This window comes from Lampris incognitus, chromosome 4 (assembly GCF_029633865.1).
Source record: "Lampris incognitus isolate fLamInc1 chromosome 4, fLamInc1.hap2, whole genome shotgun sequence".
NCBI classification, from domain to species: Eukaryota; Metazoa; Chordata; class Actinopteri; order Lampriformes; family Lampridae; genus Lampris; species Lampris incognitus.
In genome coordinates, this window is record NC_079214.1 from 48,050,954 (window position 1) to 48,111,901 (window position 60,948).

The 60,948-nt window shown below is 44.7% G+C and overlaps 1 long non-coding RNA gene across 2 annotated transcripts; it reads right to left on the reverse strand.

Moving 5' to 3' along the window:
• Positions 1-32,602: 32,602 nt before the first annotated feature.
• On the reverse strand, positions 32,603-47,577 carry LOC130111927 (uncharacterized). Of its 2 annotated transcripts, none has more exons than XR_008810189.1 (3): positions 47,520-47,577; positions 35,527-35,677; positions 32,603-33,004 (listed from the first exon to the last, which is right to left on the reverse strand). It is a non-coding gene; the product is annotated as an uncharacterized LOC130111927 (long non-coding RNA). The 2 variants fall into 2 exon arrangements; XR_008810188.1 differs by lacking the exon at positions 32,603-33,004 and adding an exon at positions 33,910-34,610.
• Positions 47,578-60,948: the final 13,371 nt, after the last annotated feature.

Below are 60,948 nucleotides of genomic sequence, written 5' to 3' on the forward strand. Positions count from 1 at the left end.
TAGTGTTTGTTTTTATCATATCAAAGGAGTGGTATTTAGAGAAAAAAAGCTTTAAACACGAATTTCCATGAAGCGCAGAATTAACAGTCCAAAGAAATTTCAAGCAGTACCATGCTAAATGACTGGAATGGTATGACTTAAGGAGAGCCATCAAAGTTGCTGAAAGACTACATAGGGAAAAATTGGAAAATGACTACAGTGGCTGTGACTCACGGCACATATGGAGGAAGCTGCAGGCGATTGCAGACTATAAATCCAAACCCAGTGTGGCTATCAACACCTCTGCCTCTCTCCTGGATGAGCTTAATAACTTTTATGCCTGCTTTGAAGCTCACAACTTGGACCCAGTGACAGCAGCACAGTGCCTACCTGATGAAGTCGATCTACAGGTGACAGAGGCTGATGTGAGTAAAATTTTTAAGTGGGTTAAGGCTTGTAATGCTGCTAGCCAAGACGGCCTCTCTACCTGTGTCCTCAAGGCATGTTACACTCAGCTATCTCGGGTTTTTACCAACATTTAACCTGTCCCTGCCATTGCGTGTGGTTCCACTGTGTTTTAAGAAAACCACCATTATGCCTGTACCTAAGAAAACACCTGTCTCTTTCCAATGATTACCGACCTGTTGCTTTGGCCTCTGTTATTATGAAGTGTCAGGAAAGATTGGTTATATCCAGTGGTGGACTAGCCATCTGGAACACCGGGAATTTTCCCGGTTGCCACTTGACAATTGGGGTCGATGCAACGCAAAATATAAATAACCCCATCCCCCACTTAAATTTCTGACTGATCCAGGAGAGTGGGTTGTCCGCCCACTGCGGTTGAGTATTACATTTTTCAGCCTCTCTCTCCCAGCCAATTACTTTTGGTCCGGTCCATTCTAACGTTTCCTGGGCCCCACTCCTTTCCCATCTCTGTTAAGTGGTGACATTTTCATTCATTTTTCATTCCCAGTCTGCCCCTGGTTATAGCATATATAAAATGTAACATTCCTCTTACCCTTGACCCATTACAGTTTACCTACTGTTACAAGAGATCTGTAGATAATGCTTTTTCACTTGCTGTGCATACTTCTTTTGTACACCTTGAAAAGCAAAATAACTATTTCAGAATCAAAGAAGGTTGAATCAGTTTATTGACAGATACGCTTCATCACTCAGCTAAGTGACATCTTCATTCTAAACTAACTGCAGGCCCCCCCCCCCTTATAATCAGTACAGTAAAATACAGTTGCATAATGACCAACCCAGCCACTGAGGATGCACTAGCCAGTGCATTCTTACTGCCGGTCCCAAGCCCAGATAAATGGAGAGGGTTGCATCAGAAAGGGCATCTGGCAAAAAATCTTTACCAAATCAAATATGCGGATCATAAATCAGATTTCCATACTGGATCAGTCAAGGCCCAGATTACTAACGACCACCATTGGTACTGTTGGCCAGCAGGTTGCTGGTGAAAACTATGCCACCATTGAGCAAAGGAGAAGGAGAGGAGGAAGGCATGTCCAGAGGCAGCAGGAGAGGAGGAAGGTTAGGAGTGTGGAGGTGAGAGTCATAACTTTGAATGTTGGCACTATGACTGGTAAAGGGAGAGAGCTGGCTGATATGATGAAAAGAAGAAAGGTAGGTATACTGTGTGTGCAAGAGACCAGGTGGAAGGGGAGTAAGGCCAGGAGTATCGGAGGTGGGTTCAAACTCTTCTACCATAGTGCGAATGGGAGGAGAAATGGGGTAGGGGTAATTTTGAAGGAAGAGTATGTCAAGAGTGTGCTGGAAGTGAAGAGAGGGTCGGGCAGAGTGATGAGTATGAAGCTGGAAATCGAAAGTGGATTGATGAATGTTATCAGTACATGTGCCCTGCAAGTTGGGTGTGAGATGGAAGAAGAATTCCAGGGTGAGCTGGATGAAGTGGTGGAGAGTGTACCCAAGGGGGAGAGAGTGGTGATTGGAGTGGACTTCAGTGGGCATGTTGGTGAGATAATGAGGTGATGGGTAGGTATGGTGTCAATGAGAGAAATGTGGAAGGACAGATGGTGGTGGATTTTGCGAAAAAGATGGAAATGGCTGTGGTGAATACATACATCAAGAAGAGGGAGGAACACAGGGTGATGTACAAGAGTGGAGGAAAGTGCACACAGGTGGACTATATCTTATGTAGAAGGTACGATCTGAAAGGGATTGGAGTCTGCAAGGTGGTGACAGGGGAGCATGTAGCTAGGCAGTATCGGATGGTGGTCTGTAGGATGACTTTGGAGACCAAGAAGAGGAAGAGAAGAAGGAAGACTGTTGTGTGGAGTTCAGGGAGGAGTTAAAGCAGGCACTGGGTGGTAGTGAAGAGTTGGCAGATGGTTGGACAACCATCTTAGAAATAGTGAGGGAGACAGCTAGGAAGGTTCTTGGTGTGTCATCAGGACAGAGGAAGGAAGACAGTGACACTTGGTGGTGGAATGAGGAAGTACAGCAAAGTATACAGAGGAAGAGGTTGCAAAGAAGAAGCGGGGTAGTCTGAGAGATGAAGAAAGTAGACAGGAGTACAATGAGATGCAGTGTAAAGCGAAGAGAGAGGTGGCAAAGGAAAAGGTGCATGGTGAGTTGTATGAGAGGTTAGACAGGTTAGACACAAAGGAAGGAGAAAAGGACTTGTACAGATTGGCTAGACGGAAGGACCGAGCTAGGAAGGGTGCGCAGCAGGAAAGGGCAATCAAGGATAGAGATGGAAATGTGCTGACAAGCGAGGAGAGTATGTTGAGAAGGTGGAAGAAGTACTTTGAGGGGCTGATGAATGAAAAAAATGAGAGAGAGAGAGAGAGAGAGAGAGAGAGAGAGAGAGAGAGAGAGAGAGAGAGAGAGAGAGAGAGAGAGAGAGAGAGAGAGAGAGAGAGAGAGAGAGAGAGAGAGAGAGAGAGAGAGAAGGTTGGATGACGTGGTGATAGTGAATAAGGAAGTGTGGTGGGTTAGCAAGGAGCAAGTGAGGGCAGCTATGAATGAAGATATGAATGAAGGTTGAAGAGTGGAAAGGCAGTTGGCCCAGATGACATACCTAGGGAGGTATAACATACCTCCTAGGGGGCTATGTCATCGCTAACCAGTCAACTAAAGGGTCTGACCCATTAGCCAACTGGCCTGCAAGTCTACTCATTCATGCTCATTACACTACAACCTCTCCTTCAGTATACCAGCTCCCTCACAACTCTGGGCACATGTGCTTCCGATGGCCTCACGGTCTCACCATCCCACTTCTGAAACCAATGTAGCGAATTCGGTGGACAGGCAGGAACCGCCGCTGCAGCCGGGACGCGAACCCAGGTTGTCCGCACCATGGGTGACTGAGCTAACCAGTCAACTAAAAGGTCTGGAACCACCGCTGCAGCCAGGACGCAAACGTGGGTTACCCGCTCCATGGGTGACATGTGCTAACCAGTCAACTAAAGAGTCTGACCCGTTAGCCAACCGGCCTGCGAGTCTACTCATTCATGCTCATTACACTACTCCCTCTCCTTCAGTATACCAGCTCCCTCACGCCTCTGGGCACACGTGCTTCCGATGGCCTCACGGTCTCACCATCCCACTTCTGAAACCAGTGTAGCGAATTCAGTGGACAGCCAGGAGCCGCCGCTGCAGCCGAGACGCAAACCGAGGTCGCCCGCACCATGGGTGACTGCGCCAACCAGTCAACTAAAGGGTCTGGAACCGCCGCTGCAGCCGGGATGTGAACCCAGGTCGCCCGCTCTATGGGTGACATGTACTAACCAGTCAACTAAAGGGTCTGACCCGTTAGCCAACCGGCTAACGAGTCTGCTCATTCATGCTCATTACACTACTCCCCCTCCTTTGGGAAGTGCGTCCCCACGCTTCAGCATACCAGCTCCCTCACGCCTCTGGGCACACGCACTTCTGATGGCCTCATAATCTCACCATCCCACTTCTGACACCAATGTAGCGAAATCAGGGGGCAGCCAGGAACTGCCACAGCCGGGACGCGAACTCAGGTTGCCTGCGCCACACAATACTGCGCTAACCAGTCAACTAAAGGGTCAGACCCGTTAGTCGATGGTGTGGGCGACCCAAGTTCGCTTCCCAGCTGCAGTGGTTCCCGGCTGCCCCCTGAATTCGCTACAATATTAACATCTCTTTCCATTATACTCTTAGAAACATTCCACACCTCAACTCTCCTCTTTTCATAACGGCACACCATTTGGGAACCACCGGTCTACTGCCTTAGGATGATTTAATCCATTTTTTCCTTGTCTTGTAATTTGTGAGTGAAATGGCAATACTTGGTCTATTGAACTGTATAGGCATACCTGCTCAGCTGGACTGGTTATTCCGCCTTTGACCAATAGGTGTGTGATTATCGTCTGGTGGATTTGACATGCCAGCTTGACTGGAAGCTCAAAATAATTAAGATGGGGCTTGGGCGTGGTGTGTGTGTGTGTGTGTGTGTGTGTGTGTGTGTGTGTGTGTGTGTGTGTGTGTGTGTGTGTGTGTGTGTGTGTGTGTGTGTGTGTGTGTGTGTGTGTGTGTGTGTGTTTTGAGGGGGGGCGGGTATGAGCTTCAGTCAGTGCCCAGGGGCCCCTGGGGGTATTAATCCAGCCTTGCATATAATGGGCCTGTGGACATGTCACCCACAAAATGGTGTTAAAAGAAAGTTACTTACATCGGCTTTAAATTGTTCGTGATTTATTAATCTATTCTTCACATGAGGAGACGTCATTGTGATTTGAATTTATCGGCCACTGTACTTTTAAAAAAGGGCAGAGGAATACAATAAAAGATTATTGCGTGTGCGTGTCACACCAAAGAGAGCGGGGGGGGGGGGCGAGAGAGAGGAGAGAGAGTCGTACACGTCACGTTCAGGGCAGACTATTTAAACATGAAGTCTATATAACCGTCTTTTCTCTTGGCTGTGAGACAGTTTAGGCAACAGTTTGCCCTCGGTTTTACATGTGGAGGGATTTGATTGCAAAATGCAGAAGAAATTCTCCAAGTCGAAGACCTGTTGATGGGCTCCTCGTTTAGGTAAGGCACCTTATGGTTTTGAAAAAATATTTTTGAGATTTAAAATCTCTCGTCAGTCGAATTTCGCAATTCATCGTGTTTACCGATGCCAGGAACAAAGTGGGTTAATTAATCTAAATGACCGGGCTCCGGCGGGAGGGCGACGAGCGCCGCTTCAAACTCTCGTGCATTTGTGTCATTTTCGTAACGCTCGCCGCGGCTTGGGGTCATGGAGTGCCTGTTTCTGAAGGTGGAAACAAGGTGGCATGGGATTTAGGACGACTACTAAATCTCCCGTAACAGAAATTATCACCCCCCCACACACACACACACACACACACAATGATTCATCTGCATGTGGCGTTTTTACAATGCTGTGCGTGTTTGGACGTCTGTTATTGATTCCGTCCCCGTATCCTGCAGCTCGCACACTACATGCGGAAGCGTAAACTCGTCGTTCCATTCAATCGACCTACTTTTTTTTTCCAATGGACGACATATTTGGGTTAGGGTCGTTCTAAATGAAGTGTTTTTTTTTTAAATAGGATGAGCGGTTCCCCCCGATCGCTCAGGCAGGGTTAAGCATATCTAGTAACCATGAGTAACGATACTATGATCGATGAAGGGGGACATGCTGACGTCTCAATTTTTATGCTCAAATCTGTTTACACTGTTGATTCTCTCATATAATTGGATTTGGCGAAGACATCTGCAGACAAGTACACAGCATCCAGGATCAGAGACTTGGTGCAAACCTTGAGTCTGCCTCCGACAGTGAGCATCTGCCTCTAAGCGCGTGAACACTTAACGTGCACGCATGGACTCGCAAACACAGAGCCCCTTTATTTGCTCTCTTTGAAAACTATGTCCATTAGTGCTGAAACAGAGCTATATTGAACAAATCAATTTAAGCCACTCAGTCCCACCCTGATTTCAAATGGACAACCCGTGGGACAGCCCCCCCCCAAAAAAACACTGCTCCATCCTGCCATTCTCACCATCAAACCAGAGAAGGTGGAGGTGGTGGAGTCTTTCAGATACCTTGGCATTACAGTGGAGAATAACCTCAGCTTCAGTCAGCCATACCATGGACATTTACTACAAGCATTCTCAACAGAGACTTACAGCCACGTAAACTAGATCACCTGACTGTCCATCCCCATCTTCTTCTCCTGTACTGTAGCAGTACTGAGCCAGTTCTTTTGTATGGTGTCACCTGTTATTTTCCATATGCTTACAGTCACCAATAAGAATAAACTCTTAAAGATAACTAATTTAGCCAGCACTGGTATTCCCATCCCCAATTTATCCGATTGTATCATCTCATCGTGATCTACAAACCACTCACACCACACATGACCCAGACCCCCCACTCTACCAGCATAATACCCCCCTTCCTTCTGGATGCAGGTATAGACTACCCATGTGCAGAAAGGCCCGTTTTAGCAAGAGCTATGTTCCCACGGCCATACGAGCTTTAAATATGTAACCTCCTCTTAAGTTACAAGAAATCCAGTCTGTGGTGAGTACAGTGTCTATCTATGTCTTTGTCTCTGTTCTGTGACCCCTGTAATTAAGGGTCCCTGTAAATCCTGTATTTTGTATAATTCTGTATGTCTTACTTGTTTGTGCTATATATGCACCTACTGTGGCAAAGAAATACTTTCCTCCTTGAGGACAGATAAAACTATCTATTTTTACAAAAGCAACATCAAAATTATCTCGTTCTCCAATCCCTCTCTTGATCTTGCAAGTTGCAATAGGGCTTAACCTATCTTGGGTCATACGCTCATGTTATTTCAGCTAACCCTTTAATTATATAGTCACAACAGTACAGATGACTAAATTTCTGATGTGTTACTGATGAGTGACTATTGATAATCTCCTTATAAACTCACAGGCCAAGGCGATGCAGTCAAGGTGCTCAGTTCTGCTCCAGCTTTCATATTACCTATTTACATTTTCTCAATCAGCAGATTTAGTGGTGAGTTAAGCAGTTTGTCTTACAGCGGTGCCAAATTTCAGAGTAAAAGTGGGCATGCAAATAACACTCTAAAATACTTTGTCATTCTTATGACATTAACAAACAATTCTGGATCCATTCACTTTGAAACTCAACAGAAAAATCTGTAAGCAGTGTGTAAAGTTGTTTTTTTTTTTACTTGCATCCATTCATCCCATTCCATTAGCCAAACCGCTTTTCCTGCTCTCAGGGTCACGGGAATGCTGGAGCCTATCCCAGCAGTCATTGGGCGGCAGGCGGGGAGACACCCTGGACAAGCCACCAGGCCATCTCAGGGCCATTACTTGCATCCAACTCTGTTATTTGACTATTGGTTTTGATTATGCTGGAACTGCACATTTCATTATCTATCAACATGGATGCTTATGGATGTTGAAGTTGCCATAAAAGAAAATTGGTAGCATTACCTCGCTCAGTATGCTTTAATGTCATAGGTTTGTCAAAGAAAGATGTAACATCCACACCATAGCTGTGGTGTAATATTTATAAAATATAATAGCGTAAGGTGTTAAAATGGCTGCACTATATCTACTTATGACATTCGCTGCATTTCAAGAATAAATATTTGCAAATGGGTTCCAAAGGCCCCACTCAGTTTACCATAGAATGAAAACTGAATGGATGTGGACGTACTCCAAAGGACTCAAACTGAGTCCCCCTCCAATTGAGCAAAAATTACAATAAAGAATGATTTCAACATAATATGTTCATCACTTTGTAGACACACCTAAGCCAAGGCTGTCATCTCATTCCATCAGTAGCTTTCAACTGGGCATGCAAAGCCACTTGCCGTCTGCTTGAGCAGCCACTGCCCTTACCTCACTAAGTGTATCAGTGTGACCCTCACGGGTCTCTTTCCCACCATATAATACATACATGAACAGAGCAGAGACGGTGGGGGTTACAGCTCACATCTCCATCCGCTGGTGACTGAAGGCTGAGTGGTGAGTCACCATGGTCTAGCTGTACCGCTGTTTGTGACACTGACAACGCATCTGCTCTCAGGGAATCGATGGCTTCATCTGTTGTACCTGTGTCGGACACTTTGGAGCAAAATACACCCAACAAAAATTATCTCTTGAAGCAACGAAAACTAAGCATTAGTAGCTGCAGTTTAACACTATTTCGCAGCCTCTTAGGTCAACCGAGTGGTCATACATCCATTACTCTGGTTACGCTCCTCTTGAAATCTAATCAAACTGCACATAGTGGGGACTCAAGAACAATTATAATCTAATGTGTATTGATCCAGAAGGGTTGCATTTGATTTTGCTTTGCAACTGACAAGGACATCAATTGGTATAGTTTGGGTATAGAGTGTCTTGGATTCAGTCTAGAATATGATTAAACAAGCCAAGTTACAGGGTTCTTCATGTAGGTGGTCAGGTTGGACAGGTTGTTCCAAATTGTAGTGGTCCAAATACTGAACTATAGGCTCATTAATTATAAGGATAATATAATATATCCCTCTACCTTATAGCACACAATGCCTCTAGATCACATCCAAAACATATCCCGACACCTACGTTTTATTATGTGTGGTATGCTAGATTCGGTAGTTACAGGGACTACTTGATGCACTGTGGTGCTAAACGTTTCATAGAGCCTCACAGGTCCAGTTCCCGGCTTCACCAAAGGATAAAAGAAATACAAAAGGATGGTGATGAATCATGCCTAGTATTGAAAAGAATGAGGTGACTATCAGTCTGGTCAGCTGGAATTAAAGCTGCCATGAGGAGTTTGGGATTTTTGTTGACTTTTTGCACCCCCATGGATAAAATTTACCATGTGTCATAGAGAAACCGCTTCAACGTCATAAAGAGCTGTACTCATTCTCTAGTAGCTTGTGCATTCGTTTTGAAGAGAAGAATGAGCGATATAGAGGTGTTTTGGGAAAACAGTTGTTTAAATTACATACAGCGAGGTACTGTATCTCTAATTGTGGCTAATTGTATGTATCCTGCCTATGTTCTGTAAATTGTTTTGTCATTTTGTAGTGAATCCAACTCGAAGACAAGCATTTGGAATCGTTAAATAGCAATAGCTAATCTCACTGATAGCCTCATTTGATTATGTTGGTCATATAGAGGCATCAAACGTAAATTAAGACGAGTAAATAAATCAGTAAAAACTGCTTGCAGCAGCTTAAGGTAATGACTATATAAATAATGTTGCATGTGTGGTCTTTTCAAATGAGACGATAAACATGTCTGCGCCTTCCAAACTTAGTATAGTATGTTCATGGTATGACACAAAGTGTCAGGAATTTATGCATTTCAAAACCAACCGTGCATTTGTGTTTTGATGGTGTATGATTTTCTCCAAGTAGATTTTTCTTATACTTTGATGGATTCGAAATAAAAAGAAGGCAAGGACTTAAGTGCATCCTTGTGATCTCTGTAATGTAGCGAACTGCATCAATTTCTCAGCAGAGAACCCAGGGAACGCCCCATTTGGTTAGAAATGACAAGCTGTGCGTAAATTGCGCAAGAATCACCTCATATCTCTTACTTTACTGAAGTACGTTTCTATGTTTGTTACAAGTGAAGACAATGGCAGAAGAAACCTCCATTTGTCTCCATTAGTCTCTGCACTAATGCTCATGGGAAGACAGACCTAATGAAATGAAGGCTCGATAAAAAAAAATAAAAAAACCTTTAAGGAAATTTCTACCAAGTTTCCTGATGACAGACTGGCTAACTGGGGGAGACTGTAATAAGGTGATGGCCAAGTGCTACCTTTAGGGGGTGATTATTCTTCCCGAGAGGTATTGAATTAAAGCCCACCTCATCCTTGTTTCGTTACTACTCTAGAAAACTAGAACAGATTTTTTCCCCCTTTCACTCCACAACTGATTGTTTTTCCTCAGGGTTTCCATTATGTCGCTCTTTCTCGCCTCACTTTTTTTCTCACCCACCCGTCACATATACCAAGAAAATGTATATATCAGTTTGTGGTGGACACGTATTGGGGACAGAATTCAACCTAGGAACTAAGGGTTAAGTCATGGTTGCCCTGGCAGGTTAACGCAGGGTTAAGTTATGGTTGTCCAGCCAGTTTTCTGGTTATTCTTGCCACCTCCGCTCAGTCGAGCTGTGGTTTGGTTGTCTCTCTGATTTACCGTGGATTAAAGAAAGTTGCCTACACGGCTAAAGTGTGAACCTACGGTCTTCTCCGTTCCTTCGGCTTTACACTGGTGACCCCGACGTCGGTTTTCGGATAAGTTTTCTGAAATCACACACATTATGGCTACGAACGCCGTTGCAATTAAACTGCCGGAGTTTTGGGAGTCTTCCGCGGCTACATGGTTCGCGCAGGCTGAGGCACAGTTCGCGCTCAAAGACATAACAGCAGACGAGACCAGGTACTACTACGTAGTGGCAGCGCTGGGGGGCGCTACGGCTTCCAGGATAAGCGGTTTCATAACCAACCCACCGGCCGATGGTAAATACGCCGCACTTAAACATCTCCTTGAAACTTTTGAACTGTCAACAACGGAGAGAGCACGTCGCCTCTTCGCAATTCAGGGCTTGGGAGATGGCAAACCATCGGAGCTAATGAGCAGGATGTTAAACCTACTGGGTCAAGAAAAGCCATGTTTCCTGTTTATGGAGCTGTTTCTGCGCAACATGCCGCCCCACGTCCAGACTGCGCTCGCTAACTCCACCATCACTGATCCCCGTGAGCTGGCAAAGGAGGCTGACCGATTCTTCGTCGCTACACAACGTTCCTCCCATGCCGGGGTGCTGGCTCCTACCTTCACTGGCCCCCCGCCGACATCGCGGGCGTGGCCCGACGGTGGCGCCACAGCATCAGACCGCTACAAGCCCTCTGGACTCTGTATGTACCACGCTCGATTTGGTGCGAAAGCTAAACGGTGCCGTTCCCCCTGCAACTACAGGCCGACGGGAAACGAGAGGGCCAACACTCAGTGTATGAATGAAAGGTCACGTGTTTAACTTGACCTACTCACGGGTGTACGTGCAGTGCGTGTGACGTATACAGGAAGTGAGACGCGCATGTTATGAAGGTTGTATGTCGGATGAACGCTAGTAAAAGCTACACAGTTAAGAACCTACGAAGTCGGCTCGTTCTTGAATTATTCTTATGTCAGTAAGACAAGGCGTCTACGGACATTACATGGTGTCAGAATAGTCTGTGTATCTGAACACGAGCGGTCATGCCGAAGTTTAATCCGCCGAGTGAATTCAAGTTTGACTGCCCCGTTGAATGGCCGGAGTGGAAACAACGGTTTTCGCGCTTCAGGCTCGCGACAAAGCTGGATAAAGACGACGGGGAGATTCAAGTGAGTTCGCTGATTTATGCAATGGGCAGCGAGGCTGAAAAGATATTCAGCTCGTTTGACTTCGCGGCGGAGGGTGATAAAGTGGACTATGATATCGTACTGAAAAGGTTCGACGACTACTTTATTCCCCGCCGTAATATCATACATGAGAGGGCGTGCTTCTATCAACGTAGCCAGCAGCCAGGAGAGACAGCGGAGATGTACATCCGGACATTGTATGAGCTGTCTGAACACTGTGAGTTTGGGGACAAGAGGGATGACCATATCAGAGATCGTCTGGTAGTGGGCATAAAAGATAAGGTGCTCTCCCGTCAGTTCCAGCTCACAGCGGACCTTACTCTGGTGAAAGTCATTGAACAAGCGCGCCAGGCGGAGGCAATAACAAAGCAGCTCAGCCTCCAAGCTAACCAACCAGAGGCCCAGCTGGCTAACGTCAATGTTGTCCGACGGCGGGACGGACGCCAAAACAAAAAGGGCGGACAGCGTCATGGTGGCAGCAGACCTGCAACCAACAAAGTAGATGAATGCGGGAGGTGCGGCAAGACGCAGCACACCGATGAGCGGAAGTGTCCTGCAACGAACAGTAAGTGCAACAAGTGTCATAAAAAGGGACATTGGGAGCGTGTATGTCACTCTAAAGCGGTGAGAGAAGTCACTGAAGAGGTTAAACAGCTGTACTTTCTGGGAGAAGTTGGCAAAGAGAGCAGTCAGGAAGATTGGACTGTTAGTTTAACAATAAGTGATGTACCAATAACCTTTAAAATTGACACGGGGGCTGACGCTACTGTTATCAACCAAGGGACATTTAAAAAGCTGAAGCCAAACATAAAACTGGGACCTCCTGACACATGCTTCATAAGCCAAGGTGGAAACATCAGCTGCATAGGACAGTTTCAAGCCACAACCAACTACAAGGAGAAACAATACTCCTTTCCAGTGTATGTGATCAAGGGGAGAGGCAGCTGTCTGCTGAGTCGTCCAGAGGCAGTGGAGATGGGTCTAGTGAAGCGGATGAATGAGGTCAGTGGAGTTTTCGGTTCAAGTGGACTGCTGAAAACAGACCCAGTGAAAATAGCTCTGGTGGAGGGTGCCCAGCCATACGCGGTGCATACAGCCAGACGGATACCGCTGCCACTTGTACCACTGGTTAAGAAAGAACTGCAGCGCATGGAAAATGAGGGCACTATTGAAAAAGTGACTCAGCCCACAGAATGGTGCGCCGCTATGGTGCCGGTGCTGAAACCGAACAAGAAAGAGGTTCGCTGCTGCGCTGACCTCAGGAGGCTGAATCGAGCGGTGAAACGTGAGAAATACGTGCTGCCCACTATGGAGGAAATAATGCCAAGGCTCGCAGGGTCAAAGTTCTTCACAACGTTGGATGCAGCAAGTGGGTTTTACCAGATCCCCTTGCATGAAGACAGCAGGGGGCTCACCACTTTCATCACCCCATTTGGGAGGTATGCTTTCTGCCGCCTTCCATTTGGTATAACGAGTGCTCCAGAGATTTTCCAGAGAAAGATGGCGGAAACTCTGACCGGGCTAGAGGGCACAGAGGTGTACATGGATGACATCCTTATACATGGAGAGACTGAGGAAATCCATGACCGGCGCCTAGCAGAGGCCCTGGGGGTCATTGAAACAGCAGGTCTCAAACTGAACCAAGCGAAATGCAAGTTAAAACAGAAACAAGTCCGCTTCCTTGGTCATGTCATCGACGAGGCAGGCATCAGACCTGACCCGGACAAAGTGGCCGGAATAGAGAACTTTCCTCAGCCCCAGAACGTGACGGAACTCAAGAGGTTCCTCGGGATGGTGAACTATTTGGCAAAATACGTCCCAGAGCTGTCCACTGTAGGTCAGCCGCTTTATGGACTGCTTAAAGCAACGACAGAGTGGCTGTGGGGACCTGCACAGAACACAGCATTCCAAGACCTTAAAGCAGCACTCGCCACCGCCCCGGTACTCACCTTTTATGACGTCACTAAGGCTACGGTGGTGTCAGCAGATGCCAGCAGCTACGGGCTGGGAGGCGTTCTGCTCCAGCAGCACGGGGAACACTGGAAGCCCGTGGCCTACTGCTCCCGACGGCTGAGTGACGCAGAGACAAGGTACGCACAGATCGAGAAAGAGTGCTTAGCCAGCGTCTGGGCATGTGAAAGGTTCGAGAAGTACTTGTTTGGGCTTGACAATTTCAGACTTGTCACCGATCATAAACCACTAGTGCCTCTCATGAACAGCAAAGACTTGGATAATGTGCCCATTAGGTGCCAGAGACTGTTAATGAGGCTGATGCGTTTCAATGCAGTGGCTGAATACGCACCAGGCAAAACTTTAGCTGTGGCTGATGCACTCTCCAGAGGCCCAGAGCAGTGCTACGGAGATGGTGCTTCTCATGATGATGTTGCAGCGCACATTGATGCCATCGTGTGCCAGGTGCCTGCCACACCTCAAAGGATGCAGGAGATAAAACAGAGCACGGATGGGGATCTGCAGCTCCAGACAGTGTTGGGCTTCATCAGACACGGCTGGCCTGAGTATGTCGATAAAGTGCCGGAGACAGTCAGAGACTTTTATCAGGTGAGAGGGGAGTTATCTGAGGTAGATGGTTTAGTCATCAGAGGCAGTCGTATCGTCATTCCCACAGAGATGAGGGAGGTGATCTTAGACAGAATACACGACGGGCACCAGGGGATAGTTAAGTGCAGAGAGAGAGCTAGCCAGTCAGTGTGGTGGCCCAAAATGACAGAGCACATTACAACAAAGATACAGCAATGTCAATTCTGCAGAGAACACAAGAACACACAGAGAAAAGAGCCTTTAATGTCAAGTGAGCTCCCATCCAGACCATGGCAGAAAGTTGGCATAGACCTGTGTGAGTACAAAAAGCAAAACTACGTGATAGTGTCTGACTATTATTCCAGGTTTTTGGAGATCCTAAATCTACCAACAACTACTAGCAGTCAGGTTGTAGCTAGGCTGAAGGCTACATTTGCACGTTTTGGTATCCCTGAAATTGTAGTTAGCGATAATGGGCCACAGCTAGTTTCAGAAGAGATGAAGAGGTTCAGTGAGGATTATGATTTCATCCATGTGACTTCAAGCCCACACTACCCCCAGAGTAATGGACGGGCAGAGAGGGCTGTTCAGATAGCCAAAAGCATATTAAGGCAGGAAGACCCTCTCCTCGCCCTGTTGACATACAGAGCTACACCCTCTTCTTCCACTGGAGCCAGTCCAGCGGAATTGCTCATGGGTAGGAGACTCAGAACCACCTTACCCACATTGCAGCATAACCTGAAACCGGCCTGGCCTAAAGAGGAACTGATCAAAACCGCTGACGCCGCAGCCAAATCGAGGCAGGCTTTCTACTACGACCGCAGGAACGGCGTGCGGACACTGCGCCCACTGAACTCGGGTGACGCAGTACTCACCAAACTTGATGGACAGAAAACATGGACAATGCCAGCAGTTGTTCACAGTCAGAGCTCCACTCCCAGATCCTACATAGTGGAGACAGCTCAAGGTGAACATTACAGAAGGAACAGGCGCCACCTGTTGGCCACACCTAAAACACTCACCTTTGTCAGCAGGGATCCTGACCATGTCACTCCAGGGGAGAGTGGAAACACGGATGAGTCCCGAGCAGCAGAAATGCCAACTTCCACACCATATGTTACTCGCTCTGGCAGGGTGAGCAAGCCTGCAATCCGGCTGGATTTGTGAGGCGTATGGACTTGTGTACTGTGGGGGATTTTTTATTTTTTTTGTGAAAAGGGGGGTGATATACAGGTTAGAAAATCATCTTAGAGGGGGAGATGTAATGAATGAAAGGTCACGTGTTTAACTTGACCTACTCACGGGTGTACGTGCAGTGCGTGTGACGTATACAGGAAGTGAGACGCGCATGTTATGAAGGTTGTATGTCGGATGAACGCTAGTAAAAGCTACACAGTTAAGAACCTACGAAGTCGGCTCGTTCTTGAATTATTCTTATGTCAGTAAGACAAGGCGTCTACGGACATTACACTCAGTAGTGGCCATGAGTGTTGGCGATACGAGCAGGCTACTCTTCATCCTCGACACCATCTACGGTCGGCGATTTCTTTGTGACACGGGCGCACAGAGAAGCGTGCTCCCTGCTACTGACGTCGACATCATGGGCGGGGAGCGGGGCCCCCAGTTGGCGACGGCTGACGGCAGCCCTATCCACACCTACGGCGTGCGGTCTGTAGAACTGTGTTTTGGTGGACAACGTTTCACGTGGGAGTTCGTCATGGCCAATGTAACGCTTCCCCTCCTCGGAGCTGATTTTTTGTGCGCTTACGGTTTGCTAGTGGACATTCAGAACAGCCGTCTGGTCGATGCCTTAACCTTCTCCTCCTTCGCATGTACGCGGAGGGAAGCGGCCTATGCAGGTCTAGCCAACTCTCTCTCAGAGGCAGACAAGTTCAACCGCCTCCTCGCTGAGTTCCCTGACCTCACCCAGCCTACCTTCTCTGCACCCACCGCTAAGCATGGGGTGGAGCATCACATTGCTACGAAGGGGCCCCCGGTCTACGCCAGAGCCAGGCGTCTCGACCCCGCCAAACTCGCCATTGCCAAGTCTGAGTTCGAGCACCTGGAACGCATGGGGATCATCCGCCGCTCTGACAGCCCGTGGGCGTCCCCACTCCACATCGTCGCTAAGCCTGATGGAGGTTGGCGCCCATGCGGGGACTACCGCCGACTAAATGACGCCACCACGCCCGACCGCTATCCTGTCCCGCATATCCAGGACTTTTCTGCAAACCTGTCTGGCAAATGCGTCTTCTCAAAAGTCGACCTGGTCCGTGGTTATCATCAAGTTCCCGTGCACCCCTCAGACATCCCCAAGACAGCGGTGACTACCCCATTCGGCCTATTTGAATTCCTACGAATGCCATTTGGAAAAAAAGCAAAAAAAGCAAAAAACAAAACACAGCGGTTGTCCAGCAAGAAGTAGAACCAGAATCAACTTTTCGGGCACGCAAACCCACGTCACGCTGGGGTGGCCAATCACGTAAGCCGGCGATCAGCCCGTAGACGCCCACGGGAAGAACCTTGTTTCTCCAATCCAGAAGGTGGCGGTATTGCATTTCAAAGCAGTTTGTCAACCACCATTAAACAATAAACGAAGAAGAACATGTTTTTACCGAGTAACTGTGAAGATGTAAAAGCGATTGATCGCCGTCATTGTGACCTTTCCAGAGCTGTACCACCCAGCCGTGAGGGAGTACAAAGACGTTAATTTTTCTCATTTGTAGTTTAATGGCGGTTGGCAATCAGCTTTTGGGTGCATTACCGCTGCCTTCTGGATTGAGCGGATCATAGTCGACAACCTCACGTCACACAAATGGGCCATGGAGTGACACACCCACACCTCCGCACAACCCTGCGGGAAGGTGCTGGATTGCCGGATTCAGTGTGAAAACAGTTTTATGTAATCTAGTGTGCTATGTATTGTGTGTAAACTAAACTAATCCCATTATATAAACCTAGATTGTGCCAACATGTAGATACATTTAAATCAGAAAAGGTAAAATTATACACTGTGGTGACCCACATCTATATAACTAGAGACATTCACCTAAGAGGACAGTGTACCTTTAAGGGAAGAAGAGAGGGGTCAGATAATGCACTTCCGCTTCCGGTTCTCAGTTCAGTGTCGTTGTCGAATGTATGACATGCAAAGTTGGAGCTAGTAAACTACCTCGACTACGTCTACTCTCACGTCTCCTGTCTCGTTTTCTAACTCCACATTGGTGACCCCGACGTGATCGAAGTACTAATACGAGTATGTCTGACAACGACGACGCCGGTGCTAACAACATGGCTATTGCTAACGCTAGCATTTACACCGCTACTGCGAAGCTACCCGACTTTTGGCAGCATAATCCACGGCCGTGGTTTCAACATGTGGAAGCCCAGTTCCAGCTGAGAGGGATAACGCAGGATGCAACGCAGTACTTCCACGTAGTGGCGGCGTTAGACGCATCGACAACGGCGCGAGCAATGACACTGTTGGGAGCTCCGCCAGCTGCTGGCAAGTACGATGCTATAAAGACATTCCTCCTGAAACTATTTGAACTGTCGGAGCTGGAGAAGGCAGACCGTTTACTGTCCCCGAATGGCCTCGGCGACGGCAAACCGTCTGAGTTAATGGAAAAAATGCTGTCTGTGCTGGGATCGGCTGATCCGGCCTTTCTTTTCACACACATTTTTCTGAGGCAGCTCCCCGCACCTGTACGCACAGCACTGGCCAGTTCTCCTCTCGCCGCCTCCAAGGACTACCGTTCTCTGGCTGCTGAAGCAGACAGGGTTTTCCTGGCCAACCGGCAACAGTTTGTGCATGCCCTGCTACCCCACCAGACCGCCCCACCACCACCTGTGTACGACTATATGGACCGCCCGCCGCCAACCTGACGACGGGCTCTGTTATTACCATGCCAGGTTTGGGGCAAAAGCAAAACGGTGTCGCAAACCCTGCAGTTACAGGGTTCAGGGAAACGCCAAGGCCGGCGCTCGCCGGCCGTGACTGCAAGCTGTTGTTCATCAGAGACTCCTTGTCGGGCCGGCGGCTGCTGGTTGACTCTGGCGCTCAACGCAGCATACTACCAGCACAAGCTGTGGACGCGATGACCGACAGTCACGGCCCCCAGATGGACGCCGCCAACGGCACGTCCATTCGGACGTACGGTATCAGACATGTGGACGTGTGTTTTGGCGGCTGACGTTTCGGCTGGGACTTTGTGATGGCTGCTGTATCCACCCCGCTCGTAGGTGCGGATTTCCTCTGTGCTTTCAACCTGCTGGTGGATGTTAAAAACTGTCGCGTGATTGATGCCGTCTCTTTTGCGTCATACCCCTGCACGCTTGGGGGCGCTGGAGCGCTGTGCCTCGCTAACACTCTCCACCGGGGATCCATACCAACGCCTGCTCGCAAATTTCCCCGAGCTCACCACACCCACCTTCTCCTCGGCGGTGGCGAAGCACGGCGTGGAACATCATATCACCACAGTGGGCCCCCCAGTTTACGCCCGGGCCCGACGCCTCGACTCGGCCAAGCTCGCAATAGCCAGGGAGGAGTTTTCGACTATGGAGCGCCTCGGCATTGTCCGCCGTTCTGACAGCCCGTGGGCTTCCCCTCTTCACATGGTTACTAAGGCCAACGGGGGTTGGCGCCCGTGCGGGGACTACCGTCGCCTAAACAATGCCACGACCCCCGACCGGTACCCCATACCGCACATACAAGATTTCTCTACCCACCTGGCGGGCGCTGCCATCTATTCCAAAATCGACTTAGTGCGGGGGTATCACCAAGTGCCGGTCCACCCACTGGATGTCCCAAAAACGGCTGTCATCACACCCTTTGGGCTCTTTGAGTTTTTACGTATGCCTTTCAGCCTTAAAGGGGCGGCATAGACGTTTCAGCGCCTTATGGATTCTATGCTCCGCGACATGCCATTTTTGTTTGTGTACTTAGACAACATCCTCGTGGCCAGCGTATCGGCGGAGGAACACATGACGCACCTCAGACAGCTGTTCGACAGGCTCAGCGAACACGGCCTCATCATCAACCCAGCTAAGTGTCAGTTCGGGGAGTCGTCCATCACCTTCCTCGGGCACCACATCACTCCACAGGGGGCCGTTCCCCTCCCTGCCAGGGTTGAGGCTGTTACCATGTTCCCCCGCCCCCGCACTGTACAGTCGCTGCAGGAATTCCTGGGCATGGTGAACTTTTATAACCGTTTCCTGCCCCGTGCCGCCCACATCATGCGTCCCCTGTATGAGGCCCTGCGGGGTAAGAAGTCTAAGGACGAGCTGGACTGGTCTTCGGGGATGGACGAGGCTTTTGTGGCCGCCAAGACCGCGCTGGCCAACGCTGCGCTGCTAGCTCACCCGTCGCCTGCCGCCCCCATAGCCCTTACAACGGATGCCTCCGACTACGCCGTGGGGGCCGTGTGTGAGCAGTGGGTGGGGGGGGGGGCTGGCAGCCGTTGGCGTTCTTCAGTAAACAACTCCGTGAGAGCGAGCGCAAATACAGCACCTTTGATAGGGAACTACTGGGTCTCTTCCTCGCAACCAGACACTTTAGGTTCCTATTGGAGGGCCGACAGTTCACCGCTTTCGTGGACCACAAACCGCTGACGTTCTGTATGGCCAAAACCTCAGAACCGTGGTCTGGGCGTCAGCAGCGCCATCTCGCGGCGGTTTCCGAGTTTACCACGGACATACAACACGTGTCGGGCAAGGATAACTTCGTCACCGACTGCCTTTCACGGGCGGTTGTTAACGCCGTTCACTTGGGACTCGACTACGCCGCTATGGCAGCGGACCAAGCCAAGGACGCGACCGTTCAAGACTACCGGTCGACCCCTACGGCGCTACGGCTGGAGGACGTGACGTTCGACGCAGCCAACACCACCCTCCTCTGTGACATCTCCACCGGTCAACCGCGCCCCCTGGTGCCTACTTCCTGGCGGCGCCGAGTTTTCGACACCGTCCACGGCCTTTCCCACCCGGGAGTGAAGGCCTCGACCAAGCTGGTGAGCGTCAAGTTTGTTTGGCCTGGGCTCCGTAAGGATGTTAGAGCCTGGGCTGGCTCGTGTGTGGCGTGCCAAAGCGCCAAGGTGCACCGCCATACCAAGGCCCCATTGGCGCCGTTTGTGGTTCCAGAGAGGCGGTTTGACCACGTCAATGTTGACCTGGTGGGTCCCCTGCCCCCCTCCCGTGGTTATACGTTCCTCCTCACTATTGTGGACAGGGCCACCAGGTGGCCAGAGGCTATTCCCTTGTCCTCCACGACGGCAGCAGAGGTAGCACGGGCGTTCATCGGCTGCTGGGTGGCCCGTTTCGGCACGCCGGGTGACATCACGAGCGACCGGGGCTCCCAGTTTACCTCGGAGCTCTGGACGGCGGTCGCTGAGCACCTGGGGATGAAGATCCACCGCACTACGGCGTACAACCCGCAGAGCAACGGACTTTGTGAGCGTTTCCATCGGGACATGAAAGCCGCTCTGCGGGCAAGCCTCACTGGCTGCGACTGGATGGACCGGCTCCCATGGGTCATGCTCGGCCTGCGTTCGGCCCCGAAGGAAGACCTCCAGACCTCCTCCGCTGAGCTGGTGTATGGCCAGCCCCTGCGAGTTCCGGGGGAGTTTCTTCCGGATGCTACGGCTCCCTGGTCGGCCGCCTCTCACCTCAGTGCTGCCGGTGCCTTCGCTCCCGTTCCGATGTCTCAACACTGCCTCCCCCGGTCCTACGTCCCCAAGGATCTGCCATCGGCGAGGTACGTCTTCGTTAGGCACGACAGCCATCGGTCCCCGCTGCAGCCCCCATACGACGGGCCCTTCCGTGTCCTGGAGGCGGGGGATAAGAACTTTGTGGTGGACATGGGGGGCAGGCCGGAGCGGGTCGCTATAGACAGTCTCAAGACCGCTCACTTGGACATTGGGGAGCCAATGCAATTGGCCCTACCCCCACGGCGGGGACGCCCTCCTAGGTCGGCCCCGGCACCTGCCTCTGTTCCTGCTTCGGCCCCGCCTATGGCCCGGGTTTCGGCCCCATCTGTTTCCCCTCCTGTGAAGCGCAGCCGTTATGGCCGCAGGGTCCGCCCCCCGACTCGTCACTTGTTTTCCCCGTGACTTTGCACTATGTCATTGACTGTTCTGTTGTAGAGTCTATTTTTATGTTCATGACTTGCGCTTTTGCTGTTTTGCATTGTTTTGTGTAGGTGAATTCTGGGGGAGCCTGTGTGGTGACCCACATCTATATAACTAGAGACATTCACCTAAGAGGACAGTGTACCTTTAAGGGAAGAAGAGAGGGGTCAGATAATGCACTTCCGGTTCTCAGTTCAGTGTCGTTGTCGAATGTATGACATGCAAAGTTGGAGCTAGTAAACTACCTCGACTACGTCTACTCTCACGTCTCCTGTCTCGTTGTTTTCTAACTCCACAACATGCGTGTTTTCAGCTATGTAAAATGAAGGACAAACTGCTTTTGCTCTGAGAACAGTTACAGACTGCAGAACATGTGTTTTCTTTCACAACCGATTAACGCTGACATTACCCCATCCCCTTTCTCCTTGATATACCATGCCTGTAATTTTAAAAAGAACAGGCATTCATTTCAGCTGGAGAGCACAATCCATTGTACTTCAGTAATGCAACACTGTTCTCTGCTGCACCAATTATGTCTACCGCAACAGTGAGGCCAAGCCTACACATGCTGTTGTCCGTGAGTAACAGTGAGTGCCTGAGTGAGTGATGGAGTTTCCACCATTGGTCGGATGATTGAGTTGGAGTTTCCCCATTGGCCATTGCTCTTACAAAATGATCCGGCGCGAAGTTTTCTATTACGTCATCAGCTATTGATGGAACCAATGTAAAAAAAAAAGCCACTTTTTAAATGTAGTCATGCAAAAACAGCTGTGTAATAAATGTAGTCGTGGCCCAGTCATATACCACGTTTCAACCTGGTCTTGTTAAAAGTGAGTTTCCAAGTAAATACACAGTTTATTGTTGGAGTTATTACAAGTAAGTAGTATTTGATAGTGAAAACCTATTTGATGAAGTCAATTTCCTTCACCCCTAGAAGTTGCAAAAAGAATGTATGATGTGGGAAGTAGCCAGGAGCATCAAATAACCATCTCATCTTCAGTAGAGTCTTGTGATTCCCTTGTAGTTTTCTGATTTTGTCCTCTACTTTTGTTTTTTACATCCAGGGAACCATAATAAAAACTGGTAGTCAGGGCATGCTGGTGGCTCAGCCCGTTATCTGTGTACCATGCAGGCTCGGGCCTGATCTCAGAATCCCTGCTACTGAGATCAGAAGCAGGGACAAAAGGATCAGTAGGGACAAAGATGCACCATTGTCAATCCCCTACTCTCTTCACCCTGTTTCTAGGCTCTCTACCGTCCTTGCAAATAAAAGCTAAAAATGCCCATCCACGCATCACCCATTCAAGTCTGTTGAGCTTCCATGCAGCTGTGTTGAAGTACCATTTGAAGGACCTGGGGGTAAAAATTTTGATTTGCCACAATTGGGTGTCTTTTAATCCAAAGATTGGTTATGGGTGAAAAGAAATTATGAGAGCCGGGACCGTTGTGAGAAGAATGCCTGTTGCATCCATAAGTAAATTCTCAGTCTGACTTGTCTTTAAATGTCAAAAACTTTAGCCCCTTAGCAACTGGATGGCAATGTTGGTCTGCCATTTGGTCAATCAGCACTTTTGTCACATGGGGTTTAAGAAGCTGTACCTACAACAGCTGCTAAAGGGCCTGGCTGGGGCTTTACATTCCCATGCGGACTGCCTGCATGTTGTGCCTTCTCTATTCAACTAGGAAATGACAAAGTGAAACTCATAAAGAGTATGAAGCTGCACTGTTGCTGGCAAATCTCTAGCAAATTGTAGTTGGCGAATCTCATTTACAGCAATGTTGTACTTGTGAAGCAGTTTTGTACAGTGTCGTGGCTGATGGCCTAATTGAAGCATGTAGAAAAAAATGTTTCTATCTCATTGTGTAATGCCAGAGCAATGCAAAATATTTGCTGCACTCTTCATACAAAGTGAGAAGAGGTTGTGTCCACATTGCCCATGGGAACTCGGAAGACGGCAGTATGGCACAGGTGTATATTACCATCTACTGCTGCCACACTTTCATGATTACTGCCCCAGCTTTTTAAATGACATGCCCAGAAACTCAGGGCTTCAAAGTTCTGACCTTCCAACTGGTAATTGTGGCAATGTTAGAGCGGTCACATGTGCTCATCTTGTAATTACCATATTAACAGCATGACCTGAAAGCAGCAATGCTCACAGCATCATTCATGTCATCACTCTGCTATTGATTTATTGTCCAATCATGGTCTATAAGTTCATTTTCATGGAATTATTTATTTATCCAGTTTCTAGGTTATATAAATATAACCAGCCCTTGGACCAAATCTAGCCTTTACAAATGAATTTTAGGACCCTAACTGGCATCGAAAACAAGCTAATCTACATTTTATAACATGTTGAATTTGATTGATGGTTGATGAGAGGATTTTTGGGCCCTGTCACTATCACTTTCTAGTACATGTTTTCATTTTGATAACTTCACCTATCAGAGTCATTGATCCCCTGGTTATGCACAACCCATGCAGTTCCTGATAAGTAAATGTGGCATGGTAACTTGAATGTGTAGTCTAATCATGTTAGCACACTGCCCATCCATTTAGTGTACTCTAACCCTGGAGAGCTCATTTTCATGTTGGCTGCCTTTGTGCTGATAAAGTGGAATCAATTTTGTCCTGGTATTACTCCATCTTGAGTGGTATTGTTTTTAATATGGTTTATCTTCCTGTTTGTCAACAACTTTATGTACAAACAGCTGCAGCAGATATGAAATTATCTGGTGGACAATGGTCTCGAGATGACCTGATTAAGTTTCTGAGATAACTGGGTCAGGGCCACAGTCAGAGTCACATAACAGGTCAGAAATCTTTTTTTTTTCAGTCATAACTTTGTCCAAAATTGCTTGATTCAGTTCATACACTCATCAATCATGGTGTCCTGATTTTTTAGAAATATAATCCCTTCCTTGTCTCGCCATATAAATTACAGGCAGAAATGCTGGAATAGACACTTGTGAAGAAGAGAAGCTCTACACACACACACACACACACACACACACACACACACACACACACACACACACACACACACACACACACACACACACACACACACACACACACGTGTCTAAACGTGACTTGGATTCTCTTCTTTCTTCACCTCTAACACTCTTAACTCCTCTCGCTCTGAAGAGAGGAACTTGTATGTATGTCAGGTCCTTAAGTATTTGGACAGTGACACGATTTCCATAATTTTAGCTCTGTATGCCACCACAGTGGATTTGAAATGAAACAATCAAGATCTTTAAGTGTAGACTCTCAGCTTTAATTTAAGGGTTTTGTCAAAAATATTGTATGAACCATGTAGGAATTAGAACCATTTTTATGCATAGCCCCCGATTTTGGGGGCTTAAAAGTAACTGGACAAATTAACATAATCATAAATTAAAATGTCATTTTTAATACTTGGTTTAAAATCGTTTGTAGTCAATGACTGCCTTAAGTCTGGAACCCACAGACATCACCAGATGCTGGGTTTCTTCCCTGGTGGAGCTCTGCCAGGCTTTTACTTCAGCTGTCTTCAGTTCCTGCTTGTTCGTGGGGCGTTTTGCCTTCAGTTTTGCCTTTCAGCAAGTGAAATGGATGCTCAATTGAATTCAGGTCAGGTGACTGATTTGGCCATGCAGAACATTCCACTTCTTTGCTGTAAAAAAAAGTATTGGTTTGCTTTCGCAGTATGCTTTGAGTCATTGTCCATCTGCACTGTGAAGCGCCGTCCAATGAGTTTTGAAGCATTTGGGTGAATCTGAGCAGATAAAATAGCTCTATACACTTCAGAATTCATCCTGCTTTTGTCAGCAGTCACATCATCAATAAAAACAAGGGAACCAGTTCCACTGGCAGCCATACATGGCCATGCCATAACACTACCTCCACTATGCTTCACAGATGAGGTGGTATGCTTTGGATCATGAGCAGTTCCGTCCCTTCTCCATACTCTTCTCTTCCCATCTTTCTGGTACAAGTTGATCTTTGTCTCAACCGTCCATAGGATGTTGTTCCAGAATGGTTCACAGCTTGTGGTAAACCCTCTGTATTTACTCTAATGAAGTCTTCTCTTGATTGTTGACTTTGACACAGATACGCCTACCTCCTGGAGTGTGCTCTTGATCTGGCCAACTGTTGTGCATGGTTGTCCTTCACCAGGGAAAGAATTCTTCTGTTATCTACCACAGTTATTTTCTGTGGTCTTCCAGGCCTTTGGTGTTCCTGAGCTTGCCAGTTGCATTCTTTCTTTTTTTTAAAATATCAAATAGTTCATTTGGCTACACCTTATGTTTTGCTATCTCTCTGATGTTCTTTGTTGTTTTGTTTTTTTTGCCTAATGATGGCTTGCTTCACTGGCACTGACAGCTCTTTGGACTTCATATTGAGAGTTAACAGCAGCAGATTCCAAACGCAAATGCCACTCTTGAAATCAGCTCTAGACCTTTTATCTGCTTACTTATAAATGAAATAAGTAAGGGATCATGTACAGTGAATCAGTCGTTATTGCGAAATAAACCCCGAAAGGGTGATGCAGGACGTGCAGGGGTCTTACATCACACTGAAGGGGTTTATTTTGCAATAATGACTAGTTCGCTGTACATTATCCTGCTTATTACACGGCGACTTACTAAAGAAATCAATAATTTTACACAAAATATTGATTTAAAAACGATTTAATTGCTTCCGCTAAAAAAAAAGAATAGTCCGATAGAGTTGTTAGTCTGTTAGAACTGTGTCCATAGCAACAGTCTGTTATTCATAGCAGTGGTCTGCTATTCAGAACCAACAGACCGTAGAATGCTGTAATTGACCAATCAGAATCGAGTATTCAGCAACTCAGTTTAATGAGGGAATAACACACACCTGGCCATAGAACAGCTGAGCAGCCAATTGTCCAATTTATTTTGGTCCCTTAAAAAGGGGAGGGGGCAACACATAAAAAGTGCTATAATTCCTACTCCTCTCACCCGATTTGGATGTTAATACCCACAAATTAAATGTGAAAGTCTGCACTTTGAGTTTATATTCATAATTTAACTCCAATATGTTGTGGTAGACAGCTAAAATAATAACTTTGTCAGTGTCCAAATATTTATGGTGCTATATGTATATAAATCAGATATAAATAAACAGAATAGCAATATTATTTAAAGATTCCTGTTTATAGAGTGGCAATGATGGATCAAACTGCTCAAAGAAGATAATTACTTTAAAAAAGTTTTCACGGGCATCCAGGTAGCGTAGCAGTCTATTCCGTTGCCTGCCAACACGAGGATCGTCGGTTCGAATCCCCGTGTTACCTCCAGCTTGGTCTGGCGTCCCTACAGACATAATTGCACGTGTCTGCGGGTGGGAAGCCGGATGTGGGTATGTGTCCTGGTCGCTGCATTAGCGCCTCCTCTGGTCCGGTTGGGGTGCCTGTTTGGAGGGAGGGTGAACTGGGGGGAATAACGTGATCCTCCCACACGCTATGTCCCCCTGGAGAAACTCCTCGCTGTCAGGTGAAAAGAAGCGACTGGTGACTCCATATGCATTGGAGGAGGCATGTGGTCGTCTGCAGCCGTCCCCAGATGGGCAGAGGGGGTGCAGCAGCGACCGGGACAGCTCGGAAGAAAAAAAAACCCACCCCAAAAAAAAAACGTTTTCACAACAGTAGTAACACAACAGTTAATTATATGTGGTCTTTTATTGGGTGTTTATTATTAAGTGATTGTACTTTTGCATTATTGGGTCCACAGATCATAAAATGCATTGAATGCTACTTAAGCATATACAACCTCCACTGGTTCAATAACTTTTACAATGCACAAATCATATATTGGGGAACTGACAGTGTCCTTTTTCTTGAAGTGCTGAGAATATAGTGGGTCACAGATGAGAGTCTGGAAATGAAAGAGAATAATATGGATTTTGAAGGTTCTCTGCCCACTCAGTGGAAAGGGCAACAGGATTTAGTGACATTAACTCCAGCAACACAGGGTTTGTGAGGGCAGATTGACTATCACATGTCAAAACACGTATTATATGTCAGAGTAAGTAATTGGTATGTGTTGTTGTTTTGATTATTTGTATGCAATGTCAGTGTAAAGTGAATCAAACAACACTGTTGAAGCAACAATAATTTTCCTAACAACTCCATTTATGTTTTCTTCTTCACAGCATTAAGAGACCAAGCCACATCTTTCCTTTCAGAGGGATGGCATTTAGATTTCCGTCAGTCAGGAAGAGCTGCAGGCTAAAGCGAAGCCCTTCGATGTTGTGGATGTTGTGGAAGACTAGTGATTTTGTTGTTGTGAATACGGAATCCAGACAACAACTCATAGTCTGCCTCAATATTCAAAGCATCTGCTTCTCAGTGAAAGTCCTGATGGCGAGTACGGGAACTTACTAAATGGGCGAACACTTGAAAACTAGTCATCATTTTGAAACAGGCCAAGCTGTTCACCCTACACTGTGGTCATAAAGATAATTCTCATTGTCTGCGTTAACATTTTTGTCTGCATTAAATTAAAAACAACGCTGTTCCTGGAGTACTTTACCATCTGTGCGATTCTAATAAAACCATACCCGTGAAATCGCTGAAAGAATTGACGTTCCTGACGTCTAAGAATGTACAGCTGTTGCCTTTTTAACTCTTCAAGCTACAGCCACGCCCTTATCACATTAAACACTGGCCTTATGTGAATGTGTAAACACCCATCAAAAATATATCGAGCAGATTTAAGTTGTAGCCTTTTTGTAGCCTGTGGCCCTTGGAGCATTTTCATATTCACAGGTCTAATGACAGGCACCTCTGCCTTTGGTTACTGTGAACATAACAGAAATCAGAGTGGGTGTTTCCTTCAGCCCTCAGTGAAGGCTGTCTCCATCGTTACACCCTGGCAACCCTGCAAAAAGCATCGGCCTAGTAAAAGTGAGCATAAAGGTTGTCAAAGAATGTTGAATCAGTTCATCTGGAAACAACGTTTTTGAGAGAAGCATTTCATCACTCATCTAAGTGGCCTCTTCAGTCTTAACTGACTTCAGGTATCCCCATTCTTATAAACAATACAGTGGCATAAGTCAAGTCAATTTTATTTGTATAGCCAAATATCACAAATTACAAATTTGTCTCAAGGGGCTTTACAGCAACACAACATCCTGTCCTTAGACCCTCGTATCAGATAAGGAACAACTCCCTTAAAAAAAAAAAAACCTTTTAACAGGGAGAAAAAAAATAGGAAGAAACCTCAGGGAGAGCAACAGAGGACGGACAATGTGCAAACAACCGAAAACAAGGATCTGTTTCATATGCAAATAGGCGTGACCATTAACTGGAGTTTCAATAGCTATGTGCACTATTCACAGAGGATTTGGGAATGTTTGCAATCACAACATTGTAAAATGGCAACAGATGTACTCTTAGCCCCCCCCCCCCCTTGGTTCAGGTATGGTCGTTCCCTCTTCACATAGATGGCCTCATTGACTCCCCATTCAAACCAGTGTTCCTCCCTATCAAGGATGTGCACATCCTCATCCTTGAAAGAGTAACCACTGGCCTGTAGATGGGTGCAGATTGCGGAGTAATGACCTGACATGTTAGCTCTTCTGTGTTGTGCCATCCTCTTCGCCAGCATCTGTTTGGTTTCCCCAATGTACAAGTCACAACAATCCTGGCACTTAACAGCTTACACTATATTGCTGTTTGTGCTGGGGGACCTGATCCTTGGGGTGGACCAATTTCTGGCACAGCGTGTTTTGAGGTTTGAAAGCAACTGATACGCGGTGTTTGGAAAATACGTGTCTCAACTGTTCTGACACTCCCGCCACATAGAGAATCACCACTGGTTTACGCTTAGGCAGCTGTTGTCCTTCTCCTCTCTTTGATCGGCTGGTACACTGTTTGGGCATCTTCCTGGCTTTGACAAACAACCAGTTAGGATAACCACACTTAACCAGGGCCTGTGTTTAATGTGGAATTTCTCTCCTTGCCTGGCTGCTGTGTCAGTGAGGACGTTGTCAGCTCGATGGTACAGCATTCTGATCCACCGCCTCAGGTGTGGGAAGATGGCGGCATGAATTCACGTTTGCAGCGGCCTCACCCAGTACCGATTATGCGGTGTCTTTGTCCATGTCTACGTCTGTGTCTAAGTTTGTGTCATCGTGGGAAGTTTTTCTTTTTCTTCTGATCGTCAGTTTTGCTGGCATTGGATCAGCTGAGAGAGCTTGGTCTGCTGCGTCCTGTGGGCCCAGGGACCACGGTCCTGCCCGGAGCTGTGCCTGAAGAGGAAACACCGAGGGCAGTCTGACAGGATGTGAAAGCAGGGCAGGCTAAGCTAACTGCTAGCCCACGGCCCTGCCAGAGAGGAAATGTTGAGGCAGTCTGGCAGCAGCCTCACCTAGCGTTGACTGTGCAGTGTTTTTGTCTGCATCTGCATTTGTGTTGTTGTGTGGATTGTGGGGGAGGTGTGCTGAAGGTGTCTGGCTGGAGAGCTAGTGTTGGATTGGCTGAGGGAGCCTGGTCTGCTGTGTCCGATGAGCCCAAGGACCACGGCCCTGCCCAAAGCTGGGCCCAAAGAGGAAACACCGAGGGCAGTCTGACAGGATGTAAGGGCAGGCTAAGCTAACTGCTAGCCCATGCAGACCAGCAGTTCCAAGAGTCATCCTGGCTGGCGTTCACTCTCTGGATGGTGGAGTTTTTGAACTGTGTTGCACTGGGTGGGCTGTGCTGTTTGTGTTTTGTTTTTGTTTTTTTGCTTTATTCTCTGTTTTTGTATGTTTTTGGTGGTACTGTTTTTGGCAAGTTTTGAATATGTGTTTTTTTTTTGTCTTTTGTGTTACACTGCTGTGGGCTGGGGAAAACAGAATTCTGTCTCTTTTGTGTACATTACATGAGACGAAATGACAAATGAATTGTTCCTGATTCCTGATGACTTCTAGTTTGTGCTCCAGTGGATGATGAGACTCAAACCTTAAGTACTAATCAGTATGTGTTGGTTTATGGTAAACATCAACAATCAAATGTCCCCCATCACCAATTGCAATTTCAGTCTAAGAAGCCTAACCTGTCATTTTTCACAACCTTCCTGGTGAACTTGATGTGGTTGTCCACATAGTTAATGTGGTTGGTGAAATGTGATAAGTCCTGAGATTTAATTTTAACCCAGGTGTCATCCATAAATCTGAAATAATGGCTCTTTTCAACTTCCTCCATATACAATTTGGCCACTACAGGTGAAACTGGGGAACCCATAGCACACCCACGCCTCTCCCTATAGTGTCCTATATCAACGTGTCCTATATCTGGACACGTTGTGTCCAGATGAACTGATTCAACTTTCTTTGATTGTATCACCTACATTATTGAGCATGGATAAAGACATAAAGGTTGGCCGAATTGTGAATACTTCTTAGTACACACTTAAAGTATGCAGTGTACACTACACACTACTGCAGCATACTATTCAGTATGTACAATGCAGTGCGGTTTTGACTATTAGTGACCAAAAGGTCTCTCGCCAACATGTCTGTGTTGTGTGCACATACCTTACTATATTTGCATTTTAACATCATGCACACTAAAATTCGCATCCTAGTATGTAGTATGAACAGTTCAGACACATGTAGATTAGTCACGATTGACCTGGCCTTGGAAGCGATTTTTTAGCTGTGTAAAAAAAATAAAAAGTACTTTTCTTTGAGGAAATTGTGAACTGCTACTCTTCAATCAGGAACTAACAAAAAGCTCCAAGCAGTTACGGTTGTGACAGGTATGTAAAATATTTTTATTTCTTCAGCAAAATTTAACCAGCTTTATGGATTTGTTCATCTATTGGAGGAATTCTGCATCTCAATAGACACATATGTCATGAAATGAGCAAAAGCGATACCGCAATCCACAAATCCGCATTGAGTTTGTTAAACGCAAATAAACAGAAACATTATTATATCTCCATCCACTAATAGATGTTTTGCTTGTATTGTGTAAACCATCATATAGATAAATAAATGTTGCATTATTTATATTTGATAAAATATAGTTTCTTTTTTAACACTAATATAGTTGTGGTGCCTAAATGTGTTTAAATTGCTGAATCTACATTTGTTGAGTGGAGATACATGTGTCGCTCAGCCTGTATTTGTATTCTTCTTTTGTGACACGAAAGTGTCCATGTAAACATGAACAGCACCTCAATATGATTATTGCATTACATTACTTTAATGCTTCATGTACAACAATACATTATAGAATTACTGAGCTATCCATGTTTTACTTTTTTTAATATTCACTTTGATGATCCAGCACCCAGACTAGAAGTATACATAGAACCTGTTGATTCTTTACTAATTGTTCAAAACATACAACTCAACTTTGGTGGAGGAACTTATCGAGAAAGCTGTTAAGTTGTAATCAAAACCTTTTTGTGAGAAATACGCTATTGCTCCAAACTCTTTATTATTCTTGCTGTCTGTCTATTTAAATTTCACATGAAAGTTGTTGCAAAATTTTTGAATAACCTGCTGAAAAACCAACATTGTGATGCAGGAAAGAAAAAAACAACATAATATACTTACAGGAATATGAACCAGTAACTTTCTGTTACATGGACGAATATGTTAGCCACTACACGACACTGTGTGTGAGTGCACATTGATTTACAACCATAGCGACCATGTGAATACACATACATTGTTAGATTGTGTCCAGTAAATAAATGTACAATGGCACTAAATTGGGAGAAATGTGAAACATTTCACAATTCCACTCCCCCCCCCCCCGCCACAATATGAGCGTCACAACACATCAGTACACATGCAAATTCATGGGTACCAAATACGTCACTTCCGAAATGCCTGCTGCCATAATTGTGTCTGAGTGACTTGACAGTTTTCTACCGTGATCATCATTGCCATCATGACGGCCAACACTGCACACATGAATGAGAGAGAAAGACAGCGGTATTTGGAAAAAACATCAATAATTGTAAGCAATCCCTATTTATTACCTTCAGCTTTATTTTGTCCCTTAACTTCTGCGGAGCGTCTGCCCCAGCCCCAACTTACTTTTCCTGACCATTATATTTAGCTTGTACACAGCCCATCACCATAAATCGGAGATAGCCTGAAGGCTTTCAAGAGTACCAATGCCTATCACTACGCACTTGCACGATGGGTGAACGACACAAAGATATGGCATCTGGAGACAAAACATGTCTATCTGATCCATAGCTTTTTAACCTGTTTGTACCAGAAATGAAAATGGTTGGTTTCACCCACTCAACCCTCTGCTGGCTCTGGCTCCTGCACCTTTTAAGTTGGATGCTGTAATTGGAATAAATGTTATGAGGCCCCTGATCTACTGTTGCTGTTTTTTCTTCTGTCTTTATGGTCTGTACGCATTCATCTGACATCACTGAACACATGCAAATGCCGTAGATTGTGCAGAAAGTAATATAAAACATAACATATATGTTGGATGGCAGACAACCTATGATTTCTAAGCCCTACACAGTTATTCTTTTAAATGGTAGGAGACATTACGAAATGAATGATGTACTACTGGAGACGTTAAGGTTGCTTTTGTATTAAAAGTAAACTCTATTACTGTTGGTTTATTTAAAGCCAAATACAAGTCCACAGGTTACAGTAAAGGTCACATTACCTTGATGTATCAGTTTTACATTTTACATGCAACTACTGCCTGTCTATTCTGTGGGGACCACAGATGGGCAAAATATTACAAAGAGCACAGCAAACTGTTACCATCTTGTCAAGGGAGGTAGGTTGTCCTTGAGTGGCTGCTTGGCAGAGAGACAGTGGGATGGTGGTCTGAAGGATGGTGTACATGTTCCTGACCAGGCCAATGACTCTTTCCACATGGATGCTGATGGCAGCCAGTCCCCTTGTTGCTTCTAGTTCCAGTGGATGCAGTTGCTGCTTGCCTTTGGTGAATGCTGGGATTTTCAACTGTGCACAATACAGGCCAGCCATATCTTTGACATTGAAGCCTCTATCTGCAAGAATGACATCTCCTGGTGACAATTTCTCAAGATATCCACAGTTTTCTGTGATGTGCTTGTCACTTCTGCATCCACCCCAGCCATTTGACATAAAGGATATAACACCCTGTGGTGTTACTGATATCAGGTATTTTACAGTGCTGTGATGCTTGTACTGAGAGTACGTCTGTGCACGAGCTCTCGAGTTCTTTGGCTTCTCTATAAATATTTCAAAACAGTCAATGATACAAGTGCAGTTGCTATAGTTATCCCTGATAGAGATGGGCAGACTGACCTGAATTAGTTCTTTTGATGGCCAAAATATAAGTGTGGCAGTCTAACATACATGACATCTAATGTACTATTAAATATTCTGGCAACACTTGTCTTAGACACAGTGGCGGCTGGTGCTAAAAAAATTTGGGGGGGGTGGTGCAATTTACCTTGGCGCAGCACACCTGACAGCTGCTTTAATGCCACACAGTCAGAGTTATTAAGAAGGACAATGTGGCCTATAGATTTTATCAGGGTTTGTAGATGGTGGATGATTGACAGTCAAGACGAGGCATCGTGGTGGGTGTGAACATGATTGACAGCCATGAGAATTGTCCAATCACATTAGATCATAAAAACATTAAAACAATACCAATTCTGGAGTGTCTGGGACACGCAGAACTGCGCCCCGTGGAAAATCTGAAGAAATCAATTAGACAGCGGCCTCAGGTCACCTGCTCGCCAAAAGTTTGAAGGCTTATATAAGGTATCGTTTGGCTGGCGCCCCTCAGTCAACAAGTATATGTATTCAGACAAAAATCAACCAAATACCATTTGAAATCAATATTTAATGGCTGCTGACAGGCGCTCACAGACTGAACAACACTTTCATGGAGCAGCCGAAAGCAGTAGTAGTAGTAGTAGATGCAACTAAATTATACTTAACACGTTTAACTAGATTTTCATCTCTTGATGTTTGAAGGGGACAGCGCCCCAGCGCCTTGTACTGGCCACCCGCCAGTGCTTAGACATATGAAATAAATAGACAAAAAAATTATAGAGGTAAATTGAGCCTCATTCTCATCAGCGTTAACAGAAAGCTATGAAAGGGAGTCAGTCTTTGACTAGCTTTCAGAAATCCTGGCAGAAAGGTAAAGACAACCATTAATTTAGCATAGCTTGGAAGGCCTGTGAGTTCTTGTACCATTTCATCATTTCCTTTAAATGCCTATTCATTAAAAGAAAGCAGATCAACATTGTCCTTTAGACTATGAACCTCTGCTCTAAGTCGAACACACTCATTTGTTAATGCTTTAACTGTAGCTTTACAGGTTGCATTTGAGCATGGTTCCACGATGCCTGGGCTATGAGTGGCTTGAGAGTAATTGTGCTCAGTCTGCCTGTACTCCCATGGTGTTGTCGGTGTCATTGCTGGTGCTGGAAGGGGCCACAGTCTCATGGTCAGTGTCACTGCTAGGGGCCAAAGTCTCAGTCCTTTTCCGTTTCATCTGCTGGGTATGCTCAAACCTACTGTTGGCATTGATGTTTTTCTGCCACTGTCCAGCTGAAGTGTGTGCAAACAGGCTGGGTACATAATCAGGGCTCATGGGGATGTCATTTTTTCTTCCTAAGCAGACAGAGGCAAGAATGGTAGAATATTACGTGTGCATACCATCAAGATATTGACCAACCTGAGCAAGGTAATTTCCCTTTCATCTTTTTCTCTCAGACATTTTTCTCTCTTATTCACCTTTATGCTGCAGGTAAGTACTGTATATTTAACAAGAAGGGTGATCTCAGCACGTATCTGCTGATCAGCAATCCAGTGCTTCTCAGTGAGGACAAGCATCAAGGTAGAGAGGAACACTGGAGCAACCCTGGCAATTGAAGCCTTTTTATTAAGGTACAAGTGAAAGAAGGTGCTAAAAGGGAGTTAAAAGATATAAATAATAGTTAGCTAAGTTAAAGGCAAGAGTAATTTACCGCTGACAAAGTGTTGACTGCACAATCTGGAGTTAGAAGTTGGCTGCCAGTGGTCCCTTTTGATTGAAGCCAGCCTTTTATTCCGCCGATCTAGCTCCTTTGGGATTGAATAAAATTGTAGTCCGGGGTTTCTCTGACGACTGTTGTTACAGCCAACAGCGCAACATATCCAGGGCATATTGTATGAACTTTTTTTGTGTCTAGAGACTCTAGAATCACAACTAGTCAGTAGCGGACTGTGCATTTCAGACCTAGGCCTTCGGTGAGACGTCATCTCCTAATAATTACCCAAAGACAGCCGTCATATCGCCATGCTACAATGTTTTAGTCGCAAAAGTGGTAATCATCACCATCGTCAAGTTATTTGACACTTTTCACTTTCACAACAGCGACATCGTGTGGCGACATTGTGTAACGTACAGCCTTACTGGAAGTAATCCCGTTGGGCATATTATGCTATCAAGAAACTCAACAAACAGGTCCCAGCTGGGCCGCTGGGCATAAAAACAATCAAACATTAAGTAAATCAACTAACTGTACAAAAAATAAATTTGACTCACCAGTGTTGTCTATTTGAAGACAAAATCCATTCTCCTTTCTTTCTGGATGAAACGGTCATAGAGCACTCCTTTGGCTTTTAAATCCATCAGAATGTCCTTTTCGATGGCAATGGAGGCCAGTGCCGTGAGTCGTGTCTGTCCCGTTGTATTCCTGGAATACATTTTTATTCTTTTAAGTGCTGAAAATGTCCTTTCAACAGATGCCGTGGAAACCGGGACTGTCACAGCTAAACAAGTGAAATGCCGCACATACGTCTTCCGCGGTTGGGTCAGCGCCGCTAACTGTGGGGTTGGTCTGCCCATCTCCACAATCCTTTGCTTTTCCCCAAACGATCGTCTTGAAAATGGTGTGACTAATAAATCTGCCACCACATCATTCATGAGTTCTCATTGAGACGTTATTCTTATTCATGGCTAGCTAGCTTAGCTAACTAAATTGAAAACACAAACGCTAGCTAACATTAGCTACCAACTACCCCGACGCGCTGCAGGACGCAGCCACAACGGTTTCAACTATTAAAAGAATACGCCCATCCGTTACACATCAAAATCTGATTGGTTGAGTAATCTATCAATCCAGTATTAACACCTAATTTATTTAGACAGCGGAGAACTTCACTTGAGATGCCGAAGGCGCTGGCAGGAGGAGTCTTCTCACACGGTTACAACAGAGGGAATAAGCTGATTGGATGATTTTTTTTTTGGCCGCGAGACTGCAAACAGAGCATCCTGAATTCGTATGTGTAGTCGAAATCGAAATGTAATGCGATATTAACAGATTGATTAGAAGATTGTATTATATTTATGAAAGTGTTTCCTTTTTCTGTGGAGTCTTAGGCCTTCACCGAAGGCCTAGAAGGCCCTGACGGTTCGCCGCTACAACTAGTCTACTCTGGCAGTAGTGGTTGTGCCGCTGTAACCCGGACACAAAAATGGCAGCGCTAAAACACAGTGACGTCACAGGGTCTCTAGATGCCACTATGTTTAAAAATATGAAAATATTGTAACGTGTCTACTTATCCATGCACGTTACAATATATTTGATCGCATAGAAATTATGTTACATTTATTTATATGACACATCATTTATTTGTGGATGGAGGGGTATACGTCTCTGCTTCTTTGCATTTAACAATCTTAATACAGATTTGTGGATTGCAGTATATATTTGTGTATGGAGTTATACTTTGTTACTGTTTATTTTCATTTAACAGTCTTAATTTGAGGATATACACTACCGTTCAAAAGTTTGGGATCACCCAAACAATTTTGTGTTTTCCATGAAAAGTCACACTTATTCACCACCATATGTTGTGAAATGAATAGAAAATAGAGTCAAGACATTGACAAGGTTAGAAATAATGATTTGTATTTGAAATAAGATTTTTTTTACATCAAACTTTGCTTTCGTCAAAGAATCCTCCATTTGCAGCAATTACAGCATTGCAGACCTTTGGCATTCTAGCTGTTAATTTGTTGAGGTAATCTGGAGAAATTGCACCCCACGCTTCCAGAAGCAGCTCCCACAAGTTGGATTGGTTGGATGGGCACTTCTTTGAGCAGATTGAGTTTCTGGAGCATCACATTTGTGGGGTCAATTAAACGCTCAAAATGGCCAGAAAAAGAGAACTTTCATCTGAAACTCGACAGTCTATTCTTGTTCTTAGAAATGAAGGCTATTCCATGCGAGAAATTGCTAAGAAATTGAAGATTTCCTACACCGGTGTGTACTACTCCCTTCAGAGGACAGCACAAGCAGGCTCTAACAGGTACTATTTAATGAAGATGCCAGTTGGGGACCTGTGAGGCCTCTGTTTCTCAAACTAGAGACTCTAATGTACTTATCTTCTTGCTCAGTTGTGCAACGCGGCCTCCCACTTCTTTTTCTACTCTGGTTAGAGCCTGTTTGTGCTGTCCTCTGAAGGGAGTAGTACACACCGGTGTAGGAAATCTTCAATTTCTTAGCAATTTCTCGCATGGAATAGCCTTCATTTCTAAGAACAAGAATAGACTGTCGAGTTTCAGATGAAAGTTCTCTTTTTCTGGCCATTTTGAGCGTTTAATTGACCCCACAAATGTGATGCTCCAGAAACTCAATCTGCTCAAAGAAGTGCCCATCCAACCAATCCAACTTGTGGGAGCTGCTTCTGGAAGCGTGGGGTGCAATTTCTCCAGATTACCTCAACAAATTAACAGCTAGAATGCCAAAGGTCTGCAATGCTGTAATTGCTGCAAATGGAGGATTCTTTGACGAAAGCAAAGTTTGATGTAAAAAAAATCTTATTTCAAATACAAATCATTATTTCTAACCTTGTCAATGTCTTGACTCTATTTTCTATTCATTTCACAACATATGGTGGTGAATAAGTGTGACTTTTCATGGAAAACACAAAATTGTTTGGGTGATCCCAAACTTTTGAACGGTAGTGTAGTTGCTTCTGTTGATTTGCATTTAACAGCCTCAAAACAGAATTGTAGTATTTAGTTATCTTTAGGGACAGCTCAGGTTGAACGGTTTGGAGACAAAGCAAAAGAGGCAAGATTGAGATTGTTTGGACATGTGTAGAGGAGAGATGCTGGGTATATTGGGAGAGGGGGGCTGAATATGGACCTGCCAGGGAAGAGGAAAAGAGGAAGGCCAAAGAGGAGGTTTATGGATGTGGTGAAAGAGGACATGTAGGTGGCTGGTAGACAAAGGAATATGCAGAGGACAAGAGAGATGGAAACGGATGATCCATTGTGGCGACCACTAACGGGAGCAGCCAAAAGTAGTAGTAATAGTAGTAGTAGTTATCTTTTTCCATTTCAATTTCTCTTTCATTGATTATACATATTTTCCAATTGCAACACAGAATTCCTGCTATACTGATGCAAACAGATTTAAATGTCTTAAATGTGGTCTTCCTGAAAATCAAAAACCCATACAGGTGAAGAAAATTTACCTGGCACATTGCTTACTGCCTCCTTCATTACAGAATCATATTTATTTATCTTATTTTATGCTTTAAGGCTTTTTTTTCTTATCTTTTGCCTGTAAAGCACTTTGAGTGTCCTCTGTGATGATAAGGTGCTATGCAAATAAACTTGCCTTGCTTTTGTTTTTAGTCTTGAATACCTTATGATTGGGATTGGCAGCATGACTGAAAAACATCTTTGATCAGTAGAGTGATTATGTGAATCTACACATTTATACATTTAGCTATCTTTTATCTATTTCAGTCACATTGTTTGTTAAAAGAAATAATCCATCCTTCCATCCATTATCTTTAACCACTTATCCTGCTGTCAGGGTCCTGGGGATGCTGGAGTCTATTCCAGCAGTCATTGGGCGGCAGGTGGGGAGACACCCTGGACAGGCCGCCAGGCCATCACACACACACACACACACACACACACACACACACACACACACACACACACACACACACACACACACACACACACACACACAAACACACACACATTCATTCCTAGGGACAATTTAGCATGGCCAATTCACCTGACTGACCTGTCTTTGAATTGTGGGAGGAAACCAGAGCCCCTGGAGGAAACCCACGCAGACACGGGGAGAAGAAATGTTTATCAGTGACTGATGGATTTTAAGGTTCTGAAAACAAAACAAAAAAAGCGAATTCAGTGTCACCTAAACATTTTAATATGCACTTAAGAAAAAATGTAATTAAATGGAATCTAAATGGTCACTACTCTGCTACATTACTCCAGTCTCCCCCCAGCTAACTGGGGTGCTTAATGTTAACCATTACAATGCGGTTGCTGAACTGCTGGACAGGCCTGGAGTGAAGCCAGTTGAAAAGGGATATTCGGGGCAAATGAAATGTCAGTGGCCTTTAATATCAGTAAAAATTACACGAGTATTTGTGTCATGGTCGCTCCCGGTTCCGGACACTCCAGCCCTGATTTCCATGTCTCACGTCTTGTCCTGCTCTGATGACAACGTCTCAGTCCTGTATCCTGTCCAGTTTTCCTCTGTTACCATCTCCACCAGGCGGTAGTTTGGAGGGGATTAGAATCAGAATAACGGTCTTTGGCAAAATGGCGGACCGGGTGCAACCAAAGTTTTGAGCTCCATCTGCTTGCCCCAATTTTACACAAACTTAACCAACCAACCCTTACCATTCGAACTTTTTGAGCTGTTTTAACGCCCTCCAGTATTAAAACCATAAACACACTGGAAAAGAACTGAACCATGACGATGAAGAAATCCCCTTTCTTAACCCTCCTGTAACAAGGCTGCTACCTCCCACGGCCATGACTACGCCACTAAAATGGAAATCACCGAGTGCTCCAAACGAAAAGACCCATTTTCGCCGGTCAAGAACCCGCCTCCAGCAGCTAAAAAGAAAGCCGAAGGTATGGAAGGAATGGATGCTGTCTCGACAGCAATAAAAACAACAACAACAACAATAGACAAGGTGGATACACTCGGTTCTCAGCTACAGCAAAAACTCAGTCATGCTAGCTAGCACAGCAAAAGCTGTTGAGTTCAATGCGGCAGAGATCAAAGACTGCAGAACTCAGCTACGAACCACGGAGCGAGAAGTGTCGACCTTAAAGAAAGTTAACGCAGAGTTGCTGGAACGAGTCCTAGACCTTGACGATACAAGCGCCGATGGAATATCTCAGGATCCAGGGATAAAAGAAAAAGAAGGCGAAGATGCACGTGAATTGGTTGCCAACTTGCTGGTGAAAATTTCCCCATCATGGGCCTCAAACATTAACCACATTGTGGACTCGGTTCACCGGCTTGGCAGACGCGAAGAAAACAAAACAAGCCATGTGATCATCCAGTTCACCCAGAGAACAACACACCGAGATGCGCTGGGGAAGATGACCAAGGATTCAGGGGTCTGCAGGGAGCTTGGGATCGGCTTTATAGAGGATCTCTGCAAGGCTGACAGGGAGACGCGAGCTGCGCTGTGGCCAGAGATTCAACAAGCAAGAGCCGCAGGAAAACGTGCTGACTACAGAGGTGCTGCTGGGTACATCAGTGGACAGAGAATTCTTAGAAGGGGCACACGAGGTATGAGTAAGATCTACATGAACAAGCACTAAAAAGACATTTTGATTGTAAACACCAGGTTGGATGGTTTAGTTAGTTAGTTATGACTCTCACCTTCCAAAACAAGTCCTATACTCCCAGTTTCTCACAGGACAATCTGCCCCGGGTGGTCAAAAGAAAAGGTATAAGGATAACATCCAACAACATCAAAAAATGCCACATAGACCCTAAGACCTGGGAGGACACAGCAACCAACAGGGCGACCTGGAGAAAACTTGTCCGGGAAGGAGCTGCACTTTATAATAACGATCTCTTACGTGCTGCAGAAGACAAGCGCAGACGCAGAAAGGAGGGAGTTTCCACCAAAAAGGCCTAAACCAATCCCACAATTACCACCGCCCACCCCTGCCCACACTGCACCAAAATATGCGGCTCCAGGATTGGCCTCTTCGCCCACCTGAAGACCCACAAGGACCAAGAAGGAGGAGAGTCATACTCAACCCCGAGTGACCGCCGATGATGACTATTTGATATTGAAGGGACATTGCTGTCGTGTTTTGTTGTTGAGTCTTATGAGACGCCTTATGGAACCTTCAGTCTCCATTTATTGCGCAACTCCCAAAAAACACGTGCGACTGGCTCCCCGAGCCGCTTTTACCAAGTAGATTATGTCAATGACGTATGACACATCTCTCCTGTCAAGAACATTGTTTACATTTTTGTCTGTAAAAAAACAAACCATGTGAACCATAGGCAAGCAATTACCCTTTGCAACAATGACAGGGTTACAGCAATATGTTAGAACTTGTAACTTTTTCTTTTACATTATCTAACAATTAAACTATTCATTATTATTTATTTCCCTTATTTGTTATAATGAACAATGGATACATATCTTGTCTGTTTACATTCAGTTCCCTTTCTTTGGCTTTCTTGCCTAGAAGCTAGGGTACTGTAGAATGTAGCTCTAAGATCCTATGAGGTGCAAACACAAGAAGGGGCAACATACAGCAGAAATTGCAGACACTTAATGAAGGTACCTGAAAAGGAACAAAGTGTTACCGAGGAAATAAACGTGAATGTTGATAATGCAAACTCACCTGTATCTGAAATAACTGCAAATTCACCTGTATCTGAAACACCTGTAAAGGGAAGTAATGAACATACTGAAACAGAAATCCGGTCATCAGGTAGAAACATTAAAGCACCATCTCTGGGTAGTTTGAGAAATAGTCAACCAGAAGCACATAGGTTTTTCCTTCTAGCTCAAACAGATCTATAACCACTTTGCTCCATGCTTTACACACCTCATTATTCTCAACCCACATGGGCTCTTTTGCCTGCTTGGCCCTATGTTTCTGACAGGTTTCACATGAACGTATGGTCTGCTCTACGTCCGAACCCATACCTGGCCAGTATAATACTGCTTTGGCCCTTCTCTCAGACTTCTCCATACCAAGATGTCCCTCATGTATTTTGATCAACATGTTACGTTGCAAAACCTTTTCAAAAAGTGCGTAACAGTTGTGCAAAGGTATAATTGTAAATGTTCGAATGGTGCTGGCGACAGGAACATTTCAGAGTGAACTTGCAAGCAGGTTGGGCATTATCACAGCCACCCTGAGTCAGGTTATGCCCATGGTGTGGGATGGCATAGACCTTGGCAAATGTGTTTGCCTTATTTGCCAGCAGTTCCCAAATGTAATTGAAGTTACCTGAAAATTTGGTGCTTCTGCCTTGCTACTGTGCAGATGCTTTATCACTTTGCTCTCTGCTTTGCTCTAGTTTCAGTCAATATTTTTAAATATTTTCCCATTTTTCCTGCTTCGTTACCTAAACTGTAAACAGTGGTGTCTGTGGAAAAACTGGATCCTTACACTTATAACATCTAAAAGTCGTCATCACTCACTTCTTCAACTTTTTATCTGTTGTCGCTCAGTAGAACAATTGACTAACATCACTACAGAAGATTGCTGTGCTGGAATGCAAAATATTTGCGCTGGAAAAACAGACTTGCTGACACACTGCATATGACTGGGTCTCCTCTCAGTGAGCTGCTCTGAATGCAGCACTATCTTCAGCTGTGGATGAAACTTTTCGAAAACTCGGCAAAGCCGAACCTGAACCAGCGCCAATGGAGAAATACTTTGAAAAACGGGGTGCTAAGCCCAAAGACAAATGGAAAGCCGCGCAATCACTCAGGTCCAAGAGAGCGGCTCATCCTACCTCTGATCGGGCCAACTAAAGAAGCTGAACACAAGCCACAGTCACTGACTTAATGCCTGATATGAGCTATTGTTAAATCTGTCTGAATTTTATAGGGAGGCTAATGCCGTTAACAGGCATAGGAAGGGACAAGTCACCCAAGTTTAAAAGGACTCGCTCAGACAAGAAACCAACTCATGAGACCTCACTGGAGGAAATAATGGAACCACACACCTTAACTGTAGGCGACGCCATTTTTCAAAAAATAAATGGTAAGATGACTAAAACATGATGTATCCCAGGTGCTTTGGTCTCTGACATCAACTGGAAAAATCCAGCAGCTAATATCAGAATACTTGAAAATCAATCAAATCATTGTGCATGTGGAGACTAATGATACACACAGAGAGCAATCTGAACTGTTGACACAGGACTTTGTTAAACTGTTTCAGACTCTGGCCAAGCTAGAAATCCCAGTGTTTATTAGTGGACCATTGCTGACAGTCAACAGAGGGATAGAAGGTCAATTAGATTTTCTGGCACTAAATTCTTTCCACAACATGCCGTTTAAAATACTGAACTTCACTGACATTTTTAATGTGTTCCGGGGACAAAAACACTTTTTCCGAGTGGATGGTGTGCATCTGAACAAATCTGGGGCGAAGTTCTTAACAGACAATTTCTGTCACTGTATTCTTCGCCCATTTGCCCTCTGCCAGTGCCTGACATCACCACCACCCCCCTCTTCACACAGGGTGCCACAGGACATCCAAAATTGTGCCCCGTCTCCCCACCATTCTCCTATCAGAAAGACTTCAGACAGACTAAGGTCACAGATAAAGTGTTTGGATGAACTACTACAGCAGCACACCAGGCTACGTTCCTGCTTTAATCTAGATCCCCAGCACCAGTCGGCCAACAACCAGGCACATACACCCCCACACCTGTCACTCTCTCCTGGTTCCCCTGAGCATTCCCAGAAAGGATGAATGATCTGGTGAATGCTGGAATCAAGCTGACACCCCAAATCCATGCCCCCACCCCCACAATGCACATCTCTTGTACACACAAAAAAATTCTGTTTGGCTCTTTTTTCTTATTGGCCAAAGGTTGCTGGGATTTTTTGGGCTCCTGTTTCACCAGTGATGACTCTCCTTGATATCCCATTATCAAGCTGCAATCTTCAGCAATGGCGCCCCCAAGGAGTGGCCTGCGGGGGCCATGGCGACCATGCTAAATTTACTGGACACCCCAATGCCCCCCCCAACTGACAAGCCAAATTTCTTTTTTCTTTTTTCTGTTTTCTTTTTTCTGTTTTGACAAATCTCTTTTTTATGTTGAGATAAAACTATGGAAACAGAATGTCCTGTTGGTTATTATCAAATTATACAAATCATTGAAATGATAAAAAATAACAAATAAATTGAGTATGAAATCTGATGTGTTGATTTGTAATTGCATCAGAACTTGAGATCAGACATTCTTGCATCCATAATTCATTATTTCATTCTATAGAATACAGATACACCTAGAATTATAGTTACTTGTGGAATTGTTGGCCATCTAGAATCTTGACATTTGAAATACAATTTGTTTGAGGCTATGATCCAAATAATATAAAATATGACGTGCTGGACATAAATGAAACTTTTGTTACGGGTTAATGATTTTTATGTTTTATGTTTTATGTTTAAGTAGTTTTATGTTTAAGTAGAGGGTCAGTGGTATGTTACTGTTTTGTCCAGGAACAAAAGGAGTACAACATGCCCTCCCCACAAGGTTAATATGTTAAATTTGGTATCTGTCCCTTTACAAAAACAAAAACAATTTGTCTCAAAGCCTGCCAAAGACCCCACAATTAAAATAGAATAATTTAATGCCAGTCTCTTACAAACGAAGAACTTTTACTTAATGATCCTATTATTAATCAGAACATTGATTTAATGTTTTTAACTGAAACTTGGTTAAACAAAGATAACAGGAGGCATCCGGGTAGCATAGTGGTCTATTCCGTTACACACCAACACGGGGATTGCTGGTTCGAATCCCCGTGTTACCTCCGTCTTGGTCGGGCGTCAGAAAGAACTGGCTGTGTCTGCGGGTGGGAAGCCAGATATGGGTATGTGTCCTGGTCGCTGTATTAGCGCCTCCTCTGGTTGGTCGAGGCACCTGTTCGGGGGGGGGGGATAGCGTGATCCCACGCACTGCGTCCCCCCGGTGAAACTCCTCACTGTCAGGTAAAAAGAAGTGGCGGCTGGCGACTCCACATGTATCGGAGGAGGCATGTGGTAGTCTGCAACCCTTCCCGGATTAGCACAGGGGGTGGAGCAGCGACCAGGATGGCTCGGAAGAGTGGGGTAATTGGCCAAGTACAATTGGGAAGAGAAAGGGGGGAGTTATTTTTTTTTTTAAATAAAGATAAGTATAGCAAGTTTAAATTGAGACAGACCCTCCAAATTTCAAGTTTATGAATGTTGTGAGAGCTGATAAGAGATGTGATGGAGATAGAGATTGTACTTCTCTTGAATATCTTTGTTTATCTTTTGTAAATATTTGTTTTATTAAGGTGTTCCCCTCAAGTTTTATTACTATCTATAGGCCACCAAAATATTCAACCAGTTTCTTTTTCAGACCTTGCTGAATTATTGTCTGTTGTCTGCACTGACTATGGCTGTTCAGTTATAACTGGTGACTTTAACATTCATATTGACAACTGCAATAACATTAGTACTGAGGACCTTTTTGCCATTCTGGAAACAGGTGGATTAACTCAGCATGTCAAAATGCCCACATATAGCAAAGGAGGGCTTGTTGATCTCAAAGATTGACATGATGTACCTTGCTCTATCTGACCACTCCTGTGTTTTATTTTTTAGATATGTCTGTTAGCGCGGTTGCCTCACAGCAAGAAGGTCCTGGGTTCGAGCCCCAGTAGTCCAACCTTGGGGGTCGTTCTGGGTCGTCCTCTGTGTGGAGTTTGCATGTTCTCCCCGTGTCTGCGTGGGTTTCCCCTGGGTGCTCCGGTTTCCTCCCACAGTCCAAAGACATGTAGGTTAGGTGAATCGGCCATACTGAATTGTCCCTAGGTACGAATAGGTGTGTGTGTGTGTGTGTGTGTGTGTGTGTGTGTGTGTGTGTGTGTGTGTGTGTGTGTGTGTGTTGGCCCTGTGTGATGGCCTGGCGGCCTGTCCAGGGTGTCTCCCCACCTGCTGCCCAATTAGTGCTTGGATAGGCTCCAGCATCCCCGCGACCCTGACAGCAGGATAAGCGGTTCGGTTGATGGATGGATGGATGGATGGATGGATGGATGGATGGATGGATGGATGGATGGATGGATGGATGGATGGATGGATGGATATGTCTGTTAGTCCCATCTCCCATATTAGAAGAGGTTCAGTCAAGAAGCAGTTTATCAATAAGAATACTAATACTGTTTTAATCTAGGCCATGTCTGTGTTACCAGCACTTGACTTCTACTATTAGATCATTTTAACTGGAAAATTGAAAGTACCATTGATGCCATTACACCAGTCAAGGTTAAAAAAATGTCTGGCAAGCAAAAAGCACCTTGGAGAAATGCTGCCTTTGTAAACCTTGAAATGCTCCAAAGGTTTATTTTATTTGGCAAGCACTGCCGAATAGAATAAGCATTGGGAGCTTATTTGGCAAGCATTGGTGAATAGAATAAGCATTGGGAGCATTTCAGTGTGCAGACCTAACTCTTTTGTTCCATGTTTTGCGATTTTTGTCTTGCACCTAAATATTGTGCGCACACTTGGTTCCTCCTCTGTAAACATTCAAAAATGGGGGTGCAGAAAAACTGTAGGTAGTGGAAAACAAAATTGCAGAAACAAAACTACAGAACGACTGTGTCTATACAACCTGGAATTGAGATAGACTAGAAAATGCTTTTTCACTAACATCATAAACAAAAATACTAACAATGCATACATTGTTTTTCACTGTTGATAATCTGACAAATCCCCATCAATAAATGTATATTGAATTTTCCACCTTTTATAATTGAGAACATTGGACATCAGTACTACTATGGCAGGCAAAAATATCAGGCCACTTTGAAAATTTATATAATAGCTTGACATATATAACTATAACTTTATATATATAGCACCTTTTTAAAACAATGTTAAAAAGTGCTTTACACGGAAATAAAACCAGACAAGGCAAAAATAAGAGTAAGACCAAATAAGTAAGAGTACAAATAAAAACAGTATAGATTAATTAAAACAAATATCAAAATTTGTAAAAGCTTTCATAAAAAGAAAAGTTTTAAGATGAGATTTAAAAGAAGTTCGAGACTTGGTTTGTCTTAGTTCAATAGGAAGAGTGGTCCATACTGTGGGGCTCTAACAGCAACAAATTGAGATGTAGGAATAACCAACAGGGCTCTGTGGATCTTAACGGCCAAGAGGGCGTATATCAGGTCAATAACTCAGAAATGTATGTAGGAGCAATACCATTTAAAGCCTTAAAAGTGAGCAATACATTTTTCAAATCAATTCAAAATATAAAAGGGAGCCAGTGTAGGAAGGCAAGCACAGGAGTGATATGGTCATGCCTCTTTCCCTGGTAATGAGCCGAGCAGCGGTGTTGTGTACCAACTGCAGATGGTGGAGGGAGCACTTGCTGATACCAGAATAAAGTGCATTACAACACGGCATAACATACTACAGATAAAACGAAAAATGAATGGGATAGACTTTGTAATGCTGTAGTAAATATAAGCCACATAAACTGAAATACTTACAAACATTGCGTATATCAAGACGTAAGAAACAAGGATGGCTGATAACCTTTTGCGGCACACACAACGCACTGGTAAGATGGTATAACACTTCCTGATTACAATTTGCCGGTCGCGGAGGAAGTACTTCAAAATAAAAATCCGTCGACAGAATAAAGGTCTCAACTTAAACAATGACTAACAGAGTCCAGAACATTTTTTTTAACAATAACTCAGTTTCAATTTCCAAAGTGCTGCGGAAGTACTTTCCTTATAAGCATTCTCAGATACCAATAATAAAAAATAAAACCCATAATGGCCTTAACTTTGACTGTTATTTGTTATTTGCAATAAATGCATTTGCTGTAGCTGTCCACGAAATAACAACTGAAGTCAGTTTCTATAGTGCAACCAAAACAGTCCTTTGTGCTTTAAGCTTGCTTGTATAGAACAGTCCATGGAACAATACTCTGTTTGTAAACAGTCTCAAATGACAACAATATTGTCAGTCCATGAGATAGAATAATCTCTCAGTCCATAACAGTCCATATTGGTTTGTGAGACTACTCATACTCACGGCGATAGGCGGGAGGATGTCTGTTGCACCAAACAGAATATCTTGGAGGTGGTGTGTTGACAACAATCTCGTCGCTATCGTCATCTGGCTCTGGTGGAATGCTCTGGAGCTCAGTAGGGATTTTCTTGAAAAAGGATGAGTTCCTCGTGATAGAGTGTCCATCCTTTGTTACTGTGACCATTGAGTCTTTGATCTTTGACGCAGTGTATGGTTCACTGTTGGAGGGTGTGGTGAGCTTGTTGAGCTTAGGCTGGAGGTGGAGCACGATGTCTCCTGGGGTAAGAGTACTTGTTGTGTGACAACGTGTGTCGGCATAAGCTTTCATCTTAACTTTAGCTTCTCAATCTTTTGCTCGGATTCCATGATCTGAGCTGTTGGAAGTGGCATGGTTACTGTGGGAATCTTTGTGTAGATATTCCACTGGAACAGAAGCTCCGCTGGTGAAGCATCTGTGGTGCTGTGGTGTGGAACAATACTCTCGAAGGAAGATGTTAAGATGCTGTTTCCATGGTATGCCTTGTGTTCCTGCAACATGGATGGTCTTGCTTAGTGTGCACATAAAACATTCTGCAGTGGCATTAGCCTAGGGCCACTGGGGTGTGATGAAACCTAAGGTAGTTTGCAAACTGGTCACCATTAAATGGAGGGCCATTGTCTGTTTTGAGCACTCTGTGGATTCCAAACATGGAGAATACTTTGTCTATAACTGGTATGACTGTGTTAGCTGAAGTTGACTTAGTAGTATCAACTACTGCTGTACAACTGCAACCTTTTTGGGGTCCGCTGAGATGCCATCGGCAGAAAAGATGAATCTAAAGAATTTGAGCCTGGACTTGTTGATTCACATTTATTTTGATTGAGTGTGAGGCCGCTGTCTTTGAGCCTCTGGAACACTGCTCTGAGGTTGCTGTCATGCTCAGACTGGGAGGTACATAGATGATGATATCATCACTCAGATTTTTCACTCCTTTGAGGCCTTGGAGAATCTGGCAGATTGTGTTCTGAAACACCTCTGCAGCTGATGAGATACCAAAGTTCAGGCGTTTATATCACCTCAAACCAAGGTGGATGATGAACATGGTTTATACCTGCTGTCAGGGTGGAGCACTAGCTGGTGGTACCCTGCTATCAGATCCAGCTTAGAAAACACAGTGGCTCCATTCAGTTCATGAATAACATCATCCATGGTGGGTGTGATGTGATGTTCACATTCGATGGCAGTGTTTGCTTGATGCATGTCCACGCAGATTCTCACTTTGTCTGGGTCTTTTTGTTTCGGGGGTGAGACGATGGGAGAGACCCATGGCATGGGACCTGACACTGTCTCAATTATGTCATCCGCTTCCAGATTTCGCAGTTCATCGTCCACTTTCTGCCTTATGTGGAATGGCACATGCCTGTGCAGTTGACATGTGGGTTGGACATTGGGGTTGATATGGAGCTTAACCTGGAAGTCTTTCAGCTTGCAGATTCCATCAAACAGCTCTGGGTAGCTGTCGAGAAGCTCCTCTGCAACTGTCCTGATGGTTGGTGTGGGTGACAGGGAGGTCACTATCTTGATCAGTCCTAGCTCCGTAGATGTGTCATAGCTTAGTATGGAGAAACTGTCCCCTTGAATCACATAGAACATGCCTTGAGACTGTTTGTTTCCTTTTTCTACAACATTTCCTTTGAACACACCAACAACAGGGAGAGGGATCTTGGAGCAATAGGGGTAGATTTTCGTTACAGTTGGCCTGAGTTGTGGGCGTAGCTTTAGTTTGTTGAATGTTGCTTCACTGATGATGTTCGCTGTGGCCCCCGAGTCTATCAAGATTGGCACATTGAGGTTGTTTATCTTAATGTTGGTCTGTGGTAGTTTTGCTGTCTCTGTGTTTACTATCAACACATATTCATCATCACTGCTAGATGAACCTGGCTTGTTACTTTCACTGGATGTAGTGCTGGTCACATGGTGTACTCTCTGACGTGCGTTCTGTTGTTTACTGTTGTCTTTATATTGTTTTGTGTCCTTACCTCTGAGTTTTGAGTGACACTGTCTAGCAAAGTGGGTTTTTTTTTTACCACATACCCTGCGTAGCTTGCCTTTAGCTGGGCAGTCCTCTATGTGTGCGTATTTGCCTCCATGATTCCTACACTTGTTTGGTTTACCTCTCATTGGGCATACATTTCCAGCCGATGGCTTGTTTTGAGCCTTCTCATGCACCGCATTCACTGTAGCAGCTGTACCCTGTCCTGTCTGCAGTCTGCATTTTAGACAGCTCTAGAGTTCTGCTGTGGTCCAGAAGTCCATTAAGTGTTTTGTCGGGCTCTCTCGGCGCCTTCCTGTGAAGCCTGGATGATGTGCAGCTGTGTATTAGTTGTGCTTTAATTTGAGAATCTATGTTTGTAAACTCACAGTTCTTTGCTAGCATGTGTAGCCTGGTGTGGTAGCAGTCCAAATTTTCTCCTGGTTGCTGCACTGCTTTTCTGAATATGTAGACTTGATACTGGACATTCTTTTGGGGTGAAAAGTATCCTGTAAGTTTCTGTTTCGTATCTGCATACTTGTCTGCCTCGACTGCCATAGTATCATAGGTATCATGCACTCGCTCTCCTGCTAAGTGCAACAGCAATGCTTTTAGCCTAGTATCTCCAGTAATGTTCATAGCTATGGTATAAATTTCAAACCTTTGTACCCATTTTGTCCATCGTGGTCAAATAGAACTGGGATCGCTTTCAGTATCAAAGGGGAGGAGAGCGACGTTGCCTGCGAGCAACATGGTAACGTTATTTTGGGAGTTAGCTTGTGTCCTTGTTAGCTTAGCTTAGCAACTCGGTGCTTTTGTCTTTTTTTTCTCTCAACGGAAATTTTCTTCGTCACATAGGTTTGATCCTCATCGCCAGTGTAATGTTTTGTGCTTCTCATAACATCAATAAATGGGCAGACAACAACTGGAGTGTACGATGATTTTAGTGAAGTCTCACAGGATATAGTTACACATGGCCGTAGGCTTCCTGACCGAACATAAGTGCCTGACTGCCTAGCTGGCTACCATACCCTCCTATCAGTAGGGTGCATACTTAGTCTAGAGCCCAGTCACAAAGACTATAACTTGCAATGATCTGCTTGTGGACATTACACTGACCTTCAGTGGCTACATGTTTAAGACCAAAATGGGCACAGCCAGGTGAGGAGGCTGCCCCAAATAGATGGACTTTCACACGAAAAATTGATGGTGGAGATTCTAGATCACAGTTCTCCCACCATAAGAATCTCAGGTAGTCTTGGTCTTCAGGCCTTACATGGAACTCATGGAACATTCGTTCCACATCACACATAATAGCAACTGGTCCCTTGCGAAACCTACGAAGAACTCCCACCAAGGTGTTTGTGAGCTCTGGCCCATTAAGAAGGTGGTTCAATGATGTGTCTTGGAACCTTGCTGAGCAATCGAAGACAACATGTGTATTCCCAGGCTTTTGAGAGTAGTATACCCCGTGGTGGGGAATATACCAAACTGGTTGATTGTTGAGTTCTTCTTCTGGGACCCTCTCTGCATCACCACAAGCAATAATGTCTTTCACAAAGTTCACGTAGTTTGAGTAGTATTTTTGGTCTCTCTTGAGCTTCCGTTCCAAGTACATTGGACACTGAACAGCACATGATTTATTATTGGGTAGATTTGGTCTGTCTTGTTTGAAAGGTAAGGGCGTTTCATAATGACCATCTTGTTTGTGTTTGATTCCATCTTTCAGCTTCGTCAAGAAGTGGAGATCTTCCTGAGAGACAGTTGCCTTCTCTCCAACTCTTTCACTGAAATCGGATTCTAGTACCTTAATTATATCACCTGGAGTGATAATTTCTTTGATCGGAGTCTTGCAAACATAGTGAACTTCACTTTTGAGCTTGACTGTTGGTTTGGGTTCAGGTGTCACTTGCCTTACAATGATGCGATGACTTATTCCAATTGCATCACCATAGTGCTCGCATGGATCACCATAACTCACTATGATCCAACCTAGATCAGTTTTCTCCACCAAGGGTTGGTCCCCCCCCCCCCCCCCGTACAACTTCTCTTGGCATTAGAGTTTGTGGGCAATTGTACCCAATCAGCGGACCAATTTCACATTCCTTTTGTGGAGCAATGTGTTCTGCAAGATGCTCCAAATGAGGCCATGCCTTGGAGGTCTCTGGAGTTGGGATGTATGTCCAATTAACAGGGATGAATTCACAAGTGTAAGCTGTTGGCACTGTTATCTTCTTAGAGGAGAATAGCCCTCTTATTTGTAGACCTTTGAGTCTTATACAGGGTACAACTGTCATTTTGACGACATTGTAAATATTTTCAGCTTCACTTGTTCTGTGTTCATATCTAGAACATCTGCCACTTCCTCAAGAATGAATATAGTGTCACTTTGTGTGTCTAGCAGAGTGTAGATGAGAACTTCCTTGCTTGAATCACTTGGTGTTGATACATGGACAGGTATTATTGCTGAAGTCTGGGTACTATTGCCATCTTGCACAACTCTGTTGGATGTGGTTTCCTTGGTGACATCTTGTAGTTGTGTTGACTGCAGCTTTCTTTCCTTACTGTTACTTATTTCCTTAGATTGTTCCCTCTTGCTTGTGTGCATCCAGTGAGTTCCACTATCACTCCCTCCAGGAAATATATGACACCATGGTTCTTCTGTTACTGATGGATTTATTCATCTTAATTGTACTTCAGCATCACCGTCATCAAATCCCCCATCGAACTCACTGGCTGCACACAACCAAGAGGGAATGACTCCACCCGAACAAAAACAAAATCTTCAAACAGGCAGTGCAATATACCTTTTGTAACTCAAACTTTTAGGCGGAGTGCAAAAACATCTCCCACTTCATGTTGCGCCATGAAGGAAATTGCAACAACTTAATGTATCCCTGTACAACATAGAATGTAAACGTACTTCCTGCATAGCTTTAATGCAAAACAAATCAATATTTCTGAAAATAAACGACATAAGCAATATATGCAAACAAAACATCAAATAATGACATAAAAATATCTGTGGCAGTTAAAAGTTCTGTTGGTGAGGTAAGAGCGTAATAAGCTAAGAGCCGAGCCCTTGATGCCAACCCAGGTCTCTAAGCGATGTAAGAGGATTTTGTGATCGACTGTATTAAAGGCAGCACTTAAGTCTAAAAGAACTAAAAATCGAGCAGTCACCTCTATCTGCAGTCAGCAGCGGGTCATTAGTGGTACTAGGAATTGCTCTAAAACCAGACTGGTAACTGTCAAAAACACTATTAGTGTTCATAAAAGAAATCAACTGAGAAGAAATTAATTTCTTCAGAACCTTAGTTAGAAAAGACAATTTGAAGATTGGTCTGTAGTTACTTAAGGACAGTGGATCTAAATTAGGTTTCGTCAGCAGTGGGTGAACAATGGCATGCTTAAAACTGTCTGGAAAGAACCAGAGGCCAGAAATTTATTAAGAATTTGCAGAAAAACGGAGCTGATAGTTGAAAATACCTCCTTGAGCAGCTTTGTGGGAATGATGTCTAAGATGCAGAAGGATGAGTTCATAATGGAGACTGTACTCTCTAACACTGAAATTGTAATGGTTCAAACTGGGTAAAAGATGCAAAATTAACATGGGGAATGGAACGAATGCAATAGCCTGACTGGATTTGGGACCTAATATTCTTCACCTTATTTACAAAATGAGTGGAAAAATTTTTCGGACAACTCAACACCAGGTTCAAAAACAGAAGTGGGGGGACCATTAATAAGAGAATCAATTACCCTAAAGAGAACTTTAGGATTGTGGTTATCTTTTGATATTAGTTCAGAGAGGTACGCTGATCTCACATCCTTAACTGCCTTCTGGTAAATTAACATTTGGTTTTTAAGGGGTTATGTGCTAATTCGGAATTGTTGACCTTCCATTGTTGTTCTCATTTTCTACGGAGTCTTCTAAGGGCATGAGTGAGATCTTTCAGCAAGGGGAGGTTATTTGTTTTTTTTTTCTAGTTTTAAATGGTTTTAAGTGGTTTGTTTTAAATGGTGCAGTTTGGTCAAGGACGGATAGGCACTGATCATTGAACGAATTTAACAGTGCATCTGGATTGGGGGGGTAAAGAGGGATTAAATGGAGAGGGATGGTGGCATGGTGGCCCAGTGATTAGCACTGTCGCCTCACAGCAAGAAGGTCCTGGGTTCGAACCCCGGGGTTGTCCAACCATGGGGGCCATCCCAAGTCATCCTCTGTGTGGAGTTTGCATGTTCTCCCCGTGTCTGTGGTGGGTTTTCTCCAGGTGCTCCAGTTTCTCCCACCATCAAAAATATGTACATGCATGTTAGGGTTAATACTTCTGTCTGTCTGTCTGTCTATCAGGGCTGACAATCAGGGCTGAATCACTGCTAGAGAATTAAGATTACTATGGCAGGTCGATGCTGATAATTAATCCTCATATTCTGATCACTAATTAGCAATGGATGTATTGTTCACCAGTCATATTGACCCACGCCACCTTTGGATTTTTAGGGAGTTGTTCCTTATCTGATGAGAGGGTCTAAGGACAGGATGTTGTGTTGCTGTAAAGCCCACTGAGGCAAATTTGTAATTTGTGATATTGGGCTATACAAATAAAGTTAACTTGACTTGACTTAATAGTTATATAAAAATACCCAATACTGTTTATGGTTAGTAGTTGTAATTTCAAACGGGTCATTTTGACCCAAACAGAACACGGGTTAATTGTTATCAGGGCTGATCACCGCTTGTGAATTGAACAAGCACTTAAGAAAAAGAAAAAATTTGAGGAATAATAAGGTAAGGATTAACAAGCAGGACTGAAAAGGGGAAAAAAAGAAAGAGGCTCCTCACCAAGCAGGAGTGTGGGGAAAAAAGAGAATCCTCACCAAGCAGGAGTGTGAAAAAAAGGGAGGAGAAATAAAAATATAAAGAGACAGAATGGGTACCAGACAGTCAAAAGATGAGGCATCGACCAACCCAAGCCCACCACTACCCGCTTATCCAAATTATGTTTTTATGAAAAGGAATTACAGTGAACGATCGGTAAGTCAAGCTCAAATGTGGATAGGGTGTGGACTCCCAGAAAAGAGATTATTCCATTTAAATCAAATATGGCTGTTAAAGAATGTGTATACTAAAAGGAAAAAGCAGGTAGGAAAATGCAAGATAGATTGAAAGAGGGAAAAAAAATAAATGTATCCCGTTCAAATTTGATTGGGAAGCATTACAATGTTGGGAAAGAGATTCTGAACGTAGGGAAAGAAAGCGACAGGCAGGGACCACTAATCCAGTCTCTCAGTGTGCCAAAATAGGCGATCCTGATCTGGACTCAGCCCCGCCAAGGCGACACCCTCAGAACAACTGCCCCATGGAAGACAACCCACCAACAGTGGGAGGTTCACCACCGCCATATCCTCCCAGACTGACACCCACCTCAGCCAACACTTGTCACGTCACCACCACTCACTAACCCATCCACATACTCCTTCACCTCAACATGGCTCCAGATATTCTATACAGAATTTAAGCCAACAACAACTGAGTTATGTCGTTTACTCATGACACAGATGGTGCAATTGGCACAGGCAGGAGGGGGAGAAGAGGAAGGTGGAGAGGACGAGGACAAGGGGGTCGTGGCAGAGGTCTGGGGAGAGGAAGAACAGATGTTGATCAATGCTACTGTTGCGGACAAAGAGGACACTGGGCGAGAGACTGTCCAAACAGAGAACGGCAACAGCCCGATGCCTACACAGTACCAGAGGAATCAGACTGATTGACAGGCAGGGGCAAAGTGGTGGTGGGGTCGAGGAAGGAGATGGAGAGCCTTGCTGACGACCACCAAGACTGAATGCCTGAAAATCAGCCTACACATCACGATGGTAAGACCCTAAACCAAATTTAACTGGATTTTAGTGAATGCTATAAACGAGAGATAATGTAATTCCCACATATGAAATGTATAAAGGGAAACATTACATGGATTTACCAAGGATAACTCTGACAGTGGGGGAAGAGAAAGTAGAGATGCTGGTAGATTCGGGGGCAACCATCTCTGTATTACAGGAAAAAGCGTTAAAGAATAATACAAAGCTTAGCGGAAGATACGCTAAGACAGTTGAGGCGGGGGGAATCCCTATGGTAGAATCATACGTGGTTCCCCTAACGTGTTCTCACAGAAACTCGAGTCTCAAACACTAATTTCTCCTCTCCAGCCACTGTCCAATAAATTTAATGGGGCGCTATCTGATGTGTAGCCTGAACGTAGGATTGGTCTACCAGGAAGAATGTAACATACAGGCTGTGAAATGCAATCTGGGACACCACTATACTGTTATGAATGGCAGTTATTACCACATGCTACCTGCAATGAAGAATTGCTTGCTTTTGCTTCCTGCAATGAAGAATTGCTTGCTATGACACACAACTACAAACAAAAGACAGACATGCCTGACTGAACAGAATACATGACTGCTGATGAATTACATTGCACAGCTTATGTGTCTGTACGACCAGATGAAAAGTTTGAACAAAAATGGTACAGGGAACAGGGAAAGAAGGAGAGTCTAAGACTAGAATGTGTATATCTGAATGACAGGCAGGCAGCAGCAGCCGTAAGTCTAACAATAGAACAAAAAGCAATATATACAGTGGGGACGTGCCCTCATGTCTCTCTGGCCAAGAGTGAAGGAACGAGATGGGAGGATCTGGGCAGTTGGTTGTGGCAATGTCAAACTCTGACAGACTGGGAGCCAGTGGAGAAACACACAGGGCTGCAGTATAGTGAGCAAGGAATAGTGTATAGGAGAATCTTTCCAGTAAACTGTTTAGTCACAAGAGTAGTGCAATTGGAAACACAAAAAAAAAACAACAGGAAAGACAATGAATGTGTACAGTTATTCACCCAATTGACACAAAATTCACCAGAGTTAGAAGAGATCCCTCCCATGTTCTGAGCTAAAGACAAATATGATGTTGGAGAAATAAAAAAACACCTCACCATTGGTTATAACACCAAAATCAGATTACAGGCCTTGCAAACCCCAGTATCCACTAAAGAAAGAGGCTATCGAGGGTATTACCCCAGTATTTGAATCTTTAGTGAAAGCTGGTGTAATTGTACTATGCGAAGACTTACCGGTGAGAACACTTATTTTCCCAGTTAAGAAAATACGTGATAAAGGACAACCTACCAAATGGAGGTTTGTGCAATATTTGCAAGCAGTGAATGTGGCTGTTCATGTGCGTGCGCCGACTATCCCAAATCCACATACCATTCTAACACAGGTTCCGTCAAACTCCTGTTGGTTTTCAGTAATTGATTTGGCTAATGCTTTTTTCAGTGACTTGATCCTGCCAGTGAGTACTGGTTTGCATTCTCATTCAAAGGGACCTGGACCTGGGTGCCACAAGGCTATGTGGAGTCACCGACAGTGTATAACGCTGCGCTAAGGGACAATTTGGAGGGGTTAGTCCTTCCAGGGGGATCAGCTCTATTACAGTATGTCAACGATTTGATCATCTGCTCCCCCAGCAAACAAGCTTGTGAAAAGATACAAGAGCTCTGTTAATGTTTTTACCAGAAAATGGCCATAAAGTTAGTCTGACTAAAGTACAGTATGTACAACAACAAGTATAGTACTCAGGACATGTCACAAAAGCAGAATGAGATGAGATGAGAGGGATTTACCTCTCATCTAAGAGGGTGGCTGCAATTCAGAAGGTACCAAAACCATGCATGAAGAAACAGATGGGGAGGGAGAGGGGCTGCTTCCTTTGTCTGGTGTTAGCAGAAAACCACATTCCATCCTGATATGCAAGTTGTTTGTCTGACCCTATAAAAAAAAATCATGTATCTAATGCTCTGGGCTCAATCTGGCCTTGGCGAGACTGAGACCACATACGTGTGATTTTCTGCAAATTAAACGTACTCAGAGAGACAAGACTGACTATTTTCTTTTTATCACAAAGTTTGCCACTACAACATTCTCAAAGCAAACATCTCAGATGCGATGTTTGCTTTGAGAATGTTGTAGCAGCAGTATGGTGTCTTGCCACGAAAGGGCAGCAGTATGGTTTCATGCTACGAAAGAGCACTGTGCTATTTTGTGGCATGAAACCATACTGCTGCTCGCTAATCGTCACCTCTCTTCTTAACCTAGCTTCTACTACTCTTTCCCATATCTTCATGCTGTGGCTGATCAACTTTATACCTCTGTAGATGCTACAGTTCAGCACATCACCCTTATTCTTGAAAATCGGTACCAGTATGCTTCTTCTCCACTTCTCAAGTATCCTCTCACTTTCCAAGATTGTGTTAAACAGTCTAGTTAAAAACTCCACTGCCATCTCTCCTAAACATCTCCATGCCTCCACAGGTATTTCATCAGGACTAGTTGCCTTTCCACTCTTCATCCTCTTCATAGCTGCCCTCACTTCCTCCTTGCTAATTCACTGCACTTCCTGATTCACTATCCCCACATCATCCAACCTTCTCTCGCTCGCTCTCTCTCTCTCTCTCTCTCTCTCTCTCTCTCTCTCTCTCTCTCTCTCTCTCTCTCTCTCTCTCTCTCTCTCTCTCTCTCTCTCTCTCTCTCTCTCTCTCTCTCTCTCTCTCTCTCTCTCTCTCTCGTTTTCTTCATTCATCAGCCCCTCAAAGTACTCCTTCCACCTTCTCAGCACACTCTCCTTGCTTGTCAGCACATTTCCATCTCTATCCTTGATTGCCCTAACCTGCTGTACATCCTTCTCAGCTCGGTCCCTCTGTCTAGCCAATTGGTACAAGTCCTGTTCACCTTCCTTAGTGTCTAACCTCTCACACAACTCACCATATGCCTTTTCCTTTGCCTTTGCCACCTCTCTCTTCACTTTATGCTGCATCTCGTTTTACTCCTGTCTACTTTCTTCATCTCTCTGACTATCTCACTTCTTCTTTGCCAACCTCTTCCTCTGTATACTTTGCTGTACTTCCACCACCAAGTCTCCTTGTCTTCCTTTCTCTGTCCTTGTGACACAACAAGTACCTTCCTAGCTGTCTCCCTCACTATTTCTGCAGTGCTTGCCCAGCCATCCAGCAACTCTTCACTACCACCCAGTGCCTGTCTTATTAATGCCTCCTTGAACTCCACACAAAAGTCTTCCTTCTTCAACTTCCACCATTTGATCCTTGGCTCTGTCTTCACTCGCTTCCTCTTCTTGGTCTCCAAAGTCATCCTACAGACCACCATCCGATGCTGCCTAGCTACGTCCTCCCCTGTCACCACTTTGCAGTGTCCAATCCCTTTCAGATTGCGCCTTCTACATAAGATATAGTCCACCTATGTGCACTTTCCTCCACTCTAGTGTATCACCCTGTGTTCCTCCCACTTCTTGAAATATGTATTCACCATAGCCATTTCCATCCTTTTCGAAAAATCCATCACCATCTGTCCTTCCACATTTCTCTCCTTGACACCATACCTACCCACACCTCTACTCTTCCATCCTCATGAGGTGGGTGTTAATGTCCAAAACTGTGGGGACAACTAGGCTGCTTGTCACCAGTTGCTCACCTTGTGTGAGGTCAGTAGCCTCTGCAAAAGGCTCAAGAATGGTGCAGAGTTCTTTGAGCTGAGCCCACTCGCGTGGAGAGAAAACAACATTAGGAAAGTCAGATCACATGTCTGTGAGAATGCTGTGATCCAATGCTGTGATAGCTTTCAATTGCTTAAAAGTAGAGTTCCAGCGGGTGTCATTTGCTGCTGGGATAGAGCGTCCATAGCCAAAAGTGACTTCAAACTTATCTTTAAATGAAGTGCTGCAATGTAACAAAGACGACAGCTTTGAAGCTTTGGCAATCGCACCAATCGCAGACACTTAGTTTCCTTTAAGCCATCTCCTACTACCAGTTGCAGAGAATGAGCAAAGCATGACAAACGCTGTCTGGAGGTACTCCTTGTTATATCTGCACTGCCATCCTCATCCTCCAGATCCTACCATAAATCATCATCATCAAGGTCTCCCACCTCGTCTCCACTATCATGCGCATCATCTGATTGTTGCGGCATTTTAACTTTAAAAGCACATTTCATGTTGGAAGCGTTGTCTGTTATTATGTAGTCAATCTTTTCACTGATTGCAAATTCTTCCGTGATCTCATAAAATGCAGAGGCAATGTTCTCGCCACAATGTCGTCCAGTAAAACGCCTACAGTCCAAGAGATAAGACTTAAGCTCAAATACATCTTTGGTGCTGCTATACACATGTGCAGTTAACCCTAAAAAAGAACGCAAGGTTCGATCAGACCAAATGTCTGCTGTCACTGAGATGTAAGCCTGACACTTCAGGTCATGTTTAATATGTGCTTTAACCTTATCCACTAGATGAGGGATATGTTTGTCTGTCATGGTTCTCCTTGACATTGGGGTATATCGATCATCCATAATTTTCATAAAGTGTCAGAAGTTGTCGTTTTCCAAAAGTGACAGAGGCAAACGGCATCCAACAATCAAGTCACATATTACTGCATTGTTGATGGCCTGTTGTCTAGTCGAGGTTTGACTGTACACCTGCTGCACCCAGGGCTGTAAAAAGGATGACACACTTGGCTGAGAGTTCTGCTCAAATGAAGTAAATTTTCCAGCTTTATATTCACTGAACCTGTTAGGTGGAGATGGAAAAAAGAAAGAAAAGAAAGATTAAATGAAATTTAAAAAATAGCAAATAGCTATTAGCTAGCTACATACAGAAGTATTAGAATATTTACACATCGGTGTCAGTGACTATTTTAATATTTAAAATAGGTGACTATTTTAAACGTTATTATGCAATAAATGCAGGTTATGTACCGTATAACATCTAAGTCTGTGTCTGGTAACGATTTGGCTGGCTAGCTGC